Source organism: Apis laboriosa, unplaced genomic scaffold (genome assembly GCF_014066325.1).
Source record: "Apis laboriosa isolate Shangri-la unplaced genomic scaffold, ASM1406632v1 scaffold173_cov153, whole genome shotgun sequence".
Lineage (NCBI taxonomy): Eukaryota > Metazoa > Arthropoda > Insecta > Hymenoptera > Apidae > Apis > Apis laboriosa.
Window position 1 is genome coordinate 440659 of NW_025222150.1, and position 60948 is coordinate 501606.

The 60948-nt window shown below is 30.2% G+C and overlaps 1 protein-coding gene and 1 long non-coding RNA gene across 6 annotated transcripts; one reads left to right on the forward strand and one right to left on the reverse strand.

Moving 5' to 3' along the window:
- The first annotated feature begins 28186 nt into the window (after positions 1 to 28186).
- LOC122711605 lies at positions 28187 to 42824 on the forward strand. Of its 5 annotated transcripts, XR_006346127.1 has the most exons (5): positions 28188 to 33484; positions 33826 to 34018; positions 34078 to 34218; positions 40786 to 40924; positions 41008 to 42824. It is a non-coding gene; the product is annotated as an uncharacterized LOC122711605 (long non-coding RNA). The 5 variants fall into 5 exon arrangements; XR_006346128.1 differs by having other exon boundaries at positions 28187 to 33622; positions 40786 to 42824; XR_006346125.1 differs by having other exon boundaries at positions 28189 to 33484; positions 40786 to 42824.
- Positions 42825 to 55996: 13172 nt separating this feature from the next.
- Positions 55997 to 59228, reverse strand: LOC122711603 (cAMP-dependent protein kinase catalytic subunit 1). Its single transcript, XM_043930549.1, has one exon. It carries the CDS (start codon positions 58987 to 58989, stop codon positions 57928 to 57930), a length of 1062 nt encoding a protein of 353 aa, XP_043786484.1. The 5' UTR covers positions 58990 to 59228; the 3' UTR covers positions 55997 to 57927.
- Positions 59229 to 60948: the final 1720 nt, after the last annotated feature.

Consider the following 60948-nt stretch of genomic DNA (forward strand, 5'->3'; position numbering starts at 1 on the left):
AATCGATGTGAAAGATATTTACTCTGGCAAAAGATGGCGAGCAAGCTATATATAAATAGCTAATCACTTGTTTATCGGGCATCTCTAATAAAGCCAAGAATATTAATATATAATATCTATAAACCTAGTTTCTAAATAATTATATTTAATTTTATTATGATAAAAATCTGTGCAACTATAACAATAATAATATAGATAAACATTTTTTTAATAGTGAAAAAACAGGTTCGTTTCCCTTTCTATATCCGGGATTAAATTAAATATCAAAAGCTTTATTTAAAACTTTGCTATATAAACTATTTATTTGACAATAAAGAAAATATTCATTCCTCTGACATTTGATTTTTCCTCTATATAAATATATATGATCTTTTAACAGTTCAAACAGGATATATCATCGTACAATCTCATACATATTTCGTATGTATTTGGATCGTGGCTTCATCAAAAAATCTCATTGCACATCTATTAATCATTTCGACCTCCTAATATTTCTTTCGAAGCGTGCTGCAAATCGTCCTCGAGACGCAATAAAAAGGGATAGATAGAAGGAGGAACCATCAGGTTATAAATGTGAAAGTTCAAGTTTTATTTACTATAAGTTTCGCGGAGGAATACACGTTTTATTAATAATACAACGCATTTTCCTTGAGAAACGCAGGCATCGTTTATAAATAACCGGCTTATTTGTCGTTGCCCAAGGAAAAAGACAGGATCGTTATCGTGGTGTATTTTTAAAAAAAGATATATGAGGTGGGGGGTGGAAATGCTCTTTTCTTTTTTCTTCTCTTTCTTTCTGTTTTTTTTTTTTTTTTCAAAACGTCGGAAGTTACAGACGATTTAACATCGCTATGACAACGGAATAATAAAACGTTCGATCGAAATCGTGACTTCTCGTTCTTTTGTTGTAACGAATCAATCACTCGTGAAACAAATTTCTCATTAGGATTGAATTTCTAGAAAAGAAAAAATTACTTATAAGTAATCTATTATAGTTTTGTTTCTCAATTGATCAATCAATGATTATTTTACTGAAGAATATTTAACATTATTATAGTTTATAATTTTTACATGAAATCAGATAATTTGTATTTATATTTAATACTTTGTTTGTCTTATAAAACTTGTACTCATCATAAAGTTTGCAACTCATTCATTTTTATAAACTTTCATCAACAATATTAATTCATGTATGCAAGAACAGATTGATCATACTTTATTTCTATATTTCATCACTGATTCTAATGTATCTTTTAATAAATATCGGTTGCACAAAAGTGTCAAAATAAATTTAAAGTGGAAAAACGAAATTAAATATTTTTTATATCCAAAATGAAATGGAAAAAAAAAATAACTATACAAGAGAAGTAACATAAGTTACATTATTTTGAATTTTTCAATTAATAAACACGGAATATTCAACGTGAATATAATAACTTGAGCTGTAATATATTAGCAAAACATATATATTCAGTAGAGAAAGATCGTCAACAACGCTAGATATCTCGCCACGAAGTGTATAAATAAAACAGGACGCGCATTTATAGAATTCATTATTTATCCCAGTCAGAAGGTTGGGCGTAGTATTACCGTTCAGCTCGCGTGAGCCGTGTCATTAAAATCCGATTTCGGGGCTCGTGAGGGCATCGAAAATTTTACATTAACCGATAAGAACTGATCGAAAGTATCCTCCCCTCTCAGTATTTTACATTAATTTCCCCCCTCTCCTCTCAAGAAAAATATAAAAATAGCTCAAAGTATTTCGTGGCTGGTCTACGAAAGTAAGGGTGAAAAATGCCGATGTTTCGATAAAAGGCATTGCGTATTTTTGTCAAAGGAGAAGAAAAAAGAAGTTTTCGAGCAGAAACGCGTATCGTTTTATTCAATGTCGAATCGATACACGGAGAGGAAACTTTAATCTATTAGAAGAAACGTTTCTACTAATGGTATTCGAGGATTGGAAAGTCGGTTGATTGGAGATTAATTGCGGTATAATGTTTAACTTGTAATATCGAGTCATAATTAAATGGAATCAAATCGAAGATACGTGTTAAGGATTAATTTTAATTTTGACTTCTAAATTGAGAATCGAACGAAATATTAATATTGTACGATTAAATTGTTGTAATATTTCATTCAAGGGAAATAATTTATATGCCAATACGAATCAAAAATTATCAGAATTATAAAGTAATAAAAATTACTTCAATATTTCATAAATGGTTTTAAAGATGTCTTTCAAATATTTCAATCGCAGCATCCTTGTACAAACGAACTATAATGTTGTTACAGACCATCAATTACCATTGAATTTCATTAGATTACAAATTTTTTATAAAAAATAAAAATAAGGATTGAGAAAACAATTAAAAATTATTTGGAAATTAAAATTGACGAGAGCAATATTCCATTATACAATTTCCAAAACAAATCAAGGGAATTAAATAAACTAACTATTTATAAACTTACTATTAAATAAATTAATTATTTAAAAAATAAAATCACAAAAATTAGAAAAATCGAAAGATAAGTTATCCCTTCGTTAAATGAATTCGAATAAAGCTTCAAGTATTTTAATCATAAAACAAAGGCGCGTAAATCCGTGCATAAATTATATTGATTCATTCGTCTGGCGATCGTCCATTTTCCTGTAATTTTCCTCGTTGGAATTTATTCGGTATGTCGGATTAAAGCTCGATCAGCCCGGATCTCGTTATTGATCAAAATTCCACGATTCCAAATATTTACAAAATCCAAGGAAATTCTATCCACCTTCTCTCATCGCCATAGAAAGGCTTCTCTATTCTCGAAATAAAATACTCGTTAAGTCGAAACGCATGCACGTAACATGACGTGACACGGTCCCATGAAAATCACGGGTCCATGGGGATTCGCGGGGTTTCCTTGGCGCGGTTTTAAATACCGTCTCTCGATTGCATGTCACGATAACACGCGCGAGAACATGGGAGGGAATAAATGGAAACAACGGAAGCCTCGAAGTGCATCGCGGAAGCTGAAACAGCTGAAGAAACGAGAGGAACGGGGGGGAGAGAAAGGTGGAGAGAGGGTGGAGAATCCTAACTAAGATTACGGAACGCTTACCGGGTCATGGTCTGTCTATTTTCTCATTCGACTCCGTGTGTGTTTACGAGTGATACCCTTCTTTTAATTTTATCAATTAATCAATCGTTGAGAATTTCGAATTTTTGTTTTAAATGTAAAACGTTTCATTTGTCTTCTTTATTTTTAGGTTGGTTTTATAATATAGTGAATTATTTTCTTTCTCGATTTCTTGCGATAGTGATTTATGTACGAAGAAAAACGATGAATGAGTATATATGGCAAGTATTAAAAATAGAATTGCATTTTAATGAGCAAGTTATATTAATATCTGCGTGTAAAAGCGATATGTTTTAGTAATAATTAAAAAAGCAGTACATATAGAAATATAGTTGATATTTTTTTTTCATTAAAAATAATATTTTTTTTTTACATTTTTCTTCATATCACGGTTTCATTATTTCATTTACATTTCGAAATTCTATATTTGTATATATTATTTGTATTATTTTCCTTCACATACAGTCTGTCACAAGAATTTTTATATCTTATTACGAGTTTAATTGTGTTATCAATATGAACGAAAATTCTATTTCTTATTTAAACTTTGTAAACATAATGTAGAGAATATAATTGATTTTATATTTTATATTTTTTTGAAAATTGAGTTTTCTTATAATGTAATGCAAATAAAATTTTTTATGACTGACTGTACACGTGTACGACCTTTTTGATTCGAATGACCTAGCAGCAGAAACATGTTGATAAAATTTGTTCGGTTTACTCTTGGGACGCCTTCTATATTGTCTGATACATGGATGGTAGAGAAAATAAAAAGGAAGCTCAGGATTAAAAATCAAAATAAATAATTCGATGTTCGAATAAACTTTGCATTGAAAATAAAATTTCGAAAGGTAATTTTCAAAATTGAAGGAAAGAGTATAATGATTATTTTTAATTTGCAATTATTTATATAATTTTTATGTATGAAAGTTTCCAACGGATTATTTATATTATTATGAATAATTATATTACATTTTATTGCCAAATAATGGAAAAAAATATTAAAGATTATTAATCTCATAATTTATTACTGCGACAAATTTTTTTAATATTTTATTAATGCCCTCATCATAAATATCCTATTTAAAAATATGTATTAGATTGTAATTTATTTAATTATTATAAAAAAAGGATTTTGTCTCGAAAAACGTTGAGAAATATTGCATTGGAGATTGTACAGCAACGGCAAAACTTTTTTACTCTTTTCAGAATAACTGTAGTTTATAAGATTTTTCAGAAATTTCAAGTTTGAAATGTTTTATGATTTTATAACAGTCCACCCTGTGTTTGATTCAACTATGTAACCGACAAGTTTCGTTTCTCGTTTCTTGTTTCCATAGTTTTCTTTCACGAGTAGCATCGACGGAGTTGAGAAGTTTTTGAGGTTTCTCAGTTACCTTGAAGAATTCGAAGAAATCATAATTTTATTTGTATCGTTGCTGTAAATAATGAAACAAAAGAAAAATTATCCTGAGGATATTATACGAGAAAATTTTGCAATTTTGTTATAAATATTTATATGTTTTCTCGAATGTATGAAAGATGATTTTCAATAATTTTTTTTTTTTTATATAAAAATTACTTAACCAAATGAAGAAATTTAAAGATTAAATGATTTTTTTTGATAAATTTGATGAATTATAAAAATATAGTTTGTTTATTTTAAAGGATGTTATACATTTTGATTATAAAATAAACTAAATATATGTTTGACAGGCTTGTGAAACGTTGTCATGAACAATGATGATAAATTAATCACTACATTCTACTCAGAATAATGATGCTGACTTGTTTTTCATTAAAGCAATTTAACATTGGAATATCAGTACCAGAACCGCGAAACAGAGCATGATGTTCCAAATTAATAGATGACGATCATATTTCTATGCTAAAAATAGTAATAAATTTATCACCAATCTTCCTCATGATACTTCATGAAAAACAATTTCAAAAACTTAAATATATATATGCAAAATAATTCAATTTAACTACATTATTTTATTATTTAAAATAAAGAAAACAAAATTGAAGAAATCAAGTAAGTTTAAATTTAGATAATTTTTCTCTTTCGTAATATAAGAAACTATGAATATTAAATTATATAAGAAACTATGAATATTAAATTATATATGTTTAAACATATTATAATATAATATAATATAATTCGAAGGTTTCATTAAATACACAGAAAATATATTAATGGAAACAAGACATAATTTAATATACACATATGCACATTTCACAATTTGAAATCTAATATTCATATTTTCATTTAACTTATATCTTAATATTACATAATATTTTATCAAGTAATAATATTAATGAATTCACGAGTTACATGTAATAAGCTAAACTTTCATAATTTTATATCTAACAAGATAATCAAGTAATTTATTACTTGTAAATGTCATTTATAAAATTTTATTCATTTTTATTCATCATTAAGCATGTTACTTTATGCAAGGAAATTTATTAGATAACTAGTAACTTGTAATTTATAACTTTTGACTTGTAAAATTTCATTAATTCAATTGTGCAAGAGAATCATTACAAAAAAATGACTCATTTCGTTAATATATACAATCGCAATCGTTCATTTATTTTAAAATTAGAACTATTATTAAAATTAATTTTTTTTTAAATTTTTTTTAAATAGAAAAATAAAAATGAAAATAATTTATCATATATAAATATTTCTTATTTTGTTACCATATTCTTGAAAATAAATAAACTTTAATTATCTTATTAATTTATCAATTTATCATAATTTATATTTTGTAATAAATTGACAAATTGCAAATTCCATTTCAAAGAATAAAAATAAAGAATAAAAATAAACGAAGAACTAATTCCTAGAAGAGATGTTTAAAGATATCGATCAACCAAATGATATAACTTATTTAAGTAACGTGGAAACTTTTGGAACAAATAACTCAAGACTTATGAAGCCTTTATATGGTGCTAATTTATACAGAGAATGAAGCTTGTGTATTCTAAAAGTTTCATCGAATCTAAAGCTAGGACCTTTCCAGAAACTTATCAAAGAGTTTGGTTAACAGTTTTGACACGTTCGCTCCTAATAGAATTTTCATTACTTATACTATAATGTACTAAGAAATACTTATCTTATCATATTAATATGTAATGTAAATTTTTATATATTTTTTTATAAAATATTCCATTTACTAAATTCTAAGAAATACACGCCATCGAAGTCTTCGAAGAAGTTGTTGAATGGAATTAAATACTTAAAATTTTCCATTGTAAATAAAACGATTATGATCGTTCTATTTCTCTTACTATTCGAATCATAAATATTGACAGATTTTATGTTATCTTAAGAAGATTGCAAATTGTTTTTCTAAATATTATCATTTTTAACATTTAATTAATAATAAAATTTCGTTTATAATTAATATTAACTCCACTTAAATGAATTTTTAAAATATAATCCATTTTTTGAGAGACAATAAGAATTAATTCATTAAATAATTATTGCAAAATATTTTTCAAAATTCGCTACGTGAAATGGAATCGAACAGAAAACAGCGGATACACGTGTATTCTCAGTGTTTTCCACCGGTGTCTGTTTCCCTCCACTCCACTGCCTCGTTTCTATATTTATGTCCTCGACAATTTCGCCTGATTCTAGTAGAACGGGACCTGAACAACTTCGTGAACTAGGTCTCGGGTGTTCTAGGACTAGGGCAAGACACGTTTTGCGGTCTTTGTACCGTATACCCCGAATTTAGTTTCGGTTAAATATATTACTGGATACCACGTGTGTATTACCAAGGGTATCTGTGACTTTGATTAATTCGAATTTCGAGTTCGATGGTCTTGTTTGAAATATTTCAGGAAACTGAAGGGATTGGTGTGTCGTAAACGATCCATGGATTGAGATAATTTCGTGAATGTGTGCTTTGAACGAAAATTTTGAAACAATATTTTAATATTGAAGATTCATGGGTAAATTATATCTTTGGAAATTTTATCATTATGATGATTATAAAAAATCTATAAAATATATTTTGTTAAAACTGCTACGTTGAAAATTTATTTTAATGAACGATCAGGATAGTAATTAAAGTATAATGTTAATTCGTGTTGATAAAGACACTCTTTAATTTGTATTTTATTTTTCGAATGAATAAAACATACGAAGCATCCTGGAACAAAAGATCTAATCAAGGAATATAAGGATAAAAAGCAGAGAATGTTTATTATTATTATTATTATCATGTAATCTGATTATTATCACAAGATTATGTATTATTTTTGATGTTTCACTTAATTAAAATACAATTTATAAACTGTTTCATAATATTTCTTATTTTTTTGTCTTATCTTTCAATTAATAGTCACACTTTTCTTGGTAAACATGTTGATATGAATCATTTATATATAATAAATTCTCAAATTTTCATTAAATGTAGAATTTCTAATATATATTTTCAATTTAAAAGTTAAATTTTATGGCAATGAAATAATTCCAAGACGATAAAAATGAACGATACATTTTTGAATTTTAGATATTTCTATTCAAGCATGTTTTATTGATCAAGATAAATGAAAAATTAAACATACAATATAGGAAAAATACACTTGCTTCACACTCAATTTTCACATTGTGTTAGATGTAAAGAGAAATCTGACTCATTGAAGTGGATAACTTTAGGCTTTCCCCTTCTGGTTAATAGTCTCCTTTGATTTAATGTTTATTTTAAATGCTTAAATTTATCACTTTTAACATTCTCTTGTAACATTTTATTCGGTTATGTTGAAGAACATTGTATCCAATACTGAACATCTTTCAATATCCAACTTATATATACAGAATATCTTTTTTCACATAAATTAATTGTTAATGTTATTTATTTAACTTTTTTTTTTAATTTTTGTAATATATCTTACGTTCTTATAAATTTAAATATTTTATTCTAACTAAATCAAGATACTTTAATTAATTAATTATTAATTCGTGATATAAAACATTCCAAACATATTTTTAAGATCTATAACGTAATTATTCTTTTTTCAGGAAGAAAAGATATGTCAGTTCGAGCAGTTTGCTGTAGACTAACTTGTCCGTATCGACGTCTTACTTTGTAACGTAAGACGTTCGAAAAACTTCTTTAAGATGTTTGTTTGACATTATCAAACATCTTTAGAACGTCCATAAAAGCTTGCTCTGTGCTATCTGACTAGTTGCAAGAAGTATGTCGTACATCTTACACGAGATATATCCGAATTCTTCCATCTTAAACTTCCTCTATCTCTTACATTGACCATTATTCCATCTTTCTATTTAAATTATCTCAATAAATTGATTAATTTTTATTATTTGTAATATATCGTGGTTTAATAATAGCCATATTACAAAAATAAAATTTCGTGTTAATTATTTCATTTTATAAATGAAATTGTTTAATTTTTTTTCTACAACTTAATTCATTTATACATTTTTCAAGTGAAATTTTATTTGTTTGCCATAAGAGATCTAAAAAAAAAAAAAAAATTAAACAGAGCACGCAAAGTTTTCACGTGGATTTAAAGTCGAAATAATACCAGAAAGAGAAGAGAAAAGAAAGAGAGGAAAAAGGAGGACGCGTCCACAAAAGAAAGAAATATAAATAAATAAAAATTATTCGCCGAATTGTAATGAGAATAGTTTCGGTTTCTCGCAATCCAGTTTTTGCCCAACTTTTTTCAATGAATTTTCAACGAGCATGTTAATCTAAATCCGTTTTCAAGGGAAACAAATAAAAGCAAATACGAGATCCGAATTTTCGGGATTGCTTCGTAAACTGGTGTCGATTCACGGGGAGACAATTAAATCTGGCCGGAATACTTATCGAAACGTGACACTCGACGAGAAATCGCGCATCGTGTCTATAGACCGTTTGCGGTCTACCGGATATTCGCGGCTATCGATGATATCCGGAGACATCCTTGGCCTGATAAACGGAGATATCCTGTTTATCCGTATAACCATAGCTCCATCTATCGATTAACGCGATCTCGAGTATAATTGAACGAGTAAAAACCAGTTCTCCTTTTTATCCGTTGCTCCATCAATTTTCTCACATTATTACAATGCAATAAAAAAATCTATTATTTTTATGAATATCATCGTATCCCTCCCCATCTCCTCCTTGTTCTGCGATCGAAAAAACGAAACAGAGATCGATAATTGAAATACGTGAGGATACGTGAATCCTGAGTTTTTATTATAAATAAATATTTGCTCAAACGCTTGTATTATATATTTTAAAAAAAGAATATATAAAATGATACGAAGAATTAAAAGCGATTGTTGAAAATATATAACAATCGAATATAATTCGTATTAATTCTCTCATTTATTTGATTTATGAGAGTACAAAAATTTTTGCCTGAAAATTATCTCTTGTGTAAATAAATATAATACCTTTCTATGTTCTAGATCCTTATGCAGAATTAACAATAATAAATTAAGTAATAATGATAAAATTTTACGAACGACGAACAATAATTCATCATCGTTAATACACATCATTCCTATTATCTTTATTAAAATATACCAAGAAATAAAGATTTTCTCGTATATATATATGATCGGTTCCACAAAAGATCGTAGAGGCCGACCAACGTTTTGGAAGAGGAAAAAGACCAAGCGTTCCATCATCGATTTCGTTCGCTCCATTTTCGTTCACGAGCGTTTCCCTTTTTCTCGTTACCCATCCTCCCTTTCTTTCGTTCATTCCCGGCGAGCGAAATGGGGAATATCGCGTTTTCTTGCCAACCTGGCCGGCGCGCAAGATGAAAATAAAGCAACGCGGAGGAACGGAGGAAAGGAAGAATGAAAGGAACCGGCTACGCGGAAAAATTGAAAGCACCAGACACCCTATTTTTTTTTTTTTTTTTTTTTTTTTTTTTTTCTTCGCCGGCCAAGCAGAGCAACAGGGCGCTGATATTCCTCGTTGGTTTTACCGTATTGGAAGTACGAATAAACTGCGAATAGCTGTTGCATTATCGGTTATACGTGCGAGGCGATAGACCGTGATAGATTCTTTTCCAAAGAGGTTGTACAAGATAATTTTTTTCGACATAGTTATTACTCGTATTTATTGTAACTATTTTATAGAGGAAATTGTATAATGTAAGATTTTTATCAAGTTTGTTTATTCCCAGGAAATATTATAGTTATACGATGGATATGAGTTGGCAATTAAATTTTAATTAACAAGGTTGATGATACGATTTCCAAATGTAAAATTTATATCAAGCGAAATAATTTTTCGAGAGGCTAAGGTGCAGATAATTAAGGATTGTTATTGTTTGTTTAAAATGTAAATATGAAAGTTTATATCATAATAATTTAATCGTTTTGTATCGTTTTGTATCGTTTAATTGATTTATCGATAAAGCGATTAAGTTGTATCGATAAAAGTAAATTGGTTATTTGAATAAATGGATAAAATATTAAAAGAAATAATAATGAACAGGAATAATTTGAAGGAAATTTAAATTTTAATTTTCATTTTACTAGATATGTGTATATATTTCAAATATTTACCGATATTTCTATAATTTACGATTAATCTATATAAGAATGTAATAAAATAAAAATAATTTATACAAATTACAAATTCCTGACACTGAAAAAATATTGAATATTCATAATCATATAATATTAAATATTTTATATTTATTACGATAGTGTTCTAGAAAAAGGAAAAAATTATTTTATCAAAAATATATTTTTGTATAATTATGATTATGACTAAGGAAGTTTTAAAAATAGACGAACACACAATGGCCACCAAGAGATCTTATATCAAATAGGTATTGCGCTCGAGGACAGGAAGGCATTCGAATACTTAATTAGAGATTTTTATGTTATCTCGTTTGAGCTTCCGGTTTTGTGTTATACAAGTAACATGCACGTACTGTTGTGGTATCCGTTTTTTTTTTCAGGGATTAGTCATCACTGTTATTTTTATAAAACTCGTTTGAACAAGTATTACAAACGAGGAGGAAAAGAAATTAGAAAATTCTTTTTTTTCTGCTTGGGATTTAATTTTTTTTTGCTTTTAAAGGTCTTTTTTTCAATATGACATTATTATTCTTCATCTATTATTATTTATGTGATATAATTATATTTTAATTTATCCTCTCGTTCATTGTTGAATCATGTATGTATTCTGCCCTCTCTGAAATGTACTATAATTGTGACCACGCTGTTCTAAATTCAGCCCCTGAGAGCTGTTCAATTAAAACAACCCAGAACGAGTATAAACTCACCTACTGCATGCATACATGTGTATATATATATATATATATATATATATAGATGGAACACATATTCATAAATAATATTGTTAGCAACCACTTCATTGCATTGTTCTCAGTCAAAAACAAATGAACAGAATGTCGAAATCATGTAAATTTGAATATAAAAAGTCCTCGTGTAATAACATAAAAAAAAGAGAGAAACAGAAAAATTATAATATTCATCAGCATCAATGTTGAAATAAAATTAGAAAATATTGCATTTGCAGAAAAGAATTTGCTGATATTTTTACAATATAATAACATGATATTTTAGCCATCAAAATTAGTACTTGATGTTATAGAATGTTTTATTAATAGAACATAATAATGTTGATTACAATTATATATATATATATACAATTGCTTATCAAATTTTAGAACATCCGTATCTGTAGTTTCATAAAGGAAGTTATAAAAATATTAAATTAATTTGAAAAGAATTTAATGATTGAAATAATTTTACAACTTTCTTTTCTATTTTTCTTATTTATACCAATTTTTTGGAATCACTTATAGTGAATTTTGAGACCATTTTTTGACTAATTAAATTTCCCAAACAGGTGATTCAATTATTACAAGATAAAATGCAACTTTATGATACAAAAATGTATAGTTTTCTTTAGAGCTACAAAGAATTCATATACTTTCAAGTCTAATAATACAAGCAATACAATATTCCTTCTTTATTCTAAAATTGACACATCACTTTGAACTGTCATTACAGATTATTTTTATATTTTCAGACAATAGACATCTTTACCGTCTATTTATCAAACATTCCTCCACACTTGGATCGCTATCAAAATTCACCCTGCACTTTATCCCGCTGTTTGTTGATTAACCCGTGAAATGTCACGTTGTGGCGACCGGAGCGTTTCAAAGAGGAATCTTTATACAATTTTTACAAGGCGAATGATTGAAGGTAAAAAAAAAAGAAAAAAAAGAGGGAGATCGCCTCGGGTTACGGCAAAGGTCCCCTCTTAACACACTTAATAAATATGTTTATCGCTTCGCCGACTTCCGTCTATCGGCTGAGTGGGTCCAGTGACGTCACTGCCGTTTTTCTAACGTCACGATAAAACGGAAAACCGCAACTTAGCCGGGATGGCGGTAAAATAACTGGCCGTAATCGGAATGGGCGAGCGTTGTGCAATCTCTGTATCACGTTTGATGCATACCCAATTCTATTTATAGCTCTGTTTCGCGATTATTTTTAACGGAAATGGACAAAGTCGAGGAACGAAACTTCTGGTGATGACTTCTTCGACAAGTGGTGCCAAATTCGTCGAGTCTGAATGAGATTTGCGTGTCGACTGTTTCTATCAGCTTTGAATCTTTGGTGTAAAGGGAGTTGTAAGTGTTTTTGTGTTAGATTAGAGAGAAGATAGATTTATTACGGAAAAAGAGAAAAGAATTTGAAAAGATTGTACATATATGTATGTATAATAATGGAAGAATAATTTTTAATTATTTAAAATTGAGATACTTATATATTTGTATATGTACAATATATCATTTTATTAATATAGAAAGGTTATATATGTACATAAGTATTTTTGTATTCAAGAAATGCGTTGTATATAATTAAATGTAGTTTATAATTATCATATAATATCTCACGCAAAGGTTAATTTTATTTTCTTTGGAACACTTGTACAGAATGAATATCTGTGTTATTTTATTTAAATAAAGTGAAGAAAATTTAAAAAAAGAATGGAGGTTAGAAAATTTAGAAATACAGAAGGTAGTTGCTTGTTTAGCATGTAAGTAAAAGTAAAAAAAGAATGGAGTATGATAATCTATTAATAATTGTTTACTTATATACATGTTACATGTTAGGTGAAACGAAAAATTCTAGGAAAATCGATAAGTAAAAAATAGCTGCTTGTAAATAGATAGTATATCACGTTGTTTATTTATTTCCCTTATTTCTTTTCTACGTCGTTGCATCTGAATAAAATAAATAATTTAATTGAAATAGATTAACTAAATACAATTTTCAATAGAGATTAATAAATAATTTTGCTCATACGTGTGTATGTGTCTGTGTGTGTATCTTTTATTTGTATTTCTCCTTTTATATTCGTGATCATTTATGATAATTAGATTCATTACACGAGTAACAATGAAAATACAAAAACATCAACGTTAATATCTAGAAATGATAAAAGGGGTTGTATCGAGCTCACTCTTATAATTAGTATCATACGACTTGTTTACTTTTAAAATTGCTATGACAATTTTATTGATTACACTTACTTGGCAAAAAGTTGGTAAAAATAGCATATTTTTTTTTGTATTCATTGAATTTGATTAAATTTGCCAATCTCCAACCATTTATTAATTTTATTTTATTACCATTAAGTTACAATCTGTAATTGAATTCAACAAATTATATTTACTTAAAAAAAAGGTTGGAGACTTAATAATATTTCACAGAGAATAAAATATATTAATGAAACAAAGTTGAAAGAAATTAATAATAAAATGATAAAATAATACGTTAGGAAATAGGAAATCATGATCTTATTATAAATTGCTTTCATAAAGTTGCTCACCTACGCACTCTTCATCTGCTCTCTTTTATAAAAAGATACATGTAAATGACCTCAACGTGTGCATGTATAATTAAATAAAGTGCTTAAAAATTCCAACGTTAAGAAAGAGATCTTAAAAAATATAAATGAAGGTCTTGAAAAATGTCTAAACTTTTTAATGATTTATCTTCATTTTGTATATCATATTTATGATAATATTAATTAAAATAACCAACTTTGTGAGATGTAATTTTTATCTTATAATCTTTTTGTTTAAAAAGGACATGCATTAAAAGATTTGAAAATCATTTAAAGTATTATAATTTATTGTAAATTTAAAATGGAAGAATTGTTTTAATTTCTATTTCTTTCCATTAATATTTCAAATATAAAAAATATTTTCTTAGATCAAACATTTAATTGCATTACATTTAATAAATTTAAATATAAATATATTTATAATTAGTTTTGTTGTGAAAAGAATTTTACCAATATATAAATAAAAAATGAATTATTTCTCTGTTATATTCTAAAAATGTTGTGTATATATTAATTATACTATCAAATATTTTTACCTGATATATTATTATTAATAAATGTAAAAATATTTCTTTCAGACTCTTTTTTAAAACGACTTTAACAAATGTTGATATGTCATTCTACTCTTTATAAGAAATACCAACAATATTTTTTTAAACGTTTAAAATAGTAAAATCCATACATAGTGCACAAGAGGAAGATACACATTAAGTGTTTGTTAAGCCATTATATCACGAATAATTGACACAGACACGTACAAAAGTATGTAGTTTCTAAAACTAAAATAGATATAGAAAATGATACATATTAAGAAAACTTTTTATAAGACAAAAATTAATCGAACAAAGTTAATTTTTATATTTTAAAATATTATCATCAGACAAAATAAATTCATGAACAACAGAAAAGACAATAGAAACAATTTTACAGAATACTATCGAGCTCTCTTGAAACCTTAAACGATAGTCAACCGTATAAAAGAGAAAAAAATCAAGAGTTGAGAAGTTGAGGGGTTGCAGGGTCATTGAAAAACTCGTCACTTCCATTTCAACCATGTAGATCGAAACAATCAAGCTATATCGACAATTAACAATTGTATTTCGATTATCAAACACGTGCCAGGATATGTAGACAGAGATTTTATAATATGAGAAAATATCGTTTTCACCTCCGTTGCTTTTCTTTTCGATTTTCTTTCTTTTTTTTTTTTTTTTCGATTGTTAAAAAAGAATATCTGTCGTTTGAGAGAATATCTATCTTCTCTGGAGCAACACGTCTATTTCTGACACACGGTTCATACATCAAACTCTCATTCTCTACGTACTGACCCACATATGTAGCAAGCAACGTCCCGTATAAAATCCCATACTCTGATAAAATGACGAATGTAAGGCTACGTTTCTATTCGACGATGTTCTGCCATTTTATCGAACGAAGGTATTGTCCTTCACCGCGGGTAACATAAATATTTTACAGTAAAAAAATGCATATTTATGCAGCTTAGGAAGGAACCTTAACAATAAAAGCTTATCCAATTTTGATATTGACAAAAGAAATTGAAAAAATGAAAAATCAAGAATTTATTTTAGAGGAATCTTTTTACGAACGATGTTTTATAATTTTTTCAAAAAAAGGACAATAAGAAAGGGGGATTTTGGGATTTTTATCTCATGGCTTAAGCTTTAAATTTCCAAATACGATAAAAAAGTGTAACACATAAATATTTTATTATTTTCGTTGATATTTCAACAAAAAAAATTTTGTCGATAATTTCTCTTTCTTTTTTCTAAACCATGAATTTTATATAACCTATACAACTTTAATTTGTTGCTAAAAAATAGAAAGATACATAGAAGATACATAGAAACGTGCATCTATGAAATTTATCAAATTGGTTGATTTTTCTTTTTTTTTTTTTAGTTTTGAATCCAGCTTATATTAAAAGAATTTCACCACGCTCAATACAAGATTCGTTTTATAAATCAGGATTATCGCGTTGACATTTCACTTACTTCTCGTTGAAAGAGAAAACCGTATATACAACTAAATTGTAAAACAGTAATCGTTTCAATCCGTGTACAATCCATGACGAAAGCATAAATTGACGGGAATTAAAAGAAGAATTAATGAAATAATACTGGTTATTCAACAGTGTGATGAAAAAGCTAATAATTAATCTGAATAATCCGTGATCAGCCTGACAATTGGTAAATCACATTATTATACAACAACAAAATATAATCCAAATTTTTAACAATCTTTCATTGTTAAATGACTTTCAATCTTTCATTAACGAATTGTGAATGTGATCATATTATCACGATTGCTAAGAAAAAAATTCTTTTAAAATTATTAAGAAACATCATTCAAACTTTATTCTAACTGATCATTTATTAAATAAAATAACGAATATTTAAAGTACACGAGAATAAATATTATAATTAATAATAATATCTTGTATAAATAAACTATAATGGTATAATGATATAACAATAATAAAATACAATACAACGAGAAATTATTGAATATACACATATTTACAAGAAAAAAAAAAAAAGAATTGAAAAGCAGCAAGTGGTTGTTACTTATATTTTACACACGCGTATTATGCGTATTTAATCGGTAAAAAGGAGCGAGGTGATCGATATCAGGTCAAATTAAATTTCTGAAACCCCATTTTGACCTTCGATCGACATCTTACACCTGTATGAACCTCAAGATTAGCTTGGATTTGGACGTTACGCAAGAACGATGATGCGGATCAAGGATGAGCGCGTCGAACCGGTTCAATAACGTTCATAGGGCTCGGAAGCGACGACACGTTCCATTTATTCTTAACCAATATCCTCTATCAAACGAATTTACATCATATTCCTCCTTCTCTCCTCACAATGTAGAAAAATTCTTTTACCACATGCAACTATTGAAAACTGTGTTTCCCCTCCCTTCGATAGAAATGAAACTTTCTTCTTTTTCTTTTTTTCGTAACAAAAATGAAAAGAAGGTTATGAATTTAATAGGTTCGAGCATGTACCTTGTATTTTCTTCAACCACGTGATAAAAGTGAAATTGTGAGGTGCTTGCAGAAGAAAGATATATTTATAATCGATTTCAGGGGAATTAAAAAAAAAAGAAAAAATTGCTCGTAAAATCGTTCCTTTGATTAAGATGAAACAAACATTGATTGAAAAAAGTTTGCAATTTTTTTATATTTAATACGTACGTATTTATTTAAACAACTTGCTTGGATATTTTTATATACGATAATTTTAACATATTTATTATAAAAGAAAATACGTAAGATATATAAATTAATTTATTGGAGGAAAAAAATTGTTGAATCCACGTTATCGATATAATAATCTATTTACACGAATAAATCTTAATTGATATCGTTTAACATTTATTAATAAAGTAGAAAAAGATTTCACGAAATACACGTAACGAAAAGAAACAAGTCATCCGGGTAAATGACAGCTACAAATGTGTCAATGATCTTACCTCGTCCCTGAACAATTTACGCATACTAATCGAGTATTCGAAGCAAAAATTGGCATTAGCTCATTACACGATACCTTTGACAAGGTTAATACCCGTTTAAAGCGACATTGCCATTGCCCTCACTGCCATTTCGACTCGTTACTTTGACTGTAAATGCTATCTAAGTCCGTTGAACGCCGTCCTCGTAATCACAGGCAATTTTGTTTGCCAAATTATAGATAATTCAAGGTTAATAAGGCTAATAGTTTTTTTATCTCTTTCTTTTTTTCTAATTAACGAAAAATTTTATTCGTATTTATTTTTTTATACATTTTTAAACACACTCGAAATGCGTTTTGAAAAGATTATAAACATTACAACGAACGAGTAATAATAATGAAAAAATAAATAAAATTTTTGAAAATAAAAATAAAAAAAATTTTCTCACAAATTAATCCAATGTAATCTGAATATTTATAACTCGATAAAAAATTCAGCGAAATGCAAAAATATCTACTACGTTTCTTTCAACAATACCTTAACAATCTCTCCTTCATTTTCTTTTCCCCCGTGTTTTCAAATTAATAAAAAAACACTTCGCATAAAATCGATACAGGGGATACATTGAATATCTAATTTTTCTCGCACATCAATACTCGCATGAATAAAATAAATATCCTTGACAAATAATTTAATATTGAATTAATAATAATAATAAAGGCATACGAATAAAAACTGTATTTACTAATACAGATTGAGAATTGTATGCCTCGATGTTTATATACGTTTATACTATACGAAGTCGAGTACAAAGCGTCTCTCTTTCATAGTGGAAACAAACTCTCTCATTTATCCCCTTCTCGTCCATCCAACCGCAATAGAAACGCGAGCACGCTATATAAACTTCATTCATCGATCCCGGCTTTTAAATTTACTGAAACCACGTAACACACTATCACATCGTTTCGAGGCATTACGTAACAACGCTCGAGAAAAAAAAGGAAAAAGGAAAAAGAAAATAGATGCAACGATTACGAGCCATTATGTCGCCATCCTCGATGCGAATTTCAAGAAAAAACCAACGAACTACGATCGAATGAAAACTTGAAGACACGTTGCGTTTCGTTCTGCGTGTTTTTCTCTTCACTTCTCTTCACACACGCGCGCGAAATACGATTCCATCTCGTATCTCGAAAACGGGATGATCGTCATTGTTATTTATATATAATTAAAATAAGAGAGAAATTGACGAATTGATTTCGATCGATCGAGAAGTCGACCGATGGATACGACGAACTCGACTGGTGCAGGACCTCGCGAGAGCCTTACCAGGCTTGCTTGTGCACGAGAGCGCACAGACATCGATCCAACTTTGGCCTTTGGAATGCATCGCGCCATTATGTAATTACGTGGAACGTAATGTTACATCGTTACGCAATGAAGCAAAGGCCCGTGCCACGGACGCGGCCGTGCAAAATGGATAGCTCTAAAATTAATTTCGAGCGTGTCCCTTTACCCAGAAGTTGACTGATTTGCGACCAGAGATTCGCGGATTATTAATGAATCGTGACGTTTGTCGTCGTCACTTTTTAGATAGTTGTTATGATACAACGGAAAAGAGAAATCTTTACGGATCGTTAGTTGTGAATTTTTTTTTTTTTTTTTTAAAGAAAGAGAATTAAATTCGTTATTCCGTGATGAAAAATTTTATGTTTTTTATTTTTGTGAGAGAAAAGATCATTTTAATCATTCAGTGGTTTTCTCAAATTTTTTCAATGCTCTAGAATTTTTTAAATTTTGAAAAAATTCAGGATCGTGTAACGTGTGAATTTTCCAGAGTTTCGTGTCATTAAGTTTTTCATAAATGTGTAAATAAAAATTGTTAATATAATTATAATTAATGCAGGATATTGTTAATTAAAATCTAATTAAAAGGAAATATTTGTTTATAGAAAAATATAGATAAAAATTGTTCAGAAATTTTAAATAATAATGATGAAATCAAAATACTTGGTAAAATAAAATATTGATTTTTTACCTATTGATTTAAAAGAATAAATAGATAATTTGTCTATTTTTTGTCTATTTTATTTTCAGTTAAGCTAAAATATATTTATTAAAGGATATCTAATTTAGATGACAAAAACTTATAAATTATTATAAGATATTATATAAATATTTAATTATTTATTAAAACAAGTGTGTATATAATAAAAATTGTTTGAAAATTATTGGCCAGCTTTTATGTGTAATAAAGCATCTCGTTTCGTAACAAAACATTTTTCTCACAAAGGTTTTAAGTTGCATAACTGACATCCCGGATGATAGAGATAAAACACTGACAACAAGGTTGCTAAATATTTATTTGAAATTTCACGCTATAATAAAAATGTATTACAAATAAATTAGTGTTATTTTTAACTTCATTCTTATTTTCCAGGTATCGTTTTTTTTAAATTTATTAATTTAAATAAAAAATAAATTAATTTAACATGGAATAAATTCATAATTATCCAAATATTTTCACTTCGTTTGAAGTTAAACAAAATTTGGATCATTTTTAATAGATATCTCAATTCAATAAGTATTTTAATTAACAATTAATTTTTAATTATATTTTTATTTTATAAGAATAAAAATATATTTCTGCGTGCAATAAAATAATTACTACTCGTGTAACAGCAATATAACATCGTTCAATCGAATATTGCAAAAAAAGAAAAAAAAATTGCAAAAAAGAAAAATTCTATTCTCGAAGAAATTCACTGAAATAGAGAAATAAAGTTATAAAAATTTGAAGCGTCTGTTCATAATGTATTTTTTTATTTTGTAATAAATACTTGAGAAAGAAATTAAAAGATCGGATAACAGACAAATAATATAACAGTTGCAATATTTAAATAATAAAATATTTATTAAATATATATTTTTGAATAATGATTGAATAATTCTCAGTTTTATTTACGATTGAAATGTAAATCCGCAAATTTTTGGCAAGGAACCGATTTATTTTCTTGAATATTTTATTATAAAATGAACAATTTATTGCCAAAAATTTATACATTTACATGCTTCGTTTCAAATTTCATCATAAAATTTTCAGAGTGATCTCTTGATCTAACAAAATTATATTTTATATTAAATAAATTCATACATTTACAATTATAATTGCCAAATAATTTTAAAATATATTTTTTTAAATTGAAATATACCCAATCTCATTTTAAATTTAAGATAAATAAAACTTTTTTCAAATTGCAAAATTATTAATTGAATATAAAAATTGCAATTGTTCTCGAAAATACTTAATGCAAAAATTCCTAATACAATTCTTAATAACATTTTAATTCTAAAAATATTATATATTATATCATTAATAATATTTAACGTTAACTTCTGTTAATTTTTTAAAAATAACTGAAATATGATCAAAATGTTTTCAATGTTTCGTTTATTACATTTATTTAATTAAATTTCTTTCTCTTTATTTACTTTACCTGAAAAAATTACGTTTCTACAGTTGTGTCATTACTCTTCCAGACATCATTGTCCCTCGACCACCAACCACATTTGTGTAAATAATTGATACATAATTAAAACTTGATAAAAAATCATCTGCACCAGAAACGCGACAAAAATACATTAACTCGAAATCGAGGACTTACTAAAACCCGTAAATCCACCTATTCCAATATTCGATTATCGTTTATGTTTCATCCGAAACATTTCCTCCGTTCTCGATAAAAAAAGAAAAAACGAAATGCAACAAATGGACACAAAGGAAAATTTCGACCCACCTACTCTTTTTACTGGTCATCGACATCGGCGTAGGCGTTGAAGAGAAACATCATGAATTGGAGTAGCGTAAAACGATTCGCCTCGTCGACCGAATCATCGATCGGATCTCCTTCATTTGATGCGATTTATATCTAATTGCAACGTACGAAGGCTCCATGGGAAATGGACGTGGAAGAGGAGGCGTGGAAAACGGTATCCTCGACATCGACGTACGAGACGGTCGATGCGGCAATTGATGGTCTTCGCGGTCTCGAACGAAGGAACTGGCTTAATTGAAGAATTAGTTTAGGAGTAGGAGTTGCTCGCGCTCTCTCTCGAGAACGTTTAAGACGATCGTTGGATGCATTAACGTCTTCCGATTTCACGATGCGAAATCGACCGTTTTGAATTGATATTTTTTGTAGAATAAAAAATTACGGAATTTCTTTTGATTTTTTAAATTTGTGAAATTCTCGATATTTCGAGAAAGTTTTTGAGAAAGTTTAAAGAGACTTTCTATAATTGACACTTGAAGCGCGGAATACTTTTTTTTTCTCTTTTTTTTTGTGTGTGTGTTTGCAGATCATGTAAGCGTAATTCTTAAGAGATAATAATTAATGGATAAAGAGGAATAATTGTGAAATATATATATATATATGTAAAGATTTACATCGTATGTGAATTAAACAGGGAAATAGATTGACCAAGGACTCAAGCGATTTATGAAATTTATGCTATAATTCAAACGTAATTATACAAGTGTGATTTTCCGATAAGAAAAATTCAAAGAAAAAAAATTGAATATCAGACTTGAATAATGATTATTTAAATGCTCGATGCTAATTCATTTCCACATACGTGAAAATTTTTATACGCGAATATTAATTATTCAACGATTTTTCTCCATTATTCTCATCGCAAATATTTTTTACGTTATATTTTTATACGAATAATTGATGCATGAACATTAAAATCAAGTGTTTAAATTAAATAATTGAATAAGTATATTCAACAAACACAAAATCTTCCATGAATTATATATTCATAGGAAATTAATTCTTCACAATCTCTGTGTTGACTTTTAATTATGCATGGGAAAAAAAATTATTCTAATAATCTACTGATTAAGAAACTCATTACGTAGAAGAGCTCGAAAGATAACGATATTAAAAAAAAAACAAAAAAAACAAAAAATATAATTTAAGTCAAAATTTCAACCTCATATAATATTTTATTTTTTAATTATTTAATTTTATAATTTTTGAAATTATATTTTATTGAAAAATCATTAAATTCGTTATCTTGTCCAAACTTCCGACTAAGATAACCAGGATAAGAATGAAATATAAAAAAAATTACAATTAAATTTAATAACTAAATATTAAACAAAAATTCAATAATGCAACATTATTATTAAGTAAACAATAATAACAGTAAAATCGATCCTCCAATCAATATATTAACCCCTTTGAATATACACCCTGTACATTACATCCTGATGTATTCATTAAGATAAGCCATAGGCACCTGTATCTGATCGAAAACTTGGGATCGAGTCGATTGAAGATTTCAATTGTCGATAAATAATAAATAACAAGATGTTATCTCTAAAATTATCATCCTACAGAATCGATTCGAACGAGTGTTGGCCGGATACACAGCTTCTAATTGTTTACGAAGTAGATATAACACAATTATTACGCTCATGCTCCATTCTGTTTCCCCCTCCCTCCCTCCTTTTCTTCTCCCCATTAATACACATCCATAAGTCCACTACGGTAAAACCGCATCGACCGATGTGCACACGCTTACGAAAGTAAACGTTACGTTTCTGCATGCACTCCTTTGTGTGCGAGCTAAATCGAGTTGGTGCTCAATTTCAAGCCGACTTCGATTCGACGACCGACGCAGAAACTCGGGGAAGCATACGTTTAAAACAATAATTGCGCGCCATTCAAACGTGGGACACCGTTTAATACCGTTATTGAACGGGAGGCCGATGAAATACACCGTCGGAATACACCTTCTCTCCTCGAAGAATCGCGGACCCCTCCTAGTAATTGGAAAGCTTGTCTTCGAATTGTTTAGCCACTTCAAACGAACCTGGAAATGTTCGACGTTTCTCTTTATCCTTGCCAATTTAAGCGTAAATGTAAGGGTTTTCTTTGATGAAAGAAAGTTCAAGTAGAAGTTATGTAAATTTCATGAATATAGAAATGTGTCTTGTTTTTCTTTTTCTTTTTTTTTTTTTTAAATTATAAATGAATTTGAAAGATTCTTAGAGATTATCTTAGATTATCATTGAGATTAATGTTAGAAAATAAATCTATTTATGATATTTCAATAATTATACATATTTTATATTAATTGCTTAGATGTAATATATTTTTCTATTTAGTTTATTTATCTGCTTTTACAAAATCATTGGAAAAATAATTGGAATTAAATTAAAGAGTTGTTAGGTTAATTTATATGTAAATAATAATATTGAATTCTATGTATTTCAACAAAGAGTATTGCATAATTAAGGATAGAATGAAAAAACCAATTAAAAATGTGAGATAAAACTTTTTTCATTATAGATATTTCGTATATAAAAAATCAAATTGAAGATCCATCAAATACAGATATATATATTTATAATATAGATGCTAAAGCAAGTGATATAATTAAATTGTAAAAATAAATATCAAGGTTGATTAAAGAAAAAAAAAAAATTCAAAATAATTTCATCCAACTTTTTCCATTTCACTTTTTTCCTCCCTCCTATTATACAAGACACTTTTTCAAAATAATTTACGTTTGTATCCATATTAATTAAAAATTAATACCTCGTTTTAATATCTTATTTCCTATATCGTGAATCTATGAATAAATCACAATAATCGAAATTATTACCCATTCACGTATTATCTAAATAGTTCCTTTTTGACAACGAGGAGAATCTAATTAATCCAATTTAAGACGCGAGCTAGCTGAAAGCAATTCTTATCTTGGTTATCTAATTAAACTGCTCGTAATATAAAAAGGGTGATATTTATTAAAGAACCAATCTTTCTTGCGGAATGAGAATCAAGGTGAAGATAAATGATACGTCTAAGCAAAGCCTCTAAGCAAATGTAGAACAACATTATGACAAGATAATTAATAATACGAATAGATATAACCTACAATTAAATAATACTTAATTTAACATTGCTAATAATAAGGTGTGCCTTCCATGCATATTATAATTCCATGCAATAACGTGCGAGAAAAAAATTTCAAGTTTATCTTACATATTACGTATAATTTTATAACACTTACCTCGAGATCGAGAAACATTAAACGATGCATTTCCTGCGCGAATGCATTGTGCAGAAATAGAAAAAAACACGGATCGATTAACTATTTTAATTAATTTATTTGTATTTATCGTATAATCACTCGTAAGTACCGGGGGGGGGGGAGGATACGTAAACAATCAGCTCAAATTAGTTTAAATACAAATAGCCTAAAACACATCTTTGTTTACATACTTGATATTATTATTATTATTATTCACAGACAGACTTAGCCACGTTTTTTTTTTTTTCTCTCTTATTTCCGGTTCATGATTCGATAATATTATCCTATATTTATACATATACAATTGACCCGTATTGTCTCGGATCATTAAACGTCAAAGAGGCCGAATTGCAGCGTACCTCGAAATAATTCGGCGACTTCGATCCGCATTTAGATTCTTTATTATTTCTCTCTCATTGTATTTTTATATATATATATATAGATTTACTTATTTATTTATATTTATATTTATCCATATATATATATATAAATATTTATATTCATTTAATTTGTAGGTACATCCTTACGGGCGAAACATGTGTAATAGCTGCGAATCGAAAAGAAACGGCGAAATGTGAGTCTTTGGAGAAAAAAAAAAAAAAAAAAACGATACGAGTCAACATACGCCCCTTTGCCATTTAATTATTGCTTTGAAAACTGGTATTATATAATTATTTATTGTATTTTCACTAAAAGGCTGGTTTCAGCGATCGGTGAATGCAACGGTGTCGCGTTTCTTTTTTTCTTTTTTTTTTTTTTTTTTTTCTTGTCCCTTCCAAGGATGCGAATCCATTATCTCACGAATAAAATTGGAATAAAATTGCAATATATTTCTTTTTGCTACTCGTGGACAGTGAGTCGGTCGTCCAAGAGGTAATTTCCAATTCTCAATGCAGTGTCCATTAACGATTGAAATAATTCTTAGAAGAGAAAACTCGTCGATCAATTGGATTCGCGCCTTAAAGTTACAAATTGTTGCAACAAGTTTGTTTGTTCGCACGTCGAGGAAATTATTTTTCCTTTTCGCTCAAGAATCAAGAAGAAGGTGATGCATACTCGATCAAGCGCGTGTGTTTCGCACACGCACAATTCTTTCTTTCGTAATAATATTTTCTAAAAAACGACGCGATGCCTGGACGAGCAAATGGTCGTCGCATCGAGCGTATCGAAAGCCGCATTTCGTGGTTTCTTTTCGGTTCCTTATTTTGTCTCACGGCCAAATACAGCAACAGCAGCAGTGGTAAAAGCCCATAAAAAGGTACCTTTACACGTTGACACTTAAACGATAGCTTCACGATAACGGTCGAACGATTCAGGAGTACACTAAAACGGGTACGGCATTCTTTCTTTTTTTTTTCTTTTTTTTTTTTTTCTTCTTTTTTTCCCTTTTTTTTTTTTTTTTTTTTTTAATAATCTGAAAGATCGCGTGAGATGCTTCGTGTGTGAGACATTTTAACTAACTGCGCTCGGTGGACGATCTACTTAAAAACGACGAGTGACTATCTAAACCAACTGTATACACTTTACTTGTGTACAGAGCTCTCCTTCTTTTTTTTTTTTTTTTTTTAATTTAAAGACAGCGACGACACGTTTTCCCCTTACTCCAGGCAAAAATATGCATATATACCTATGACTGACTTTGGCTCCATCCCAAAGAGATCCCACAAATTGTTCTATTATTATAATACCTTTGGTATCGCGGTATTGATCGCGATAACAAAAGTTTTTGTGCATCAAAATACTGGTTTACCATCCTAATCAAGTAAAATCTATTTGTATTCTATCTTAGAGAAAAAATTCTGTATGGATGTATAATATAAGGTAACTAATAAAGTGGTATTTAATTTCGTGATCATCCCTTTTAGAAAATTCAGATTAAAAAAGCTTTGTTCAGAGGTGAAATGATCGAATGATCGTCAATTTTGTAAGAGTTGCAGCTCGAGTCGATTTATTTCTGAGATGGAATAAATCTTCGAGGTATCCAAACTTTCTTATTATAATTTAACTTAGGGAAACTCTTTTCTATTTTTTTGTGATTCAAAATCAAAAGACGTAGAATATTTTTGGGTAAATATCGGAATGTTTATTCAATTAATAAAATTAATAATTCGTATTTAAAATTTAAATTCGTTTTCACTGGTTCATCGCATCGATTTTACAATAGCTTGTAAAAGGAAATGTAAAAGGAAATATGAAAAATTAAAATTTTTTACAAGTCAGAAATTTAATTATAAGTGATGAATGTAAATTTCAAGATTTCCAAAATACAAGTGTATCAAAATTTTGATTCTCTCCGAAGTAACATTCCGAGGTTTCGAAATCCCGCGACGTTTTTCATTCTTCAACTTTCTAAAAATCAAATTTCCATCTACCTCCGCTGCAAGAATTTCAATTTGATCCGTGAATAAATAAAGCGTTATAAAATCTCGCGTTGAACAAGGATACGATTAAGCCGAGTCAAGCTGAAACTCAAAGTGGAGGAATCGATTTAAAGTTAATCTCGATAAAATTGCGAATGTTACACAGGACAGTATAATAAAATTGGGCTAATTATTTCGAACTGTTATCGACATCGAAAGAAAGAAAACTCAGCACGAGACATTTAATGTGTAACGAGATTCGACGAGCGCCATTAACAAAAAACACGCTTCAAGAGCCCTCTACGAACGATTGGAGGCAACAATTGGCAGGTCACGCACACTCATTCTGCCCAGACGTATGCCTAAAGCATTTAAATCGTCTTCCTTTTGTCGTTACGTGCCCTGCCTGCACGCGTGTATTTCTCTCTCTCTCTCTCTCTCTTTCTTTGTACAACTCTGATGTGAATGGAAAAACGATTTGCCGAGTTCTAATACACCAAAAAACGCTTTTGGTTAACGAGTTTGACCGGTTGTATATGTCCAGAAACGATTTTCGAAATTCTCGTAGCGATAAATTAATAACGGTATCGTGATAAGTGGCACATACGTGGAAAGAATTTACATACGTGAGGGATAAGATAAAAGGAAATGTCCATATATTTTATTTAACAATTTGTGCTATGTTTGTCGTCCTTAATTAAAATGTAGTATTGCGTAACATTTTCTTTTTTTTCATTTTTTAATATAATATTGAAACATTTGAAGGCCTAGAAATTCTTTAAGTTTAATCGGTTTGTAGAATTGGTTTGTTGTTTGAAATCAGATTTAATTTATTTTTTATTGAAAAAAAAACTTTAATTTTCTTTGATTTTCTTCTTATATTTTGAAATAATCAATAAAGTTTGTAGAATTTTCTTCGTGTAAGATAATTTCAAAGATTTGGTATATTAAAAAATAATAATAATAATAGAGGTGTTTTAATGATAAGAAAACCAAGAAAAACCAAGAATATTTCCACTACTTTTGATTAATGTAAAGCTGCATTACGTCAGAGGTAAAGCTTCTTGAATAACGAATGAACGAAGAACTCTTTGCATATTAATAAAATGGATATTTCTTGTTGATATTATGTAATAAAAAATGGATAAATTAAAATAAGAAATTAAAACTTTATCAAAAAAATTAAAAATAATTTTAAATAATATTTTCTTTTCATTTCCTTTTAGTAAAGCTTAAGATATCATATTATTAACAATATATTGTTAAATTTTTTAAACTAGATTTTTTCTGGAAAAATCAAATATATCAAAATTTGGTTTTTTCGATAAAATTGTTCTACAACATTCCGTTTTATCCCCATATTGAAGTGTTACAAAATTGATTGAATGGTTCAAAACTGAAGCGAGAAAATATTCAATGCATCAATTATTAACTGTTTGCCATTCGATGTATTCGTTGTAAACGTTCAAAAAAGAATTTGCCTCGAAATCTGAAAAAAAAAAATCGAATCTCTTCTTTTTCCATCCATTTATTTTTTATCTTTGTTTGCATGATTCATATTAAAATAAATTGCATCCTATTATTACGAGTTATGTAATATTTTCATAGATTACGAAGAATTTATCTTGCCTTGCAAGCAGTCAATCGAAGAGAACCAAGTTTAAATAAATCGTATACTCGATACAATGCAATAGCATACAATTTTGAACATACAAAGTATCATTTTAATGATGCATAAATTTTCAAAATGAATCGTATTAATATTTTTTTAATCAAAATTTATGAATCGAGTATCAAATATTCACGTATAACATTAATTAAACATTTCGCATTGTTCTTCCATTCTTGCCTCAATAAAATCAGGAAATAAAATCGCTCATTTTTTTTTTTTCTCGAAATATTTTATAAAACGAAATGTTTTAAATGCACTCCCACTTCTCTCTCTCTTTCTCTCTCTTCAACAATTCTATCTCCACGAACAGCTGTCCATCATTTAAAGTGGCATTAACAAAATCAACGAATAATATATTACATCCCAACATTATTAAACAATTTATAGCAGTTTTATTCCTGACAATTTCGACAAGCAGCGAGTAAGTTACTATAGGCATAAATCAACCCCTTAAACATTCGACCATGAAATTTTGTAAGCCGTGCCAGAGTCAACGTGTGTCAAAACCTTCTGGGAAATATGTATATATATATATGTACATATAAAGGCGAAACTAAAATAGCAGAACTTTGAACCAAGTTTATGCAATATTTTTCATCACGAAGCGGTTTTCGCCCAAAATGGAGTCAACCAAGGTAGAATTTGCAGGTGTCCAGCAAATTGTGTTCATAAAAGTAATATAGGATTTCATGTTTACGATGGCAAATTTGTCAAGTATTCCAAAAAAATGGAAACGTTTGTTCTTCCTACTTTGGCTACTTTTAAATTTAAATTTTTTTTGTGATAAACTAATATTAGATTGTTTGAAACGTTTCATAGGAAAATTTAATAAAAATTTCGAAATTATATTATATATTTGCTATTTTTAGCGATATATATATATATATATATTCAAGTGAAAAGTTTCTCTGAGGATCTCTGAAATATTAAATTTCTCGTTACAAGCTTTTTTAAATAAATGTATTTTTTTTTTCTTAAGACTTATCTTGTCCAAAGACATCTTTTCTTTGTCCAAAGACAATAATTCAATGATTTCCTTTATCTTATAAAAATAATACTTTTTGCAATCATATTTTGCAATTCCCTCCAAACAAACATAGATAATTTACAAAAAAATTAAATTGATCGTCACAAACGTCTACGAAACGTTTCAAATAACCTAAACCATCACTCTGTTGTGAATAAAATTATTTTTGCCAACAATATCTATGAACGTGATTCTGCTATATTAATTTCTAAACGGAGTAACGAATATATCATCAGTAATATCTGTTCACCAACCACACTTTATAGCAATCAACGGTGAAATATTGCGACCAACCTGTCACCCAACGACACCCGATAAAAAATATTATCTCCCATTAATCAACCATTCATCATTCTTACACGTTATCGAAGAAGAAAAATTTATTCCTGAATATGGTCGAAGAAAACTTACTCTTTATATATAATAACGTGTATCATCATAATCGTCGTATCGACGAGTTTGCACCGTCTAATTACTATACACTCGTCGAGGACATCGGTTTGCTCTTGTGCAAAATGTAAAATATGTATATATATATATATAATACGTGTACACACCTTATTATATTCTAACTTAATAACGCGTATGTATGTACAGATAATAAATCTACCAGCAGTAAGGAACCACTTCATTTGTTATATAGAAATAGAAATTTTCTCGCACACGAGAGGTGTGAGACACGTTTAAAAATAATGAGAAGTACATAATGCGGATACTTCACACCGTGACGGTGGGAAACACTTGGTGAATCGGAAGGGGTTGGAAACGCATCATCAATCCTTCGTTTCAAGTACGAAAATTTCCACGTCGATCGTACGTGAAAACACGCCACGAAAGATGGTGTCGTTAACGAGACAGGGACTATAAATAAAACTTTCGAGCCGATCGAAATGTTAAAATACACTTGGACAGATTCAGCTGTAATCTTCGATGAGTTAGAGCGCAAGGTGGCCAACGCAGTTCACGAATTTTTTTCACGGATTATTGACGGACATTGTCTCTAATTACATCTCTTAATTACCTGTTAAATATTGCGAGAAAATGTTTCGTTTTTATTTTTATACGATTCGTATATTGATTAAAGTGATTAATAAATCAAATTAAGATTATTTTTTCTTTAAATGCTGACAGATATAGACAGTACAGTCGGATTTTCTATTTATATTCGTAATTAATTATTTTGATATTATCATGAGTCGTGGGTTCAAAGATCTGAGGTCAAAGTTCAAATGTAGATGAAGAAGAAAAGAGAAACAATGATAGAGGAAAGATATTAAGCAAATTCTTGGAATTGTTCATAATTTTGATTTTGAAAAAAATGTGTGTGTAACATTGATTGAATTGAAGAAAGGGAAAAATAGATAAATTGATCTATGAATTTCGATTCGTAATTTTAGCTAATTGGAATTAATAAAATCGAATTAATTACAGATAGGAAACGGCATAAAATTTTTCTCTGCGTCCTTTTCAAATTATGCCTCGTCTCATAAATCGTCGCCGTGATGACAAGTTGCACACTTGAATGAAAAGGAATCCGCCGTTTCGTTGCGATTATACACTCGTTGCGAAATTCATTTCCTTTGTAACCAAGTGGAAGAATTGGTACAAGTCGGGGCAGAACATTGCGTGGCCTTGGGGCGTTGTATTTTCAGGACTCAACCTAGTTGAGTATAATTTCCCTTTTTGCGTTACGGCGGTAAACACGTGACAAACCGTTGAAATTGCAAGGAAATTTAATTTGTCATCTTCGAATAAAAATCCGAATAAAATTCGAAGAATTAAAAAATTATACGAAAAATATCGAAAGAAATCATTTCTTGGGCAGAGAATCGAACAGACGAACGTTAATAAAAGACTTAAAGTAAAAATTCTTAACATCTTTTCATTGTTCGATCGAGGAGGACGATTATCTTTTAATGTCTAATAAATGTCATACATAGAAAACGTGACTCAAAAGTTTATTGAACACGTTTATAAAACGTTTATTTTCTCTCTTTATTATCGAGAGGAAGGGCTATCGATGAAAGTATCTTCATTTCTTAAGGAAAAAAAAAAAAAGAAGAAGAAGAAATAATTCCATCAGCTCCGTCGATAAATATTTTCTCGTCCACACGCGCGCGTATTAAATTTTCTTCTCCTTCGATACGATTTAATTCGATTCAAGATGTACGTGAATCATCGTATACAAATATTATGCAAAAAACCTAGAGAAGATAATGCAAATTCGCGCGATAACACGGTGGGGAAGTGGGGAGAGCCATCTGACGCCCATCAAACAGATAACAGGCGTAACCTTCCAATCTCTTCAACCTCTTCGAGCTTGACTTCCGTTTTTTCATTTTACGATCATCGCGGAAATCGAGAACCGCTCGTTATCAAATTAAATCGGCGGACGTAATAAATCACGTGTTCCTCGTGGAGAATAAAATATACGTGTCGCGATAAATTATTAGTCAAGCGTCCCAAGTTTCCACTCCTCGAGCCATCTACCTGGCTCGCAACGTCGTACAACATTACACTTCTCGTGTAGAAACCCGATACCCTCCGCTTTCCAGTGCAATGATACACTGTGCGATCCGCGAACGTTTTATAACAGAGTCAGCGTAATGAAACGACAGCGGTAACAGACAGAAAATACAGACGCTTTGATCATTTACTGCCTTTCTTAACGCGTTGTCTAAAATTTTTATTTTTATCAACGTGAGTTGATGGAATTCCACGCACCTTTATTTATTCCTACTCAAAGATAGTGAAGAAAATGAGAAAAACATGAGATCCCTCGAATATTTTGAAAATTTTAAACAGGATATATTATAATTAAAGATCAATCTTTCGATTTAAGTTCATTATTGCTTAACTTCATTATTTAGAAAAGATAATTAACGCATCAATCGACAAAGTATTCAACATTATTCAATACTCTTAAAATATCGATATATTTGAAATATTTTTAGAAACGACGTTTATCTCGAAATTGCTCTATAAATAATCGTACTTACTTGCATACAAACGTTTGCCTGAACAGAACCATTTCTTACTACTGTTCTCTTTTCGGGAATTGGATACCAATTCGATAAATTTCTTCTCGAATAACATAGAGGAACTATCGATCGAAAAACCAATTTTCTTAAGGATTAATCTCTATTTTTATCCTAAATAATTTAAAGATAAAAATAACCACCAGTCTCTAAACAGAAATCATCGTGAATAATTGCTTATAGTTTAGAATTCGATTCCACTTTATTATATGCATAACCAAAAACACACGAGGTAACGAGTTTATAATCATTTCTTTCGTGACACGAAGACACGAAGAGCCACTTGCCCAATTCTGTAAATGCTTCTTTGTGCTTTTAGAGCATCGTTGGACGATGTATCGTTGCGGTAACATTATAATTGTTCGTGCACACCGGGAGTGGAGTACGAATTTAGACGCAGCAACAATCTATAGATGAGCCAAGGTCGTGCCGTTGGCTTTTTCACACAGAGCCACTCCTCTCGGCCGCCATTCTATTTCGAGGATTTTCTAAAATTTATCGTCCAGCACCGCGCGCAGTCATCATTATACCCGCTCTAATACACTGGCGCCATCAATTTGAAGCTGTGGCACAATGTTTGTACATGTGTATATATATATATATATATATATATGTGTGTGTATACATATATACACATTCTCGGATCGACCACGGTTGCAACATTAAACGGTGTAAATTTGTCCACTATATAAGAATGTACCAAGCAATTTGCGATCGTTCGAACAAGTGCCAATAACAGAGCTTTAATAAACGTGCGTGATATTTCATCCTACGTTTCATTTTTACAGGTAATTCTCCGAGAAAGGAAATTTATTTTGCCATTTGCTCTTGAGGAATTTTTTCGATGGGAAAATCGATCTGAAAATATCTCTCGCGATTGAAGATATTTATAAGAAGTGAAGAATGTTTTTCATTTGTCTTAAAAAGTATGAGAAGAAAATTGAATACTTTGATATTATATATTTTAATTTTAAAAGAACAAAATTATTTAAAAAGCGATGAGACAATATGTTAAGAAAAAAATTATTAAAATATAAACAAATAGTCTAAATTATAATGTTATTAAAATTTCCATAATTTAAATATTTATATATAATTGATATTGACTTTTCTCTTTCTCTTTTTTAAGGGGAAAAAATGTTTCTTCAGCATTGCGGATAGTTTTTCATCGCATAATATCAGGACGAATGCCAGAATTTTCACATACGTTAAAAAAGAACTGCAATGGCGGTGAAACGTTAAAAAACTTCCAACGCTCTTCTTTGGACACGACGAAAGATCTCATCTCAGAATTAATTTACGATGGTCAATTTTGAATCAAGGTAAATTAGATTGTAATCCCAATCTGATCCTCGCTTTGAGAATCACTGGTTTATTCCAGGTATCCTGATGTTCAATCATAATCCCAATATAGACCACGAAAAGTCAAGATTTAGCATCCGGTATCAATGACAACCGCAATGTTATAACGATATTAGCACGATTATTATTGATCATTCATAAATCACACGAATGGATATTCGTAAGTAATTGTATTACTTCGTTTCAAGCTATTTTTAGGACAACATTCTTTTCTCTTTTATCAACGACTTTTTAAAACATCATCTTTGAATCTCTGATAAAAATTGAAAAAAGAAATTTATAAGTTATCGAAAGTAAATCAATCTTTTTCGAATAGATCAAGAAGAAAAAATTAGAAATACGTATATTCAATTTACGAAAATTTAAACATTTCTTACAATTATGTGGTAGTTTGAACAAAAATTTAAAAAAAACGAATTAAATTGTTATTAATAATAAATTAGAAATATTTGAAAAATCATAATCGAATGGATGTTTGTAACTTCACTTCGAATCAATGGATATTTCCATAACAATATGTTCTTTTTTTTTTGTTAACAATGAAAATTCAAAAATTTAAAAAAAAAATTTAGACGATCAATTTTTAAAATCTAAAAAAGAAAAAAAATTAGAAATATGTACGGTCAATTCAAAGTTAACGATAACTTAGTAACTATAATTACTGAAAATAACGACATTACGTATATTATGTAACACAACAATGCATTTGTTCGTCTTTTATGAGTAAAGTGCAATTCTTAACAGAATTGAACAGAAGGAAACATGCGCGATGAAATATAACGACTTAAACGAATTGTTTATGAATATCGACACGATAATTTTCTTGTTTTTCAAGTTCTTTAATTTCGTTTTCAAATTTTATATTTTGATTACATAAATTAAAAAAACGTGTATACCAAATTTATATAAAAATATTTCCTTTAAAATATTAATATTAAAATGATTCAAAATTGATAAGAAAAATATTTGTATTTAAATAATAATAAAAAAAATGAATAATTATAATTTGCAAATAGTTCTTTTTAATCATAAAATATTAAATATATAAGATATTAAATATATAATCGTATATAATCGTAATCAAATCAAATTCAAATATTGTACGCATTTCTCTATTCTTTTCTTTCTGTGAAAATAAAAAGTTCACGAAATATTAAGGAAAAAAAAAAAAAGAAAGAAAAAAAAAGAGTGAAGAGAAAGAGTATAAAGTTACATTTGGATGAAAACGAAAATGTGAATGTTTTTTTCGTGTAAATTAGTTTTATTTTACAAACAAATATCCATTTTTCTCACGCATCCGCCACTATTTACAGAAGAAATAGCACGCTATGTGCATGATAATAATTTTTTTTTTCTCTTTTCTTTCTTCTTTTTCCTTTTCCATGCATACACGAAATGGAATAGAAAAAAATTTCATGCGCCATCGACGAATCAAAGAGGAAAGAGAAAAAAAATGAATAAATAAAAACAAAATGAGAAAGCGTAATAGAGAGAGAGAGAGAGAGAGATAGACAGACAGACAGACAGACAGAGAGAGAGAGAGAGAGAAATAGAGGATCGAAGGAATACGTGCAGTAACGATTTGTCTTGAGAAAAATTAATAAAACATAAACGATATTTAAATTATACAATCTTTACACAATAAGATTTATTTTTTTTTAAATTAATATTTACAAAAAATGAGATTAGTTATATTTCATCAATGAGTGCTAAGATAAAATAATACAAGTCCGTTTCTCGAAGTATCTAACATCATACATCATCGTATTTATAGGAATCGTAAGTTGGCTACAATTTACAAACATAAATGATCACAAGTCGAGGAAAAGGTATTCCTCGTTTCTTTTTTTTTTTTTTTACAATACTCCTGATGCAAAATAGTGACGATATCGATTTTCTTCCCCTTGACCCACCCTCCCTTTCCCCCTCGTTTCCTCCTCGCTTCTCTTTCTTATCCTCTTTCAGTTCAAACATATTTTTATATTCACAAGAGGATCTCTCTATCGTATATCCCTTATTACACACGATACAGATAAATTACTTCACTCGTACGTACTTATACTTTGGCGCAACAATTCATCAACGAACAAATAATTAATTTATTCATCCTTTCTTTTTTCTATCTTTATAATAATAATAATAATAATAATAATAATAATAATAATAATCGTGGCTATTCTCGACGCACAATATACGTATGCATGTATATTCTATCGTATTTCATCCGTTTGTAAACGGATAAAAACTTGCCACGAAAATCATCGATACGTAGGAGGAGGAATCGCGACGCGAATCGTTAATTTCGAATCGGCCGCGAATCATTATTATCTTTTTCAGCCTACTTATTATTATAAGAAAAGGTACGTAAGGGGGATTTGATTGGTGCATCCGTGGTAAACGAGTCGTCGATTCAACATCCAATCAACGATAAAAAAAAACGACACGTCTTTCGCGTACCACGAGGCGCGGAAAGCTTCTCGGCGGGAAATTTGAAAAACGTTCGGCGTTCGAAATCCCGACTCGAAATTCGACACCGTTATTATACACGGTGATTAATCGAGGCGAATTTCCATTGGTCGGACATCGACAGGAACTCGAGTATCGCCGGCTAATCCTACGTAATACCCTAATAGCAGCCCTAATGCGGAGGAGGGGGGGCAAATCTCGAAACTGTCGTGTTCAATCTCGGCTGGCGTTTCGAGTTCGTGACAAAAGGAAAGGACGCTCGCAATTTCCCTCTCCCTCAGCGACAGCGTCGAAATCGCCGATCGTCCAAGTTCGGGACGCGGGGAGCTCGGTGAAATCGTCGATCGATCGGACACGCCTCTCGTTTTCCACTCGTTTGTGTTCGTCGTTTCTTCGTCCTACATTTTCGACAATCGACGCAAAAGGGAATTACCGATTTCCTCTATTATGTGTATACGCACGCCTCGGATCGGCGTATGATGAAATACACTAGGAAACTATATAGTATAGCGGGGAATCACCTTTCTCTGGGAAAATTGTTACGATCGTATAAATTCGAATTTCGAAATTATCGATAACGTGTCGATAACGTTATTCCTCTGAATTTCCTGGACGAGGCGGGTGAACGACACTCTCTCTTATACGTCCATGACTAACGGAAAAATCAATACAAGCGTGGCTATCTGGTGTCGCGGATTTCGCGATCGTTTACTACTACATTGTTGATTTCCAGGCAGTGTCCTCGATGAACCAACAACGATGACGAGGGGAGAAGGGGGAAATATTTTGCTGAATATATTTTATCGTACGATTTTATTGCAACTTGCTTCGTCTTGCAATAAAATATCAAAGGAAATCCGCGTCAGCAACGAGAGAGGAGCTGAAATCGTTACTTTACATTTCTTGGTAGAAGCGAATATATATATATATATATATATATTGCTGATCAAAAGTTTGGAATCAATGGTATGGAGATTTAATAGATTTAACAATTTTTTTTTTCGAACGAAATTAGAATAAGACTCGACATAAGAGTAAAAAATGATTCTAAAACTTCTGATCATTAGTGCAACCTTCAAAACTAAAATAAAACTTCCTCCAATTATATTGCTTCAGTGTCAGCGCAATAAAACGTGTCTCGAAAAACGTGTTACCAGTGCACCAAAAAGTTTCTCGTTGTTGCTTCAGCGAGGACACATGGCTTAAGGCTACATGGCTCGCTTTTCCCTCTCTTGCTCTCTTGCATTTCCGCTTCTTTCTTATTTTCCATATGTTCCTCCCGTTTTAACCAATCTCGAAAGATAGCAGAAACCACGAACGAGACGAAGAGAGTGGATTCTCGTGTCGTTTACGATAAACACGCATCCTCTATCGAACAGTGAAGTAGCGAAAGAAAAATCCTTGATATGCCAACGACCCGATATTTCATTCGCATCGCAGCATAAGCCTACTTGTACACAACTCCCTGTTGAACGCTTCGAGTTCTCCAATTCTTTCTGGATTATTCTTTCCAACTACGCATATGTATATGTCCCCATGTGCATGAATATATATCTCGATCACAGGACATATATATATATATATATATATATATATGTAATATATACAGACAAGTCAGAAAGGGTCCAGCAGTGTGCAAGCGAGTAAAACGCTCGATACGTGTACAACGATACAATCAGATGATGTTCCAGATACCCGATCCGAGCTAATTAATTTTCGTCGAACGTTTCCAATTAATTTTCACGGGAAACAGTTAATTAACGAGGGCTGTATAATCGAACGTTCGCAGGATTCGAGGACACGACCCTGAAATTCTCGAAGAACGACGATCCCTCGAACTTTTGATAACGCGAGATTTTAAACGGCCGAGATATTTTGGTGCAAAAGAGATATCCTTTCGAAAATATTTTTCTATCTCTGTTATTTTTGATAGAAGAAAATTTGTAAAATTGATTGTTTAAAATTGTTTTTTTTTTTCTTTTTAGCAAAAATTTTATTATTCCCGTATTTACGTATGTATTATATTACGAATAACGATGGAAGACTGGACATAAAGAAAATTGGATGTATTAAAATTCTTAAAAATTTATTAACAAAATATATCAAAATTTGCTTTGTACATTATCAGATTAAGATCTTATTACGGATGAAGAAAAAATTGTGTGTTATATCATGGAAGATGGAAATCTACACGATACAATTTATTATGACATTTACGGTTCTTTTTTATGTCCAGTCATCGAATATACATTAATATAACCCATTTAACGGTGTGACCAATTTAAAATAACCTATATAAATTTTACAAATTCAATAAATAATTTAATATTTATAAAATATATATATATATAATTTAAAATCAGATATAAAATAAAGTTCAAGAGAGATCGATGTTAAAATTATTTACCATTAAAAGGGTTGAATATTCATGCACATATTTCTCCTGTATTAACAAGATCTACAAGATCAAACTGTATAACAAAATTGCTTTCAGTTTCGAAGGAACCGTAGGTTGAATCGGTAAAAGCAAAGATAGATGAAGATTAATCGAGTGGCTAACTATTCTTGAAAGGATATCTTTTCAACAGCCATCTACATAATCTAACTGCCGTTCTATAAAACTTCTCATCGTGTTGGATAACACAGAAATTACTAAAGAGACTTTATCTTCTGGTTACGTCATCGTGTTTGTTAACGATCGAGAAGTGAATCCGATGCACGTTATCGATGGCGAGAAATAACTAGATATAACAGATGATTACGAACAGTGGCAGAAGCTATCCGTCATGAATCTTCCATTCTGCACACGCATTCTTCATTCTTACACATATATATGATTATTTTCTAATAAAGACTCGTTACTTTGACCAGCAAAACACGCACGATATACAGTAGTGTCCACTTTAACATCTCACAGTTCAGAATCTGGATTTGAATGGCTTGTGAGAATTCGAAAATTTTCGAAAATGAGAAAAAAGAAAAAGATTTTTAATATAAGATACTAAGATACGAGGATTCGTGTAAATCAATGTTGAGATATATTAACGTTCATTCAAAGATTCTATTTCAGGTATATTTAAAATGGGCGCCAAAAAAATTTGGATGCTAAAGAGGGCACTAGTTATCATCGCTCGCATCGATCTTTAAAATTCGATTGTCTATGACATTCGACAAATATATATACCTTCACTCGTACCTAATTATCTCGTTATCACGAATAAATACCTCGAAGAGATATAAATTTGGTACGTGATCAAGTTATATAGAATAAATAATATTTCTCTCTTGATTACTGCTATCGAGTAAATTTTAAAAGTAATCTTTTGGAAATTCTCGTAAAATTTTTTTAAGTCGTAAAATTTCAATTTCATTAATAATAATAATAACTAATTATTAATAAAGTAGAACCTCGATCAATCAATTATTTACGATCAGATCGATCGATTATCGAGAATCTCATATAAAACAAAAACTATCACAAGTTAAAAAAAATATGAACAGATACATCTAAACATGATTATGAATAAAAATGCACTTATTTGTCTTATTTTATACATGAAATTTATTTTTAATATTGAATCATCCTGAAAGTTTCCATAATTTTTATTATATTTGCACATATTATTATATTATCGTTATATTATTAAATATATTTTATAATCATTTCTTTTATTCATTCATTCATCTTTCCTATATTTCTTTAATTGATCGTCAACCAATTATTATAAAAAACTGTTTCAAATAAACTATTTCAAATATTAATTTCTAATGAAAATAGTTTATAACTATGAAAACTTTCAGAATGATCTAATAACTTTTCCCTAGATCTCGATTATCCGAAATGCTCGATTAAATCGGTTAATCGAGGTCCTGTTTCAAGTGATAATCATTATTCTTCAAAATAAAATGATTGCATTATATTACAAACTATCTCTCTCAAAATAATTCGTAATATAATTAGAAATATTATTATTTCTAATTAATTCAAAAATTTCTTTTTACCGTCTGTTGGTAATTAATTCTTTTTCACAATTCGAAAGATCTTGGACGGTGTAATCCTCTCCGAGGTATTATACATAATTTCCTATTTAAATACGCATTACATCTATTCGAGGTTCACAAGGTTCGCTTCAATCCTTAATATCCCATCAAGACTAGAAATAGGAGCAATACAACAAAAATCTTCTTTCATTTTAGTGTTACGTACGCTTATTTAATGAATTATATTCATATATATGTATATGTGTATTACATGTACAAGAGCATAAAAAAGTAAATTGGATGTGTGACACGGTGGAAGGACTGTTTCGTCCCTGCCCTGACACCTGAGATTCTCCACTCACTGTGATAATGAGATTTTTGTTACAAGCAACAGCTCATATGCCACTGATAGACCAAAGGTAATGATTATAATTACATTCTATGAATTTTTGTATCTTTTTACATATACGATTACAATTACAATAGTACCCGCTTTATTCAGAACCACGTACGGATGTTTTATCTGAAGAAGATTTCTAAAAATTTGATTGAAGAGGGGAAAGAAAAAATAGATACGAGAGAATAATGGATTCAAATACGTGATATAAACATAATATTCTTTGAGAAGAAACTTCTCAAGTTTCCAGAATTAATGGCAAGCTCTAAAGTGAGTACTATTGAATAACTCGTATAATAACAGTAGTACTCGATAAAATTAAGATATGTTAATGTAAGAATTCCCTAAAGCTAAGTAACAATGAGAATGTCGAGATGAAGAAAAATGAATTCATCTATTGAGAAATATTATTAAACCGCGTTATTAAACCGAAACCATTTATCAAGATCATCGTTTTCTTTTCAAATAAAGATCCGAGGAAAATCCAGATGAAAAATCAACAATGATTAGTTTCGACAGCCTTAAAATTACATTCATATTATAAACGATAGTTTCTTCTTGAGAACGAGATTTTCACTTTGGGAAATTTAAAAAAAAAAAATTACTAAAAAAATTAAAAGAAAATTACTAAGAATCTAATATATATCCAATGAATTATACTCAAGTAAAATTCTTTCTTATGATACAAAGATAGATCTAGTATCTTTAAATTTAGGATTCAATAAATAGTTTTTCAAAAGAGTTATTGCTCAAATTAAAAAATCCATATTTGTGATATACAATCTGTTATAATATAAAACATTTTTTATTATATGTATGGACTTTTTAGAAGTTTTTCGTGAATATAACCAATCGAAGAGCTTCAAGATTTATGCTATAAGAATTAATCAATCTTTAAGTCTCAAGATTAAAGAGAAAATTTTATTATCTTAATTATTAATTATCCTGAATTTTTCTCGTGTTGTCTCGTTTGATCTAAAAATAATAATCATTTTACATAATGCGTGCACTAATTACAAACGCCAAAATTGGAATCAATGCAAAGGATGCAAAAAAAATACAAAGGAAATTGAGCATCTCGGGGTTAATCAAAGTCCTTCTCCTAAATTAAAACACCTTGACCTCATAAACGAGATCTCCATCAGATTTCTCCCAACGCCTAAAGAAAAACTGATCGAAACTGAGGGAAATCTATATCGAATTGATATCAAATTGAGAAATTAGAATATTCTGTACATATAAATCGAGTCCTAACTTAAACAATTATCGTTTTTCTTTTTAAAATTAGATTGATTGTAACGTTGACACGTAAATCAACGAAAAATCTTGTTGAAACAAAATTGCACGAACGAATTCGTAGTACGAATTTCAATGTGAATCATAAATACGTGCGCCATGGTGTGAAGTACAGCTTTCGAGATGGGTCTCGATGAATCATTTTCATTTGCATTGAGCAACATGTCCTCGAAACATTTAAGTACATCGAACTAACAGCCATGTGCGGGAATATGATTACCAGACATTCATGATTTCGTTCGTTAACCTATTACAAAGTTTCCGATCGAACAACCTTCGATCATTTTATATCTGAGAAAGCTCGTGTAACGAAATTCATTGCTCGAATCATTGAACCGTCGGATGGTTGGAAACTTGAGTCATTTTTCACATTGAACGATGGATATATATATATATATGCACGATTATCCTTGGACATATTTTAACCCCTTAATTACAATGCTTCGTTAAGAATATAATAAAGACACGTGGTATTATAATTAATTAATTATTTTCGTCATTGTAATTTCTATGGATTCGAAAATTACGATATTTTTAGATTGCAGATTTTTAGTGAAGCTAAAAATAAATTTGGATATTCAATTAATATATATATATATACGTAGAAAATATATCGTGTTGTTCAAAATATAGTATTTACAAGATACTAGTAATTTTATTATGTAAACTTACTTATATAAAATTTGTGCTATGATATTATATAAAAAAATTTCTCATGTTTGTTTGACAAATTTTTATTGTTTATTTGAAAAAATTTTCTACAAAAGAAGTTTTATTATTAACATTAATTAATCTTATTTATAATTATTACAAATGCAAATAAAATTAATATTAAGAAGAAAAATATGTACAAAAATCTACAATCTGTTCAATATCAATAAAAATACTTATGGAATAATTACATAACATTTATTTTCGTTATTAATTGTTGTAAAAAAAATTTTCATCGACGTTTTCAACGAAAGAAAAAGATTTGAAAGTCAAGAGGTTAACGAATGCTATTTCAATGGAGAGGAATATTAAATGAGGAAGAAAATGGAAAGGATGATCTGAACGTCTCGATGGGAGACGTTCGAGAGGTGACACAATGATGAACTGGAAAATTGCTCGCTTAATGTTCTGCGTCTGATGTTCCCTCTAATTGATTTATCGTTAGATGAGAAACTGGCGGAGCACTCTATGCAAAGTGTCGATGGATCGATTGAGACTAAAACGCAAAAGAGCCAATATCTAAAGCTGCCGGCAGAAATTGTTATTCGATAGCGAGTGTCGCATCTGGGGACCAGACACGACGTCGATGCATAGGATTATAAAAACTAACGAATAGATCTACCGCTCGAATTAAAGCACATAATTTGAGACATTAGAATATCTTATTTCTTCAATCAATCTGAAAGATAATGATAATAATCCCTTTTAGCATTAGAACTACCTATAATACACTTAAATGTATTACACAAATAATTAGAATTAAGATATTACGAAAATAAAATTAAAAGTACAACAAATTTGAAATTAATCAATTTCATTGATAATTTTAATATAATATAATACATGAATTCCTTTGAAAAATATATTTTATTTTGTTCTTCGTTTCTTCGAATAATCAACGAAAAAACTGAGTTTCAATACAGTTGCTTTTTCAAATTTGAAAGATTGTGGAAAGAAGACAAAATTATAGAGAAATAAGATCGAACAACGAGATAATTTATTTTATTGATTAAATAAAAGAATAAACGCGAGTAATTTCAAACACAATCGTCAGTGACGATAAAATTCCAATGGATTTCCATCTTTGCATCTGGCAGAGAGGAACAAAGAGCAACGACGTTCGAAAATATCAATTGTCGAACGGGTTGCCCTTTCTTGTCTCCACATTTGGAAGGAAAGATTAACGAGGCCAGTGAAACGGCTTCGTCTGTTGGCGGCGACAAAAAAATTCTGCGGCTGAACGCTTAATGAATGCAGGTAGCCTTCAGAGGTCGAGGCATTGCGTACGGAAAAGCAACGAACTTCATCAAGGCTAACTACTTTGCCTATGTACAAAAGGCTTTCATATACTTGTATATGGAACATAACCCTGTCTCATAGTACTCGGATATCGAAAAAAAAAAAGTACGATTATATTAGTTCAAGCATATAAAAAATATCCAAAGAAATCGATTAACCGATCGTTTCCAATTTTTTCTAAAACGAGGAACCTTCAAAGTAGAAAATTCTAGATTTTACAATAGTATATGAAATAATCGAATGAAAGATCATAATATTTCAGATTTTTAAGATTCGTTAGTGATTCAACTTAGATATAACATGTTTTCGAAAAATTATTATTTGAATATTACAACTAGTATATGCTTATGCAAATTCATATTTTCAAGATGATAAAAAGTGGAATTTAAAAAAAATTTTGTTTTTCTCGCATATTAAATATTGCACTGCGGATATTTTATAGGAAAGATTCAGGGATAAAGCGGATTATTTTTCAAAAATGAAACAAAAATGATTCGTTCGTACTTAAATCTTCATAGAGATTTTCTAAGTAATTCCGTACAATCTTTTCAAATTGAAAACTTGCAACATTTTTTCTAGATAGATATGCATTTTGTACATGTATACACTCTTAAATTTCTTACAAATGCGTAAACATATTCATTCTCAAAAATGAAATCAAGAATGATGCTCATCAAACAATATCTAGTATCTCATTTTTCTTTATTTTCACTTTATAATCCTAGGGAACCCTAAACTTTCATATAGTGACAATTCGAAAAACACGTTTTCCCAATCGTATCTTCTACTTTTGTATAAGAGTGCGATATGCATATAATAGATTATATATCCATTTTAACCGATTATTATCCTTCTTTAATTTATCCAAATATTTAAACACGATATGTTGATGAAACGGCAAACGTCCTGAGACGATGAATGAATTTCAAACGAATATTCGAACGATATTTTCGTGCTCGAGATTTCGACCAGGAATCGAGAAAAATTCGCGAAATAATTCGACGAGAAAACTCTTAAACTGCGTCAATTTCTCCTTCCTTCGAAGAACTTCAGGAATCGAAAAAGATGGAGACGTGAAAAAGAGAGAGAAATCAGAGAAAGAGAGAGAGATAAGCATCCTCTCTCCAACCTTTCGGATAGAATTATCCGAAAAAATCGGCTTCGTTTTCGATGAGAAGGGACTGTTCTCGCTATTCAAGTTGCATCACCATACTAAAATTACGCTATACGTCAATGGAGTGTTCGACAGATGGGGAACACGTCACAATTGCGTCTAATATTCGCAATCAATTCGCCTCGCTTCTTATGGATGAGTAATATCTTATCGTCACGCGCGATCGAAAATCGTTACCCCTCACGAACTTGTGTTATCAGTCGCGTGTCACCGACAAAAGCAGCACACGTGTATCGATAAAACTCATAAAAGCTAGTGGCGTGCTAGTTCGTTTAATCTCGATGCAGGTAGAAAAATATTTACACCTATCTAGAGCGAGAATCGAAAGCGAGATCATCCCCTTATCATTCAGTTTGGCAAATATTATCTTCGCTAATCGATCAACCCTCAACTTAATTGGTACTTTGGTAAATTGTCTTCTGTAAATTCGTTCTCCTGGAAGGGAAGAATTGAAGGAGCGAGTTTCGATGTTTCCTTTATTCGAAACGTTTTATTTAAAATTATGATTCCTAGGAAATTTATGCAAACATTGAGAGCTCTGTTCATCGTAATGGATCTTAAAAAGTAATATAAACGTTTGAACGAATAACTTATCTGCGTCATTAATAAAGTTTCATTGGATATATTGATATTATATCGCAAATATAATAAATATCGTTTCCAGTTGAGGGTTCAAATTGTTACTTACAAATATTGAAATATTGAAATATACATATTATACACACTTCTGATCAAATCATATAAATATATGTACATTTTAAGGATAAAAGGTTTTAAGATTGTACATGCTGATACATTCTATAATTACGATGATGAACATAAAACTTTTGAAATGACTATAATTTCACTTTTCCAAAATAGTTTTCTTTATAGAGAAAAAAGAAAAAAAAGAACAGAAACAGGAAGAGAAAGATACAAAAATATAAATTTGATTTTGTTAGATTTCAATACGTTATCGTCGTTGATTAATATTTTTTGTATAAAAAATTAAAATTTCTTTGTAAATTTGAAACATGATACGAATTAAATAAATAGATAAAATTATTCCCCCAAGAAAATTCGGAAAACCAATTATAATTATAATTAATCTACATTTCCAACAAACATAAAATAAAACTTCGAAATCTTATGTAATTCAATTCCTAAACTCTATATCACACATCAGACAGAGGAATACGTCTAAAGCTGTGTTCAGCACAACAATCTTGTATCATCTCATTCAAAACGACAATCTTGTAATGCGACATCAATCATCTCATATTTATTTTAGTCATTGTTATTCTTTATGTCATATATATGTATCATCATGGAAAATTTTGTATACCCATATCAATATCAATCTAACAATCTTTCTGCACGCATCTATCTTCCAAACAATTCAATAACGAAACACTCGTCATCTGATTTCAATCGAATAATTAACATCTTCTCAAAAAAAATTATTAATTTTAATCTTCAAGAATAGTTTATCTAAATCAATTATATACGAGAAGATAGCTTCTTTGAAAAAGCACCAGCTCGTGAAACTTAGTTCACATTTGACAGAAGAAAATTTAATTGTACAGGTTTTGCAACATTATAATAAAATTTTGACTTTTCTCAAAAAGCGATTTTGTTTCGTTTTCACATATCGAAACTTGAAAATCAAATATATAATTTTAACATGCATCTCTATGTATCTGGCTTCTTGCATAATTCGATAGTCAGCTTTAACGCTTGTCTGCCTGATGTCAAGTTCAACGAAAGTAAACTTCTTTGAGAATGCAACGTTAAACCAAAACGTCTCGACGAAATGATATTTCTGATTGGTTTGAACGTTTGATGGACGAAACTATTTTAAACATAAGGTCAGCTACAGTTGATACACAAAAATAATTGGCCAACATATAATTTGTTACAACATCTTAAAATTGTGCATCGATCAAGAAGGAAGTAATTCGATATTTATTCTTATTATAAATATTTGTTACGAGTAGTTACTATTCGAGCTTTCTCTCATGATTCCTCGAACTATAAAACTTTTCTTACACGCTTCTTCAGATTATTCGATTCATTATAGAATTTAGATTTAAAGAAATAAAAAAAAAAAGATATCATCAAAACCAGTTAAATGTAAAGCGACAATATATAACATGTCACAATTTTCGTTACACAAATCTACTAAATCTAAATTATTGGAAATATATCCCATATTTATTACGAATACTCAAATTCGAAGTATCCTATATTGAAAATCCTAATATCGTGAAAAATAGAAGTGATCGTGAAAAAATGAAATGCTCAGAAATGGCCGAATGATACTTTTGCTACCAATTGTATACATACGCTTGCAATTTCTCTATGAGAATATGAAGTGTCACGGGGGAGGGGGGAGGGGAGGGGACGACATTTGGTCCCATAAACCAAGAGGCACGCAACGTATACGAATAACGACGTGGCTAATCGTGGTGATCCCCTACGTGTTAAATTAGAGGGCGGATCGAAACTTTGTTGCTCGCTAATGAGCATCACTGGAAGCAACACGAGATAACGCGGTTTTATTCTCGTCGAAAGCGTCGAGAGTGACTATCTATAGTATATCAAGACGAGCGGTGATAACATCTGAGAAGCAGAAACACTATCGTGAGCACAGCCACAGATGAGGAACGCCGGCTGAGGAGGGCCGACGATTAATTTACTACGGATGGTCCTTCTTTGCGCGCTTGATAACGCTGTTTTGTGTCAAATGAGTCCGGGATTACTTCTCGAGAGCTGGATCGAATCATCTTGTGCTTGATATAAAAAGGAAAAGGAAAAAAAGAAAAAAAAAAAAAAAGACACGACTTCTTCTCTCCCATCCCCACCCCCTTGGTTAGGCATTGCCCGAGTCGGTGGAAAATAGATTTCATCGCGTAATTCCAGGGATAAAAAAAGGGTAGTTTTGAATTGCATATAATAAAATTGGTTCGAGCTTGGGGGGAGGAGGGGAGAGAGGTGGTTCTTACGAATTTCAATTTTCACGAGAACGATAATTTCACGGGATTTTATCGAGGCAAAAGTTGTTCTGCCACTTTTTTTTTTTCCTTTTCTTTTTTTTCTTTTTTTTTTTTTTCTTATATAATTTTCCTGTTTTATATAACGTGAAAATGAAAAGATTTTCTTTGTGAAGTAAAGAACTTAAGAGTTAATTGAATTTTATTTACGGAACTATGATACTCTTGATTAAAATAGACTCTCGTCTCGAAATTTTTTGTTTCACAATTTAATAAAATTATTGAATTGTACACGATAATGGGATATTAACTGATCAAAAAGATTGATAATTGCTGCTTGATTAATCTCGAAAGAGTTAAAACAATACGAAGAGATTGAACTATTAATAATAAACGCGATTGATGCGAATTCAAAGTCTAATTCCAATTTCCTTTAAGATAAAATTATGAAGCCACTGACTATTATATATCTTACAAAGTACACTGTGCGAAGCATAATGATGTCACAATTACATTTGTAACTCGAAATGCGTTTCACATCGCGGGTGAAACACTCGAAAGCGGGCCGAAACGATGAGCAAAATTCTATCTACAGGGTTCACTCCATTACGTAATATAAAACGTGCTCCACGTGCGAACGATTCAAATCTCTTTGAATTTCCGTTTCTCCGATCCTAATTATCACGCTAAACACTTCCGTTCCCCTTGAGTTTCATAGTTTCCACAGCGAACCATTTGTCTAAGTACCGAAATGAAAGGCGGTGAACGTCGACCATGAAACAAAACGATTCAGAATCATAGAAATATAAATCGAATTCTCTCCGATCGAAAAAGATGAAATGAGATCGTGTGCAACGATAACGAATCGAGGAACGAATGTTGAGATGTTAAGAAGAAACGGCATACATAAATCGTTGGAAAAGAGAAAAAAAAGTCGTATCCTTTGAAAAAGAAAAGTCACACCGACGCTTTTCCAACAATCCTACAACTCGTTTCGTAAGAGATCCAAAGGATTGATCTCGATGAATATATATATATATATCGTTATACAACGTCGCTTCGTTCTCTGGATAAGATTGTTATAAATTGCAATTTCTACGAATTTTCTTCGTGGCGCATTCAACGTTATTTACGTAATTCGAGATTTTAATGAAAAGGAGTTATAAAACGCTCAAGCATTGATCTAATAAAATTGATAGTGCTATATACAGAGAGAGAGGTTTTTTTTTTCTTTTGAAAGTGACATCGTTTTTCGACTCCAATTCGAAAAAATTTGAAACGAGAGGAAGAGTCGAATTAAAATTAAAACCATTGATTGTAATTACAAAAATTCGATGTAAATTAATTAATTCTGTTCTGTGTACTCGTGAATCGATTTTGATTGGTTAATTGCACGAAGATTGTCAAATATCTATTTGGATTATACGTGTAAAAAATTCCTATGCTGGTTAATAAAATATATATTGTACATTCTTTGTTCAAAAGTGCGATATGCAATTAAGAAAACGACAGAAATCATTATCGTTCTATTCATCACGAGAGAAATATTGCAGCAATAAATGTGAAACGGAACTTTTATTGATAAGCCAATATCATAGTTTACGAAGTTCTTTTTTTAAAAAAAAAAAATTATTTCACGATTCGTTTAATAATGTAATGTAAGATATCTCTGAAGAATAATACACTACATGGTTACTAGCATGCTCTCATCTTGTTTCAAAGTACATAAATTGATCGTTAATAGCCCAATCGTAACTTTTATGAGAGTAGTTGTCATAGACGTTCTGTGTCATATTGCTTCGCTCTTTAAGATTATTATTCCCTCTCGTTATCTCCTTCTCTCTTTACTTCTTCCTCTTTCCTATTCCTCGTTCCTATTTCTCAACGATTTCACACGTCTCCTTACAATTAATTACACGTAACGAAATTTATCTATCTTCCTTGATTTATCCAAACTTGATTTTTATAATTGTAAAAAAAATTTCAGAACATTGACATTGTAACATAAAATGTAAAAGACAAAGAATTAAATTTGAATTCTATTTGTTATTTCGTAAAAATCTGTCTATTTTTTTTATGGAAATATCCACTCAAAATTTATATGATCGACGGTATTTTATCACGAGAAAAATGGAGAAGATAAATCAATAAGACAAAATATATTATATTTCTGATCTAATCGAAGAAAAAATATTGAAGATTATATTATTTCAAGAAAGAAATAAAAATATGCTGACAAAATTATTTTGATAAATTTTGATAAATAAATTATCAAAAGATAATTCATAATAATTATTCCAAACACGAATATGGAGCAAGAGTCTTTTAATTTATCATTTTATAAATATTCCGATGAATTTGACGAAAGTTAAATGCGCAATGCTCATCGATTTTCAAATCCCTGAAGAAAAAAGGACGAAGTTAATGTCAATGTTGCATTTGCTAGTTAATAAAATTATAATGATAGGAAAATTTCCAAGTCTATATATTCCGCCGATGTTCTATCATAGTCGTCCGTATATTATCGAGTGCTCTCTTAACCCCTCTTTCCTTCTTCATTGATTCATTTATTAAAACGTTACAATGGTTCGTCTGTTGCACGGAGGAGGGAAAGAATCACTCCTACGTGCACATGTGTGTGCATATTTCATGAATATCGAATTTATTAATTCGAACCTGAACTCGTCTCGACCAAACTTGACATTTCATGTTCAATATTCACTCCTCGTGCTTCGTTCTAGGGACTACGTTTGACGTTTCGGAACATTATTACTGTTGCGGTGAAATATAAAACTACAAAAGTATCGGTGAATGATTCATATGTAATTCTAAAATGGGCTCTGTCTGCCGATCTTTTCGTTATGTTCCAATTTTAATTTTATTTCTCCTGTCTTCGAATGATAAAAATAACATTTTTCTTTATTTTTTGATATAAATAAATTGCAATTGTAGATAGTGTAGAAAGTATATTGGAATAAATTAATGAAATTATGATATTATGATTTTAAGAAGAATAAGAGGAACATCGAGAAAATAATTATAGATGTCGCGTTTAATTCTGATAATAAAATTTTAAGAATTTGAATATTAATAAAACGTGTTTAATCACGTTTTAATTTAGACTATTTTCGAAGCATCTGATATGCGTTTTATATATTTCGAAGATGATTCAAATTTAATATATATATTTTTTTAAAAATATATTCTTTTCGAAGAAATATCAAGAATTAATATTACACCATATTTAATAAGTTTTTTCGTATGATACACGTAATAAAATATTATTAAAAATAATATTTAAATTAAAAATAATTGGAAAAATGTGTTTCTAAATGAATCAAAAGAATAAATCTACTATCAAAATTATAATAAGATTTGTTGAAATTCTAAAATAATTTATTAAAAAAATAAAATTATTCTGAAGAAATATACGTTTTTTAAAAGATTAAATTCTTCATTAGATTAAATTCTTGTTAACTTTTTCTTTAACTTTTATTCTATACTTATTTTGCAACAGATATCATTGATAATATTTATCACAAAAAGTAGAGAATACAAATTAAAACAAAGTTAAATGAAATTAAAATGAATGTTAATGAATTTAATGAATTAAACTCAACTTAAGCTACTTATTGAATCCATGTATGAACCAACGACACTTATTATAAATTGAAATCTAAAATTGGAATTTATAATCCTACCTAGTACGTGAGAAAAAATAAATTTATTTTAAATTGCCTCGAGCTAGTAATTCGAATCTAATATTAAGACGTAACAAAAATGTATTAAAACAGAATAATTTTCACTATCCTGGTCATCGATAGAATCGAAACAGCTAACTTGAAACGTTTAAACAAGTTACTTATTCGAATTATTCTTCTTTCTACGTAGTATCTCGATAAGAAACACTATGTGGAAGCAGAAATATTACGATTGTTCTGCTGTATGCAACGATATTAATGGGCATCGAAGGCAAAGCGTTACATGACAGTGGATGAAACAATAAAATAACGCAATTGACCGCTTTCCATGAGCGGAATTGCACTTGATCTGCGTTCAATAAATAATTAATTCTAATTCGAGAACGTAAAAACAGACGGAAAGTAACCATCGGCACATACGTACACATACTACATAAGTCTCTAAGACCACTTCCATCGATGTATTATATCCTTGTAATAGTAAGCACGATATCGAATGTGATATTCAATATCACATCTTTCTTTTCTATTTTATAGCTGTTTATACTATTTATCCGCGTATTAAATATCATTTCAATCATAAGTTTATAACATCAGTATATTTATAATCAATGATATAATATAATAAAAATCATTATTAATACATAATTATTTGAATTGAAAAAGCTTTTAAACGTATATTCAATATTATTTTATACTTTCCATGCGAAACGAAATTTTTATGAAAAGTTCTTGGAAACATTGGGGGGGAAAAAAAATAATAAAAATTAATGGATATATTGATTAAATATATAAATTCTTATAAAAATAACGAAGCCATGATTAATATGATAGAATTTTCCATTAAATTATTATTATTTTTAAATCCTCTAAATGAAAATACTTTAATAATAGAATAATTCAATTAAAAATATAATAAGCTACATTAAATAAAATAATATATATACAAATTCTTTCTCTACAAAAATAATTCTTCCACGAAAGAAAAAAAAATTATTGCACACAAATTTTGCACATATTTAAAATAAATGCGAAGTGATCTCGAACTTACAACTCCTCATAATATATATATATATATACATGCTTATATATTTTTGTGCGTTCACGATTTTCTTCTCGAATTCGTTAAATTAATTTCTTTAATTCATTTACGAAATTATCCGACCACCGAATTTTCGTTCCATCATAAACTTGTTGTTACGAGGGAAAAGGGAGATAGAATTCCTAGGTGGTTAATAACGAGTCCTAAAATAGGTCCTTCCCTTAGCCGACGAGCACAATCATCCAAAGAGATAGCAGACAAAGGACAAACGTAAAGTACTAAACACAATGGGGGGAACAAAGTGTTATTACCAGAATGCATGCGTTTGTAACGGATGCAATTTACCATTTACGATATGAACTCGAACGAAGATGCTTTCGATATGATTACGTAAGTATTTATACGTGCGAATATTTAAAATTATATCATATTCACACGCGCCTGATGGAACGATTGCGTAACGATTGTTCATTGAATCAGGAGAGATAATTTATTTATGAATAGGACAATAACGGTGCGGCATTGTGGAGAAATATCGAATCGAAGAAGAAATTGGAAAACGAATAATGTTACTTACAAAGAGATCCGACACGTAATCGAAAACGAGGATATCCCGTGAAAAATATTCACGGAAAATAATTGCTTAACACAGGAAAATTACAATAATTACCACTAGTATATATAATGCGATTTTAAACGATTACTTACAGCTAATATTCACAAAGGATCGTATACCGTACGTGCTGTTTGTTTGTTAAAGAATTATCCAAATAGAAAAAAGACCTGTACAACAACTTTTATTAAATGAACACGATTCAACTTCTGTTATTCTCCGGAAATAAATATTATTCCGAATTTGCATTGGCATCGCATTAAGACGTTATAATCTGCAATCACTCGAATAGAAGCTATTTTATCGTATCCACAGAAGCCAGGAATGGAGGAGGTCTTATCTTTTCAAATCCTGTGATAAAGCTTAGATGATTAGCCTTTTGTAGTTATTCTAGGTCAGTTAAAAGCAATTGATCAGATATGACCTATCACACAAAACACGATATGAAATTTCATTTTCATGCATTTAAAGTTATCTCATTCATAACAATTTTTTTTGATACTCGATTTGAAAATTTTTGATAGCGTATCACTTGATCACAATCAAATGAAATCAAGAAACGTAGGAATAACTTTCTGCTAAGAACGTTTAAGTATGTAAAACTAAAATTACTTTTAAAAATTTTTAAAAGGACTAGATCCTGCTATCCCTTTCCCTTATATAAATTTAAATATCCGAAGCAATACAATAAATTTAACACATCCAAATAAATATTATTAGATGATGTTCTTGCACGAATTGTAGCAATTGTAGCAATGGATTTGCATCCATTTTATCCAAATGATTTAAGAAAAGAATTTTTTTTTTTCCTTTTTCTTGAACATCAATAAAAGAAAAAAAATTGAATAAGAAAACTATGCGAAAAACTAACTATCTTATGATTTTTCAAACTCGAAATTTAGAAAAAGGATGACGTGATGTTAGTGGTCGTGTGATATCGTCACATTAAAATAAATATTTCAATTTATATATATGGATCGAATGACAACCAAAATCGGACGATTTAAAATTATATCATATCTCGGTCGTGCAATTTCTTGCCAAAGACTTTATGTTTCTTTGTTCAAACCAAGCCTATCTTCGTTTTTTTATTCGATACTGCAGCACGAACGAATAAATGAACTGCATGTGTATGCTTAAAGTAATACACATCCTAGAAGTCACGAACGCGGCAAAAAAGGATATATAAATAGATGTTCTTTTGCCTATACGATTTGTGCTTACATTATACTGCAACGTGCTTGTTTGCTGCACGAGTGACAGAATTTCATGTTCTTTCTAGCTTTAAGAAGAAATTCTTTGTGAATTTTCGAGAATTCGTAATAATCATTAATTACATCCTTGTTGAAAAAGAATTTCGAATTTATAAAAATGATATGCAAATACGAGCACGTTCAAAGCAAAGAAAGTAAGTCTCGTAATATATATAAATATAATTCGACTTGTGTTACCCGTTAAGTTTCTCCTTTCCCGTTCAGCCATTCTCTTTCTAGTTGCAACTTCGATCGTTAAGTTTCATCTCACTTGAAAAGAGGACGAATTTGAACAAAAGTGGGAACTGCAGTAGTCGCCCAATGTTACCATAAATTTATCTGCGTGTCCTTTCTTTCTCTTTCATTCTCTCTGTTGCTTTCTTGTTCTCGCAACGATTAGTCGATTTGATCAAGCTATCAAAATCAAATTGATACAACGCCCCTCGTGTTTTCAATGACTTCGTGCTAACATTCAATTGTACAATTCTTTTCTATCATGCAACGATTGACAACTCTTTGGATTCGATTATGTCACAAGCCAATAGAAGAAACTTTCGTAATATCATATCGTAATATGTACGCATACACAGTGTATATATTTTTTAACGAAGTTATGCGTGTGTTGGACTTTCTCGTGCGTGTTTCATCGTAAAATCGATTCTCATTATGCGCTATCGATGCGTGTCCAATCGTCGACGGTCAGGGCTCGTCGTTGGTATTGATATTTCTTTGATTCTCGTGTTTCTCGCGTTTCTTATATTTGATCATCGAATTTCAATACCGTCAAGATATGATGCCATAAAATATCTTGTATGCTCGATCTCGGAAAGAAGTTTTAATCGATCTAAAAAAAAAAAAAGAAAAGAAAATTAACAAATATATCGTCTTTCAACGATAATATTCTCGCTGTCATTTACTACTGCTGCTGTTGCTGTTCTATAATATATTTCATTATCTTATTCTTTTATTCTCTTCCGTTTAATCATTTATTTGTTTGTTTTTTTTTTCTTCTTTTTCCATGATTTGTTTCTTTGAATAGTTTTCTCACGATTTTGTTTTTCACGCTTCTATATATATATATATATATATATATATATATATGTATCATTTAATGAAATTTCATTTCACGTTCTACACGCGCAATTTCCTTTGGCCATCTCGCGCGTGTGCATCGTTCATTTTTCTCTTTCCTCTTGCACGAATACAGGATTGTCCACACATTTACATTCTGTACTAAAAGTGCAGCTCTATATAAAAGATAACGTTGCTTCTTTTGCGCACAGCAACTTAAGGCGATATAATTATATATGAATATTCTTATAATGTATCTATGTACGAACGCCAGTGGTCCTCTATTAAAAACGTTCCAAAAATGAATTCCTATTTTACTCGTACTCCGTCGATCGTATTTTCACAATTATTCTCTCTCTCTCTCTCTCTCTCTCTCTCTCTCTCTCTCTCTCTCTCTCTCTCGCTCGCTCGCTCGCTCGCTCACTCGCTCTCATTCTCTCTTTCACTCTTATTCTTGCTTCTTTCTTTTTCTGTATTATTTATGTAAAGTACAATAATTCAACAACGAGCATCTGTAGCCAGTATATAACGAGTATTTTTTCATTTTTTCTTTTAATAAGATTTGATATATTATAATATAAGAATCTACGTTTCTTTCTCTCCCTCTTATTCTCTCATTCTCTCTCTCTCTCTCTCTCTCTCTCTCGCATTCTGTTTCTCTCTCATTATCTCTTTGTTTCTCTCAAATGGTGTCCACATTAAACGATCGATGAAAAACGAGTCGTATATAATTATTACTCCAGCGGAATAATCATGTGACGACTAGCTGCTATAATATAAACACGATTCATATCGTGGCAAAAATTCTTCCTCAACAAGAATGAAGAGAAGATGCTCGTAGACAAATAGATAATAATGCATGGCATGATTATTGGTGTATATTATATCCTTTTCTATCGAAAAGTCTTTTTTTTTATATGTGCTAAAAGAGGCAGAATGGTGGAGAAGAGGGGCGTGGTGTAAAAGGGAATTGGGGAACATTCATAAAGAGTATATAGCAACACTATATGTACAAAACAATTCCAGCAAAAATGATGTTTTTCCATATTAATAATAATTATCGAGAATAATCTTTACACCCGCCTTCTCCGCTAAACCGGATAATAAAGCCATCTTAGGGAACACACACATATACGTATATATTATATATCGTCACCCTCATACCTCAATATGTCAGTTATATACTTGATTGGGAGAGGAAAAAAAAAAAAAAAAAAAAAAAAAAAGAAAAAGATCTTTCTCATGTAAAAATTTATGATGGTATAATGACGGTACCGATGAGAATTGTGATGTGTGTGAGTGTATGCTATGTATATTTATATATGATATCTGTTAATGTAATATATTGTAATTTTTTTTCAATATATTATATCTGTTTGTTTATCTCTTATGCTCTCTTTCTTTTTATCGATTGAACGGGGGGATTCATCGTATTTTCTTTGTATATTATCCTTTCCGTTTCCATTCTTTTCAGAGGTTCGATCACAAAATAAATCGCAAAATCTGCCATCTGTTTTTTTTATATATTTATCTTCTTTACTTTTTTTCCTTTTTGGTCATTCTTCTAACCATCTTTCTTCTGTACATTATTGTACCGAGCGTACTCGCAAACGCACACAATCATACATGTGCATGCACACACACGTACACGCTTTCTTCCCATCTTGCATACATATAATACATTCTTTCATTTACACTATCTTTCTTAGACTCTTTCGTGCTCTCTCTCTCTCTCTCTGTCGCTCTCGCTCTCTCTTACTCTCTCCTAATATTACTGTCTCTCTCTTACTTCATCTATCTTTTTCGCTCGAAGAAAAGCGAGCAATGAGCGACAAACCATCGCATATGAATGCATACACGACACATATATCCATCTTGAATCAATATGGGAATTCAAAATTCGGCGAATTCCTTGGCGCACTTCTCCGTCAGTGAAATCCTAAGTGTCTCCTCCTCATAATCGTCGAAATTGCTCGTGTCTCCTGGCCCTTTACATTTTGGTATGAATGGAGCCTCGATTTTCTTTTGGAAGACAGCTATCCAATCGGTACTGGCGAACCACTTGTGACCCTTGATATCGTTTACACCAGCCTTCAAATTCCCATACCTTTTGGTAAGATCAACTTGTAGCAAGTTACGTAGTAAGTCTTTCAAATCAGATCCGAAATGAGACGGAAATCGTGGTTTTCCGCTAACAATCTTCTCATAAATTTGAATTGGTTGATCAGCAAAGAACGGTGGATAACCGGCAGCCATCTCATAGACAAGCACACCAAGCGCCCACCAATCTACAGCTTTATTATAACCTTTGCTGAGAATTATTTCAGGCGCGAGATATTCTGGCGTACCGCACAAGGTCCATGTTCTACCCTGTACCCTTTTAGCGAAACCAAAATCTGTGACTTTTAAATAGCCTTGTGAATCGATTAACAGATTTTCTGGCTTGAGGTCCCTATAGATTAAGTCGAGGTAGTGAAGATACTCAAACGCTAATACGATTTGTGCCGCGTAAAAGCGCGAATGTGGTTCCGAAAAACGACCAACCTTTCGTAGATGACTGAACATTTCGCCTCCCGGCACATATTCGAGAACCATGTAAAGGTAAGAATTATCCTTGAAGTGAAATCGCAAGGACACCAAAAATGGAAAGCTAATCGCTTGCAATATTCTTTTTTCATTAAGCGTGTGTTCGACTTGCTTAAGTTTCACGACTTTTTGCTTATCGAGTATCTTCATGGCGTAATATTCCCCAGTTGGTTTATGTTGCACTATCATGACACGACCGAACGAGCCAGTACCGAGTGTCTTGATCCGCTCGAAATCATCGAGGCCAGCAGTGTTCGTCGGGTTTCTTTTCCACTTGTCCTCGAACTCTTTCTTTGCCTTGTCAAGAAACTCCTTGACGCTCTCAGCAGCGTCAACCTTTTTGTTTGCAGTCGCGGCATTGTTGCCCATCTTAGCAGCCGCGCTTGTACCCGAGCCTGCCAGGGCTCTATACAGCTCGAGAAGTTCCAGAAGACCGCGTCTTCGTTTTCGTTTTCGTTTGTCCTCTTCCGTAGCTGAGCCTATCAAGGCCCCACCAAACTCCAGTCTTTTCGAAATTGTTATTATTTCCTATGTTTCCCTTTATTATACTCACTCTTATTGTCACCGACGGTTTTCAATAGTCTTTATCCGATACTCGTCGATGCTGGCCCTATGAGACCTATATGTCCGAAAGGGCACTCACACTTATGCAAGAACTGGGCACACGCGCACACTGCACGATGGATACACTCGTACCAATAGCAGATTACCTCTTTCTTTTTTTTTAATTTAATTCACTTAACCGCAATTTTTCACACTCGATTGGAAACTTAGTAGTTCCTTAATTGTATGACAAAGTAAGACCGAGCGATTTCGCGCGGAAAAATGGGTCAGCATTAATCCTCGTCCGCACCTCGCGCCATCTTTCCTGTCAATCGTACTAGCCCGTCGTTGTCGTTGTCTACTAGAGCTGTCTCAGTCTTTCTTTTCTTATCCTTCTCTCTTTATTTCTACTTTGACTTGTATTCTCATGCACTATAAACGTCTTTCTCCGATGTGTTTGTCTTTCTTTGACAAATCAAAACACTAAACACTAGTTCTCAAAATAATAGGAACCGAATGACAAAATTGCAGGTCAGAAACAATAGTTTAAACAAGGGTCGATAAAGCGAGAAAACAACGTCGGTTTCGATCGCTCTCAACCCTTGAAATACTTGCGAAACGTCGTCTGCTCAACTTGCACAGTACGCACACACAAATTTTGAACGTATTAAATGAACATCGCAAACGAATGTGTATCGCGTCTTCTCGCGATAGAAAATAAATTACGCGCTATCGCACTAACACACAAAATTCTTTTACTATAATCGCGGATTGATTTTAAGCTCTTAAAACGAAGCAGGCGGCGGTAGCAGAGACAGTCGGTACCGTTCCTAAAGATGGCGACGCGGCTCGCTCCACTTGTTCGTTCGGGATTTCGCACGGATGCGAAAGTGACGAAGTGCCGCTCTACGAAGCAAGAGAGCTACTGTACTGCACAGATCAGCTATTGCTTTGACTTATCGCCGGTAGATGTAGCACTAGAAAATTTAACGATACTCTTGACAGGTGCTGCCACCAAACGAAAGCGTTGACGTACTTTAAATTTAAAGGAACTTCTTTTTCACTTCTAAAATCAAGGTTTTCATTTTGAATCGTGAAATATTTTGTACAATTGTTTATATAAAAATTATTAAAGTTTCAATTCTTTAAGTTATCAAAAAAGAAATTATGATATACAAATAATTGTGATTACAAATAATTTATTAGATTGAAATTTATTTATTTAACATATTATTAAATAAAACTATACTTAATAATTTGACAAAATAATTAAACAACTTTTAATTTATTGTATTATTTGATTAAATTTATGATTATAAAGTAAATTTAAAATTTATTTAAATCATATGAATATATGATAGTTTGTTAATTCAGTCTTTACAAAATTATATAAATTTATTTATAATATTATTTTTATAAATATTAAATATTGTTTATATTATATTTTTATAATATGAATAATAATAAAACTTGCTTTTCTTAACATGTAGAATTATTTTATTTCAATAACATTAATAAATTTCTTCTTTCTAATAATTTAAAAAAATTTAAATGTTACATGTGTAAAACTATTTTTACAATATATTCTTTTTCTAATATTTTATTTGATTAATATATATTATAGTTATTTTAATACAAATCATTACTGCGTTAAGTTTATCATCAATTCGGTAATTTCATTGCTATTAATAATAATCGACCTGTTTTGTGGTATTGAACCGTGGTAGTACGTACACGGAAGGTTGAATACTCGCTGACCTGTGATAATCCTTTGGCGATTAGTTT

Coding starts and splice junctions, on each gene's coding strand:
- LOC122711603 (XM_043930549.1), bottom strand. CDS start 58,989: ATGGGCAACAATGCCGCGACTGCAAACAAAAAGGTTGACGCTGCTGAG.